Source organism: Pinus tabuliformis, chromosome 6 (assembly GCF_031772625.1).
Source record: "Pinus tabuliformis cultivar Carrire ecotype Pingquan chromosome 6, CPIR1, whole genome shotgun sequence".
NCBI lineage: Eukaryota > Viridiplantae > Streptophyta > Pinopsida > Pinales > Pinaceae > Pinus > Pinus tabuliformis.
In genome coordinates, this window is record NC_142292.1 from 1,689,060,101 (window position 1) to 1,689,132,189 (window position 72,089).

A 72,089-nucleotide genomic window follows, 5' to 3' on the forward strand; every position below is an offset into this window, starting at 1 on the left:
CAAATTGAATTCGAAAATTATACAACAATTTCCTTTTGTCTACATCAACATTAAGGGAAAAGAAAAGAAATACATGCATCTTGCATTTGCATTTTTGATAAGTTTGTGTGTCTGATCTAGGAGAAAGTGCATTAGTTTGTGCTTTGTGCTCTGTGTGGAAAGATATTGTTTTTCTCTCCCCTCAGTAGTTAGGATTTTCAAAGCTAAAAAGATTGTAAAAGCTTGCTTATCATTTTAGCTGCATTTAGGAATTTGTACCAATACATCTCGTGGTGATCCTGAAAGACAAACTGATAAACAAGATCAACTTAAAATACATTGAATGAATCTAAAAACGCATTGTAACATAACGCTCACAATAGAGGTCTAGGTAGAGACGTGTTTCGGCGTCGTTAAACGTAGTGACTGTCGATCTCTACGAAGGTGGGTGATTCCTCCTGAGGGACGATAGCACTAATACGGACTTGTGCTCCCGCGTACCGTCGCGTATATTGGGAGACCCCTATAGGCAATTATCCTTTATCCTTAGGAAGCCGTGTCGACCGCCCTACTAATCGCGATGCAGTGAACACAACATTCACGAAGATCGACCACCCGTACCGTAAAACGTATTCTGTGGTTTTGCGAAAGGTTTGGCACACCCTCTGCCTAGATCTCCAGAGCAGTTTCTTTTGGCCCTTTTCAAACTCTATAACTGAAAAGGTCCAACCGAGCATTTGTCACTTCGGGCTCGTTAATACATCGAAGGCGACTAGAGTCATCTTTAGCTTTTTCTCGACTCTTAAAACATGAAAAAGCAAAGTTGTGTCTAAAAGCGTCTAATAAAATTCATTCAATACAGAAACATAATTCCCCTTTTTGTATTTTAGTTGATCAAGTAATCCGCAACCGTGGAGGAAAGTCAATTAAAACTCCGTCGTTCGGGGAGACTCGCGAGTCAACCACCTTCGTCCCCAGAACCGAAAGTAGTACGGGCGAAGCGATCTCGTTGGACCAGGTCAAAATCTCCTTTTAAAGTTAGAACGGAAGTTCCAACAACATCTGAGATTCTGGTCACTCCCAATATTTCTGGAATCCCTGCCTCTATTGAAGAAGTTCAACAGCAACAGAAGGACAGTGGTATTGATCCTAGTCTGAAGACAAGTACTTGCATAACTGAACTAGTTCCATCTGAAACCGGTCCACAGAGTCTTGTTGTTCAAACGACTGTCGCTGTCGAAGCAACCCCTTCTTCGGCACCAGAAATCTTTTACGGACCTGACGGTCTTCCTCTTCCTCCTGGTCTGATTGCAATAGAGGAAATCGTAGAGGACCAGCAAGCAAATACTCCAATTCATTTTGGAGTAGGTACCCCTCTTTTTCCTTCTGCATCAGAAGTTTGTCTATCGCCACCAGAAGTTCCTGAAGAATCGTTAGGAAGTTTATTGGATAGACTTAAAATGTCTGAACAACCGTCGACATCTAGGACTGTACCAAATGACACAGCGATAGCAGAAGCTCCTGCTGTCACTCCAACGATGTTTGCCGGCATACCATCTGTCCCAACTAGTTCTCATCAACTAGAAGGAGTCCACCCAGGGACTATTATGACAACTTGGTCTGTTCCAGTTTGTTCTTCCGGTATAATACCCGGTAATTCTTATGTTGAAACTAGACAAATTGATCCCTTTGGGAATCAGTTTGGGCCATCCAATCCTCAAAGGCCATCTATACCCTTGAGCTCCGGATTATTACCGTCTGGGGGGCAATATGCCCTTTCACTTCCCCTTCCGGGGGGATACCCATACGGCAGTTTTCAACAACATTCAGGTTTGACTGAAGTAACGACGAGTGGTTGGGTACCTATGTTACCCCAACAACCAAGAGTTGTATATTCCATGCAACAGTGTGTACCTATGTCTAGTATCCCGACGATGCCAGCAATTGTAACCGTGTCGCAAGTTCAATCGATACCTGTTGTATGTCAACCCCAAGTTGTAATGCAACAACCTATTGACCCTGCAACACAACCACAATCGCCAACTGCCGGGACGACACAGATACGAACGGGCACTATAACCCCGCATCTTGGTCCGTCGGTTAGTGTCGCACAGCAAAACATGGCTTCACAACCATGGATGGTGCAATACCAACAACCTCAGTTTCAACAGGTGTACCAGGGATCTGAACAACAAATCTTTGCGAATAGTGGGCAACCCTATATTCAGAACGGGTTAAATCAACCACTGTACAGTGGCCAAGCCCACCAGCCGTATCAGTCATATCAACATCAGTTGCATTATGCTGGTATGCAAAGACCTACTGCTCAGGCGATTCCATCGTACCCTGGGTACGCCTCGCCAAACCTGAATCAGCAGTTGCCATTCGTGGCGACCCTAGAATTACCAGATTTACATCGATTAACGAACGATCCAATCGCCTATGCCCATTGGTGGCCAGCGATTCCTCACAAACTTCCTTCGGACATTCCTAAATTCAATGGAAATCCTGGCGAAGACCCGTCGAATCATGTGATGACATTCCATCTGTGGTGTTCATCGAATACCTTGAATGATGATTCGATAAGGCTTCGTCTTTTCCAGAGGACATTGACTGGTCCGGCGGCCAAATGGTATATCGAATTACCTAGAGCCTCGTTTGACAATTTTAGTTCCCTAGCCACGACTTTCTTAACACACTTTCAGTTACCTATAAGGTACGAAACTGGAACGGAGATCTTGACCAATTTCAAGCAGACAACGGCCACACATATATCAGATCATATACATGAGTGGCGTCATCGTCGCAGAATGGTAAAGACCTATGTTCCAGATCAGCTATTGGCTGAGTGGTTTATAAAGTCGCTTCTGCCTGCTATAACAGAAGATGTGGCCAAGGGAGGCGTCGTAACAGAGGAGCAGGTTATTGCTCGTGCTCAATATTTGGACTTAGTATATACTCAGTCGGGCACGCTCTATGATAAGATACCTGACGCCCCCAGACCGGAATTTTCAATCCCTCCTCCTCCCAGATCAATAGTGACTCTCATGCCGGTGATGGCGTGATTGGAACTGCAAACGCTAAGTCGACAAGGGATTCAGATAAGAAAGCCTGTAAGACTTCGAATCAAAAAGCAAGTCAAGAGATTCTTGCTTCGGAGGTAAATGCTGTATCTACGGATAAAGGCAAAAACTCCAATCAACCAGGAAGCAAGAAGAATCAAAACAAAGGGAAGAAGAAGAAACAAGGAGAGTCATCTCCTCGAAAAACTTCTTCAAGCCCTCCTCGAGATAGGAAACCACCTTATGGGTGTCAGATATGTGATGAGGATCACTGGACGAGAGAATGTCCATACAAAGCTGATCTAAAAAGATTCTTAAAGAGTTCGCAAACTCCAGCTGTGTTAACTGATCCGTTTCCCGATCGGGGAAAAAATCTGGTTGGTAGTGGAAATGCTTCACCGTCGCAAGTGCTTATGTTATCGATATCGAAGCAACAGGATGATGCTTTAATTTCGACAAGGAACAAAGATTACGGGAATCCACAGGTGTCGAACGATAAAGGTAAAGATCAACCTAGCAGTTCGACAACAACTTCGGCAGAAGTTGTACCCCCATCACACATGAATTAACAATAAAACCGCCAAAGGGAGTAGTACACAAGTCGACATTTAATCCTCGTGCCAGAGCGGCACAACATTATAATATAGTGGAAGATTTGGCGCAATCGCCATCTGCTATGTCGACTCTTGAAGTACTACAACATTGCCCATCCCAAAAGCAGGCATTGTTATCAGCAATTGGTGGGGTGGATCCTAAAGATTCCAATCTTGTATCCTTTGATCACAAAGGATATGATCCTCAGTTACCAGCTCAACTAGCTTTCCTCATCCAAGTGAAAGCCCTCAACAAAACTGTTCATCGAACAATTATTGATGAGGGGGCATCGACATGTATTATGTCGATGAGTTGCTGGAAAACTTTAGGATCTCCAACCTTGACGCGATCATCAACAACATTAAAAGCATTCGACGGAAGGACATATACCCCTTACGGTATCCTTAGTAACTTGAGAGTTGAACTAGGGGGCAAAACAGTAGAAATAGATGTTGAAGTCATCGATGGCAATCTTGACTATAACATCCTACTGGGAAGACCATGGATTTATGCCATGGAAGCTGTTGTGTCGACCTATTTTAGGAAAATCGCATTCCCCTTTCAAGGAGAGATTACGATCATTGACCAACAAAATTTCCTCCCTAATGGTTCAGAAGTTACAGGAAGCGTTCCTCTGATCCATGGAAGCGACCATTCGTTTCAAAATATCGGAGTAGGTCTCCTAAAAGACCCTGCCTTAATGGGTACTTTCGCCCTACCGCCTCCAATTAATCTGGCGGGAGTGGCCACGGTGGAAACCTACAAAATGAAATCTAATCCAATCTTCTGGTTGGATTCGGAAGATTCCTAGATATTTGGTCGGCTTCGAGGATAGTTCCTATCTCAGGTCAACCTCGTTAAAAAATGAAAAACCATGAGGATAGTTCTTTTACTATGTCAACCTCATTAAAAAATGAAACAATCCCCTTTCCAGATCTCAATGGTAAACCTTCATTCCAATCAACAAAGTTGAATGCAATGAAGCTTGGGGGGCATGCACCTCGGTTGCATTATTATGCTGGGGGCATAACGAGCAGTTTTAGCACATAGTTCATGCTCGTTAAAAAATAAACGCAAGATCCGAGCAGTTTTAGCGCATAGTTCATGCTCGTTAAAAAATAAACATAAGTTGTGAGCAATCTTCCCTTAGAGTTCAAGCTCACCCAGAAAAAATGAACCGGTAAATAACCTTGGTAAATGTAACCTTTGACAGCCATATTAAAGCCCTTGGTCGTGTTCTTGCAGTCTCACCTCCATCCGTTCATTTGGCCAATCGTTCATCTCCATATGTTTGTTTACCCATTTTGAGGAACAGCTGCGAAGAGTGATGCCACTAAGCCATCCTTGTGACACTGCCGTGATTGGAATATTCCAACCTGTACCTGGAATCTGCTGCTGCCCTGTTAATCACTCGTTCCTCGAAAGACGAGTCGTCTTTAAGCTCTTTTCACTGACTCGTAAAATATGAAAAGATTGCCGAGTTTTGGCCTTCCAGCTCGTTAAACGACCGGAACGCTATCCCTCCTCTAAATTTTAATCTTTTTGGACCTGAGGGATTATTGCACAAAAGGATCGAGCGCTTGTCTTGTTCGGCTCGTTAAAAGTACCGAACAGCCATCCCTTCTGTATTGTTTTATACTTTTTCGGACTTAAGGGATTAGCTGACGAAAAAGGAATTATGGAGTTGACTTTCTGTACCTTTTCAGACTCTCTAAAAATGAAAAGGACCGAGTTTTCTTTGTCGTTAGACTCGTTAAAATGATTAAATAGCGACAAACTTGTCTTTAGACGAGAACGAGTTTCCCTATCGCTAGGCTCGTTAAATCTTAGCGATGGGCTTGCCCGAAGGGCAGGTTATAGAACAAGCATATGTTATCCTCCTCAAGCTTGACAAAAATAAAGAGGTACTGGTCAGAAATGACTGGGGAAAAATTGGGAGAACATCAAAGTTTAATGGTAGCAAGTCACTCTTGAACATGACACTTTTCCTCCGTATCACATCGGGTTGGGTTGTTTCATTCACCGGTCTCATCACCATGGTCCTCGCCAAACCATCCACATTTGGGGTAATGCTACCGATCCATCGCATCAGTGTCGTTATATGTTCAAGAGGGGTCATTCTGAAAGTGTCAACCGTGTCCCATCCACTGCCATGCATTATCCTTCATCCATTCATGATCGCCACCCTGAATCATATGTCACAGTTTGTTTTCACCTCCACTAAAGTCATTAGCTCCGTTCCGTGTCATTGATGTGGGATTCATTAAGGCCCTCCTTTGACGGATCGCTTCTTGTCGACTTCAGCTCATTATCCAAGAAGTTGATCTAGGAACACCCCCATCAGTACTTTGAAGCTTGCATGCCTCAATGGCAAGTTTCTCACTTCCGGCGACAGGTATACATCGATGACCTTCGACCAGAAGATTTTGTGTGGCGTTCGACGCCAAGTCCTTTTTTCACGCCACGTGAATTGTACTGCAGTACCTTGAGGGTCATCGTCATTATTGGTGATTCCTCTCGCGCTTGTTAACGGTTTTCATTATTGACCGGTAATCAAGCGATGTCTTTCCATGTTCGACTTCAGCGCAATTCTCACATGGATCGACTTGTACTTAGAGTGAAGATCGAACGAGTTTGAAGACCCCGGATCTAGTTTCATCCATCCGGGCTGCGATATATATTCAGGAAATATAAAAGCATTTGCCATGTACATCATTGCAGCAGATGATCATCCTACTCAAAGGATGATAATTTCAGCAGAAAATTATCAGTCTATCTTCAGACGATCGTCTGTCATATGTACCAAAATGTATTTATAAAAAGCTGAGCATGGGAATGCCCGCCTCAGCTAGATCATGAGAATAATGATGAATGAAAAATAATGTATTGTATTGTATTGTATTACAAGGCACTCTCCTCAGCACTGGAACGAACTTCGGATCCTCTAGATAAAGCATTTCACCCGATAAACGGCCTCATACTTTAGGGGGCAACTGTTATAGACATTTTTGTGCCTCGCATCATGGAGCATGGAATGTCAATAATTACAGGGATCCTCAGTCCCTAAACATGTTGTTCTTACCCCTAAAAGAACAAGGTCATCAAACAACAGCACTTCCAATCAGTTCTCCACCTGAAAACACTTCAAAACATGCTTATTTTGGATCATGTCAGCTACTTAACTGAGCTTCTGCGCTGTAATGCAACTGTCCCACTCTGTACCTACGCTGGAAGTCAAAAGTAATGAAGGCTACCTGCGCTGGGCGAGATTGGCCAAGTGGCACAGTCATCCTGCAAGGTGTCAAATGCCCAGGAAGCTTCCAAACTGACACTTGGTTCATAAGATTCGCCCTATGATGAGTAAGAGGTACTTGATCACCATGTGTAACCAAGGATCTCCAAGTGGACTCAAGAACTGAAGATTAACTGAAGAGGGAGAGGACACAAGGCAGCTTCATGTCAGTCTCAAGCTGACTCATCCTCTCTTCTTCTATCCTATATATAGAGCTCTTCTATGAGGTCTAAGGAGGCTGGAATTTTGTGTAAAGCAAGGAGGTGTTGTTGGATTACAATTAGAGCTATTGGGTGATTGTTTTACTAGAGGTGAAGAGGAGAGTTCTTGCTGCTGGGGAGGTGCTGCTGGATTGGAGCCATCATTGGTTGTAACCTTCTCAGAACCCTGTTACTTCTATCAATAAAGTTTTGCATGTTCTCCTATATACTTGTATTGCATTGATGTATTGTATTTACATGTATATTTGATTCACTCTAATCCATGCATCAGTTATGAGTACTTGTATCTTGTAGTTTCCTCTCTCGTTTTGTGCAGGGCTTGTGTGTAGCTGGACCGGCAAAGAGAGCAAGGAGCTGGGAACAAGAGACAAAGAGAGAGGATCAAGATCGACTAAGCGAAGGATACCAGGTTGGTTGATCATTTCTTCCCCCTTTCTGTACTTTCATAAAGGAAAACATCAAAGCTTTACTTTCAGTTGTTGCTAAAGACTGTCACCTTTAGAGTAGGGATAGGGTCATCCGCATCGGATACTTTTCCCCACAACAGGGGCTTAGGTACTAAAAAATTATTGTGAGAGTCATATTTGGTAACGTGAGGGTTGCCATGGCTTGGTGTGAGACGAACCTAGGTGGGGGGAATAAGAAGGGGGTTTTTGTAATTGTGGGAGGTAAAGACCTGAATTCTTCAGTTGCAGATGGTGAGGTGTCTGGAATTAATTCTAATGTTTGGATGGTGTTTGATGAAATCATCATGCACGCTAGTGCTTTGATATTTGGGATAAGCTCTTGAATTACCGAAGGATCTCCTGGAAATATTCCTAGGAGATTTGAAAACTTAAACTAGCTTGCGCTGAGCTCAATGTAAGTAGTGAGCACCTTGTGGGATACTAAGGGAAACACACCATCTAGTGTGGGTGATGTTTTATTCTCATAGTATGTGAGTTGATCAATGGTAATGACCTTCCCATCATGGGGGAACATCATGATTCTAAACACCGATGAGGCAACTGCGAGCATTTCGTATATATAGCTTCAGCATAGTAGGATTTTGTAATCAAACTAGCCATTGAGTACTTCAATGCCTATTAACATATTTTTTCTAGAAAACTTAACTCACACACTAGTGTATAGAATGACGGGAGCAAAAGGGCGTCCGTCGTATTCTCTAAGAATTATGTTAGAAGGCTTAAGTTCAAGGGATCCTAATTTTTTCCAAATGGATTTGGACATGATGCATGTGGAAGCCCCTTTATCGATGATGCAATGATGGATATTGATATTCTGAAGAGAGACAAGGATGTGGGAAGCAATGGCTAAGGGTAGTCATGGAGTAGCTTTGTCCAAGTCAAAGACCATGAGGTGGGAATCAGATGGGTCGATTGCACCTAAAGAGGAAAGTAGGGCTTTCTGTTGGTTGGGCACATCCGCAAGACTAATCTAGGAGCCTAGCTAGTTGGAGAGAATCTCTCAACCAACTAAGCCTAAACTAACTCTTAACCATGAGGAACAAACTCAATCTTGAAAGGTAGGATTAAATCCTAACTTTCATGATTTTAATTAATTTTATTATTTGGAATTAGAATTGTTTTAACATATGAGAGTGAGGCTAACATTCCCCCCCAATGATAAGTCCAAAATAAGAACCTGGTACCATCTCCAAGTCCTCATGTTGAAATTGTTGATCCTCAAAAACACTGCTTGAAAAACTGCCGAAGTTGGATGTTGAAAAAACTCTAATCCGAAGAGAACATGAGTCAACCGCAAGTTTGAGTCATCTCTGAAATTTTTCTTGACAACTCCATCATGTGCCAAGCTACAAAAGGATCCATCTGTTCTTTTCTTTCAATCAACATCTGTTGTCCACTGACAAAATGTTGATGATGCCCACTGGCAAATTTGCTTGCCCACTGGTGAATTTACTTGCCCACTAGCAAATTTTTTGATGTTGAAACTGCGCACTCACTGATTTGATGTTGATGAATGCCCACTGGATAATTTGACGATGCCCACTGGCTGATTTGTTGATGATTCCCACTGGCTGATTTTGATGATGTTGTCAAGACTTTCAGTCTGACAACCACCCTTAACTCCATTATCATTTCCCCCTTTGTCATCTGAAAGGAGAGACAATTATTTTCACTTGATTTCTAAACTCCCCCCCTTTAGGTGTAGGAGAGTTTCACCATCTTCATTTTACTGTAGAATCGGTCTTCGTGCGAGACTGAATCCTTCTATAACACATATAAAACTGTTTGACTGTAGATGACCACTTCCAAGGACCATTCCATGAGTAATTGATCTTCACTCTGGGTGGTTGATTTTTCTTGCAGCATTTGTCGGATGAATGATTTTTCTTGCCACAATGGTGACAAGGATGAAGGTCAAAGCATTTACTCTCCATATGGCCATTTCACTTACAATGGTTACACTTAACCATATTCTGATCACTGTCTAGAAAACCAGCACTTACAAATTGAATTGGTTTTGAGAAATTTGGAACAAACAAAGTATTTTCTTTGTTGTATCCTAGGCAATGTCGATCGTTGTTGAAGGAGATTTCTTCCCAAGGTCTGATCACCTTCTTAGAAAGGCTATCCCGCTATGTTTCTTCATACTTGCTGCTGCTGCTAACATTCTGTCCTTGATTTATTAAACCTTCTTTGTCACACTGGGCATCAAGCATTAACAATGCATTTGTTTGACACGCTGCATCAAATGGATCAATTTGGTTTTTTGTACTACTTGTTGCATCATTAATTAGTACAACTGGTTGGATAACATCACTTATGTCGCAACTGACATCAACCTGTTGGATTAGTTCACCTGTGTCGCAACTTTCATTAATATGTTGAATAAGATCACTTGTATCACAACTTTCATTTTTTGTTGTGATGAGGTCTTCTGTGTCACAACTTGCATCTGTCTTCTCTACACATTGTGCATCTCGTAAATCTTGCTTTTCATTTAACTTAATTTGAAGTGGATGAATGATTTTTTCTTTCACTTCAAGATCAAATTGAAAGTCTTCCGCTGCTTCTAAAGTACTGGTCATTTGATTGATTAAGGTTCGATTTTGCTTCAACTTCCATTCCAATATTTCAACTTTGTTCTGTAACCCATGATTGCAATCTTTCAAATCTTTAATTTCCTATTTTGTAGTTTGAAGACGTTTTCCTCCTTTACCCATGTTGATCTTAGACACGCTCGCTTGAACTTGCTTTAATCAATTTCATGCTCACTTGATTTTCGTTAATTAACTTCACACTCGCTTGAATTTTGTACAAGGATGAGGGTGTTGGATACCACCAAAAATGCACCCAATGTTTACAATGACAAGTTCCAATGATATTGACTCACTTGAAGAGAATTGACTCACTCAATTGACTCAATTGAGGGGAATTGACTCACTTTACCTCTTATAAATTCACAATTTGAGTGTCAGTTTTGACCGAGAATGAACCCTTATAATTCAACGCAATGTTATTTGAATTTGTTTTCAAGTTAACTTACAAATTATGATTTTGCAAGTTATACAATGACCAATTGTTGTTGAATGGTGATGTAGTCTACATGAGTTTGTAGTTGCATTAACTTGATTTCCTTACGTGAATTTTCTTGATGATGTAGAATGCTGATGTTTCCAACTTTGATTATGTGTTGTAGTTGTGAAAATGCATGTGATTGTTTGTGCTTGATTGAATGCTCATTCTAGCTTCTTAATTTCAAGTGCTGTGATTAATGTGTTGTTTCATTCACTTGCTTTAGACTCTTTGTGTGCGTTAGATAAGATAATTGTAGTGTCAAAACTAGACACAAAACGTGCACAATCAATCACTACACAAGGTGTACCTAAGATGCCCTTATTCAATTTCGGGTTGATCTAGGACACTTCAACACGACAAAAAATATGCCTTTTTATTATACAGGTTACAACCAGCTCTTACACCCAAGAACAAATTTTCAATTACAATATTTTGTTTGTTTGGACCCTTTTTCAAACAACAAATTCACTTCAATGACTTTTGAAATTTAACTTCAATTTCTGCTCCTTCACTCTCAAAATACTACAACAATTACCTTCCCTTAAAATTCACTTATCACTCCAAATATTACAAAAGGCAACTTATCACTCCAAAAAAGTTGTACAAATTAAAAAGCATACCTTAGCCCTCCATTAAAATGAGTTATGCTCACATTAGAGAAATCTTTTCAAATCTTAAATTTATCCACATTCGAAATCTTCTAAAGTATACTTTTCACTGTCTCCCACTAAAAGTTCATTTCATGTTATGTCACATTGTATTTTCATTTCCTTGGAAGTATAATGCTTTAAGTAATCACATGATGTGAAAGCAAAAATGAAGAAATAGACTAACACTTATCTTACCCACTTATGATTTGAAGCCACGTGAAATTCCATTTTAATTTGCTACCTTGAAAATTTATCTTCAGATCTGGTGTCCTTTACGCATTCCTCCATGCTGGTACTTTTTTAGGCAAAGACTAGTTTCATCTCCATGAAAATAACTCGTTGAAGAAACAAGTACTCCATGCAAATGCTGGTTCCATTTTTTAAATGCATGCTGGTTCCAAAAACTTTAAAAACAATGATTACATTTGAATTTTTGTCAAATTTCAGTCAAAATGTACGCTGGAAGTAGATCAGCTGCGCAAGGAGCTTAGCAATTCCTGTCATTTCTTTGATGCTCGAATACCTAATGGTGATGTTTTCTTCTGATAACATGTAAAAACCTCCAGGTGTTTCCTCAAAAAGTCCATGGGGTTTCTACGGTAATGGCGTCTTCTCCTAATCACTTGTTCCTTTGCACCTACAGATGATATTCATGTCTTTCTCAGCCATTCCTCAAGGCTTCCGGGATAATGATTTTTCAGAGCTTGATGTGAAGGAAATGAAGGAAGATGAGTGTTTCAAAGATGCCATAACTAAGAATGTGCCTAGTATCACTTCTATTTTCTCCATTTAAAATGTGACGAGAAGTGTAAAATTTGTCATTTCTATTCCCTCTGAGCAAGGAATTTCATTTTTAGTGGCTGATAGAACTTCAAGGTCTTAGCAAATAGGGAATCTATGATTTTATCAAGTTTGTAGCTTTCAGTTTTACTGAGGACCATGTAGAAATTTCAAAGTTGTGTGGAAGTGACTTGAAATTTTTTTCACTTCATAGAGTTCCAAGTGCTGAAAAACTGGTTTTCCTTACCGCAGAAATATTACGCTCTTTCTACAGTACTGAGGGCGACGCTTCCATCCCCATTGACGTGGATGACACTAACAATCCTCCATCTGTGGAGGTGTCTGAAGTAAAGAGATTAGAATCAGAATATGCTCTTACATAGATCTAGTACCACATGAAGGGAATTCAATCAACTAATAAAACATTAATAAAATAAACAACAAATATATACAAAAATCAGACATGGTGGAAAATGATCGAAAATCTTTTGCTTATAGATGCATTAAAGAATTACATGCATAAATTCTAGCTTAACATAGAAATTTAATGTGCACATGAGAGAAGAGGAGAAACACATAAAGCATGAAAGAAGACAACAAGACATGATAACAGAGTTCATCCGACTTGGAATATGTATCCGGGCCCTGCTCGATCAGTGGGGAGGCCTTCATTCATTAAGTGGCATGAGAAAGAAGAGTACAAGCATTAGTTACAACAAATAAGTTTTATACCTCCATACTGAAAATGGCCAAAAATGCAGAACTTTGATGGAGAAATGGACAACGCCATTTCGTTCGTGGTGTCGAGAAATGCTGAAACCATATAAAATTTGTCAAAATTTGACAAAGTGGAAATTCAGCCCTCCTGCAAAATTCTGCCTTGAACTGCGTGCACTTCCTCCTCTCCCTAGGCGCACTAATAAAATGCATTTAAATAATAAATGGGGGTGCATTTCTCAATAAGTTAGTTTTGGTGCATTGCTAGAAGATCTGGTTAATATGGACGAGGTTGGGCGGTCAAACCCCGCCTCCTCCTTTTTTATACGTCAAATATTTTAAATTTAAATAAGTTCAGGCTGGGCCCACCTTGGGCGGCCCGTGCATCCCACCTCCACTGGCTCCATGCATTTTTTTAATGGCGGTGGTTAGCTTGTTTTAGGTTGGGTTTGTGCCCCAAGGGCCGACCCTACCCAATTCCGTTGCTTTGTTTTAACAGTCCCATGGGTTCCGTGGGATGGTTGTGGGGTTGTGGGGTCATGGCCGCCCATCTTGTTATGTTTGCTATTGGTTTTGTGGGAGGGGCTAGGGGTCGTGGCCCATCCCTACACCAATGTATATTTCTATTACAGTATGGGTTGGGGTGGCAGGGTTGGTGGACCGCCACCCTTTTTTTATATTTTTTTTGTTTAAATAAAATAAATTGCAGATTTTTGAAAATTTGGATTTTGACTGAAGGACTCATTTTATCCAAGCGAAAATTTCACTTGAAATTTGGCTGGAGTTGGCTGGATTCCATCCACCAGAAAAATTCTAAATTGTGCCTTCATTAATCCCACCTAATCATCAAAACGTCAACCTAACTTTGAATGCCTCTATCTTCTTCATCCAGACTTGGATTGGAGTGTTGTTCGCATTGTTGGAATCAGGGCAACTAGCACTTCAATCTGATGTCAAGTTCATCATCTTTCCACCACTTTGGATTCTAAGCCTTTCCATGCCACTAGTGTTTGAAGATCCACCTGGATCAATCCTCCCCATTGAGGAGCTTTTGGACCCCAAAAGCATTTACACTTAGCACACTGTTTGTGTGCTTGCAACCCACACTTTCGATCACCTGCATGCAAAACTAGTACATTTTTTTGCAATCATGCACACCACACATGACTTAACAACCCTACCTTGCCAAGAGTATATAGCACACACTCCTTGGTCAAGGATTACATAAAAAATAATCAATACCTCAACTACTAGTAAAGAAAGGCCAAAATGTCATCGTTGCGTTTTGAGGTGATGGGAAACACACCATCACTTTTACATTTACTTGCAACGTATGATTTACAATGGTGGCCATAACAATCTACTACCTTAGAAAAACCAACTTAGCAAAGTAGACCACCATGAATGGGGTGGTTTCATTTGCTGAACATGTTCACCTTTTGGCTCCTCCAACGATGTTTCTAGAGCATGGAGCATCAGACATGCAGTTTGTTGGTGTCCCTCTTTGTTACAATGGCTACAATGATTCTTTTTCCTCCAAACTTTCAGGGTTGCCTTGGGGCACCTTCCCTTAGTGTTCCTCTGATAGGTTTTTATGGTGCCCCCACTATCGCTAGACTATGAGGAGGGAATTTCATTGTCTGTCGTTGGCTAGTTACTACTATGTTGGAGATTTCTCCCATTTCCTTTCTGGTGTATCCAAGCCTTGCACGACACAACAATTCCTTGACTTTGATGGGGTTTACGATTCCTTGGCCTTTGATGCCAAGGCCCTTTCCTTGATACCCGATCTTCTTCAATAGTTTGGATCCATTCCCTGTAGTATGTTTTTCAAAAGCAATGAACTCATCATCATGAAAATCATATGAAATTGAGGAGTTGCTTTTTACCTCTAGTTAGCAATGCTGCAGCTTTTCCAAGGCCTCATCCTTGGCTTGCAACTGGCATAGTAATCTTTGTTTTTCTTCCCTTACCTCCTGTAGAAGCCTCCTTATCTCAACATTCTCTGCTTGGATGTGGTGGTTGATCTCTACAAGTTCTTGGAGTCCTGCTATGGGGAGTTCCCTTTTCGTTATGTCTGTTAAAATCCTTGATTCATGGCTAGAATCAGACCCCAAACCTATGGGTCCTCCTGCCACGATCCCAAGGGCTGCAAACTTCGTTTCAATGCCAGAATCAGACCCTAAGTCAATGGGCCTACCTCGTGCAAATATTGCAGCCGTGACCTTCTCATCTTCCTCTGATTCAGAATCTTGGTTTTGTTGCATGGTGGTGATGACCTTCTGTTTCCCTTTTCTGTCATTCCTTTCATGTCTGATCTCTGGGTGCACCTTCCAACAATTTTCTTCATCACACCCCTCTTTCTCACAATGTGTACAAGAGGGATTTGCTCCCTTTCTCTTGGCTACCGCGGCTCTCTTTGGGTGGTCATCTCATTCAAGTGTTCCCCTGTTTTCGAGATGAATGGCCTTTACACTAGTCGAGTCAATGGTAGTAGGTTAAAACAATAATAATGAATGTCTAATGTAACTATGTAATGATCCAATGTACTTAGTTACTACTTCAGGTGAATCAAGTGAAATTCCCAAATTAAGTTCTTGTTTTCTAAACTCCTCGGTAAAGCTTTGAACATCTTGACCTTTGCCTTGCCTTAAGTATTTCCAATCCATTAAGGCTTTTTGCTTATAACCCAAGGGATAAAATAGATCCTTTAATGCAAAAATGAAACTAGGCCATGAGGAAATAAGATTACCCACACTTTTACTACTTCACAATTTTCTCTCCCACTAGACGAGTGTGGTGCCACTCAGTCAAAGAGAGGCCAACTAAATCTTTGCTTCATCCTCTTTGATTTGCTGAATCCTGCAGTAGATCTTAATCTGCCTAATCCAATTATTAAGTTTTTCTGCATTACTTTCATCGTTATACATGGGAAGATCAAATTTGACATCTAATTTAAAGAAAGGTTTCTTAGATGCACCCCTTGAATTTCTACGATGATGACGATGAGAGGAAGAAGAGCTTTCACTCATGGAAAGAGAAGGAGGGGGTTCTTCTTCACCATTTCCATGCACTAAACCTTGTTTTTCTGCCTTTTTCCCTTTTGCTTTCTCTAGCCTTGAAAGCAACTGACCTACATTTTCTGCCATTGTATAGAAGGTTTTGCAGAAATTAAGCTCCTCTTCATGACGAGCCTCTTCATCTACCATGTTTCTCCTTTGATGTGCATGCCCTGCATCGGGATCAAAAGACTTTAGTTTCCCTTCGAATCTTTGGGGCTTGTTTCTTGTTAGCATACAAACATACAATTCACATCTAAAAATACCTGCTCTGGTACCACTTGATCCAAAATCTTTTGCTTATAGATGCATTAAAGAATTACATGCATAAATTGTAGCTTAACATAGAAATTTAATGTGAACATGAGAGAAGAGGAGAAACACTTAAAGAATGAAAGAAAACAACAAGACTTGATAACAGATTTTGTTTGACTTGGACTAAGTCTCCGAGCTCTGCTCGATCAATGGGGAGGTTAGCTCACAAACATGCAATTCACATCTAGAAAGACTTGCTCTGATACTACTTGATCCAAAATATTTTGCTTATAGATGCATTAAATAATTACATGCAAAAATTGTACCTTAAGATAGAAATTTAATGTGCACATGAGATAAGTGGAGAAACACATAAAGCATGAAAGAATACAACAAGACTTGACAACAAAGTTCGTTCAGCTTGGACTACATCTCTGGGCTCTGCTTGATCAATGGGGAGGCCTTCATTCATTAAGTGGCATGAGAAAGAAGAGTACAAGCATCAGTTACAACAAAGGAGTTTTATACCTCCATACTGAAAAATGGCCAAAAAATGCAGAACTATGATGGAGAAATGGACAGTTCCATTGCATTCATGGCATCGAGAAATGCTGAAACCATATAAATTTTGTCAAAATCTGACAAAGTGGAAATTCGACCCTCCTACAAAATTCTTCCTCGAAATGCATACACTGCCTCCTCTCCCTAGGCGCACTGATAAAATGCAACTAAATAATAAACGTGGGAAGATTTCTCAATAATTTAGTTGTGGTGTGTTGGTGGAAGATCAGGTTAATATGGATGAGGTCAAGCAGTCAAACCTCGCCTCCTCCTTTTTTATACATCGAATCTTTTAAATTTAAATAAGTTTGGGCTGGGCATGCCTTGGGCGGCCTGCCACCCCACCTTTGCTGGCTCCATGCATTGTTTTAATGGTAGTGTTTGGCTCGTTTTGGGTTGGGTCCATGCCCCAAGGGCCGACTCTACCCAATTCCATTTATTTATTTTAACAGTCCCGTGGGTTCCGTGGGATGGTTGTGGGGTGGTGGTGTCATGGCCACCCACCTCGTTATGTTTGATGTTGGTTCCGTGAGAGGGGCTAGGGGTCGTGCCCCTCCACCAATGTATATTGCTGTTATGGTACAGGTTGGGGTGGCAGGGTTGGTGGCCCACCACCCCTTTTTTTTATATTTTTTTTGTTTAAATAAAACGAATTGCAGATTTTTTGAAATTTGGATTTTGACTGAAGGAGTCATTTTATCTAGATGACAATTTCACCTGGAATCTGGCCGGAGTTGGCTGGATTCCATCCATCAGAAAAATTCTAGATTGTGCCTTCATTAATCCTGCCCAGTCATCAAAAAGTCAACCCAAATTTTACTGCCTCTATCTCCTTCATCTAGACTCGGATTAGAGTGTCATTCACACCATTGGAATCAGGGCGACGAGCACTTCGATATCATGTCAAGTTCATCATCTTTCATCCAATTTGAATTTTGAGCCTTTTCCATGCCACTGGTGTTTGAAAATCAACCTAGATCAGAAAAGGCCTGAGAGCCTCATTGCATTATATTCCTCACACTCTCAAATGTAATATAATGTACAAAGAATGATAATAGTACAAATAAATACATGAGGAAGTTTGTCTCAAGATAGTACGTCTATCTTGGACACTATGGTTGAGAAAATATCTCAACAACACACTAATCTAGGAGCCTAACTAGTTGGAGAGAATCCCTCAACCAACTAATTCTAAACTGACTCCTAACCATGAGGAACAAACTCAATGTAGAAATATAGGATTAAATCCTAACTTTCATGATTTTAATTAATTTAATTATTTGGACTTAGAATTGTTTTAACATATGAGAGTGAGGCTAACACATATTAGGCATGACATTTATGGGAGGTCTCGTAATGGTCAACGCTGCAATAGGTATGCTGTATCTGTGGTGGATGGATTGGGCTTCGGAGGAGTCTCATACATTTGATTCCTCATTTGTAAGAGGATGTCCTCTCCTGTCATGAAGATATCATGGTTAAGAGTATTATTGAGGTTCCCTCTAGATGGGTGAGTTTGGGAAGTTTGTTGTTGTGTGTTAATAATTCCTTGATGGGGGAAGGGTTCTTGCATTACTATAGTTAGTTGGCTACTGTTGGGTAGTATACCCCGCCACAACATGTTTTTAGGACTTAAAGCTTGAGTTTTGGTCAATGTCATGTAAAGACTCCGTGAAGTAAGGCGCGGAGCGTGAAAGTCTATGATGATTCATAAGGTTGTCCACCCTAAGAATTGTAAAATAATGTAATTTAATGTAAAGTTGTATCGGCCTACCCATGGTGCGTAGACCATGGGATTGTATAAATTGAGTGGGGCTCTAAGTGTAAAGGAGGTCTTTTTGGAAAACAAGGAAGTAGATAGATGCGAAGGCATGGTCAGAGAATAGAAGTGGATCTAAATCTTGTTGGGTCCTAGTATTAGGAAGAGGCTCTGCAATTGAGTGCGCAGAGGCCTAGTAGATTCCGCAGCTAAGTGTGTAGACCCTTTCAGCTGAGTGCGCAGGGTGAAGTCAGGTCTGTAATTTAACTAAACTTGAAAAGATCATTAATAAAGATAAGTTGGATTTGGAATATTGTGCATCTGGTCGTTGATCTATACTTTTATTATGCATTAAGTGGTATCTGTTTATTTATGTGTGCGCACTTGATAAAAACTTGTCTGAATGTTTATGTATGAAAGTAGTCTAAGTAATTAGTGAAAAGAACCTAATTAAGGAAGACTTTGATAATCAACAAGGGTAGTGTTGCAATTAGAGCTGCGCGAAGATAGTAACAAAGGACGTAATGTGCCCGCAGGTGCATGTAGCCCAGTAAGCGCTAAGGTTGGAACACGTCCCTATCACTGTATATCAGACATCCCCAGGGTGTGGAAACCTGGTTCCAGTGCCATCCCATACTACTTCGGGTGAGACCTTAGTCTACGCTTTGTGGACTATTGCTGAAAGGGCTAGTAATACCGGGATTTGCTTGGTTAAATCACTTCTGAACTTGGGTCAGGACCCACTAAGCCAACAAATGGTTCCGTTGCTGGGACTAGTATCTACCTAAGGGATGTCTGATGTAGTGCCACTGGAACCCAACAAAGAAGGAAATTGAAGAGTGGTTGGACAAGAAGATTCACGAGTTAGCGACATAGGAAAGTAGAACTCCACAAGTATCTCAGAAAAAGTGGCTGGATCGCTACGTGTAGACAGAAATCCACGAGATTTTATTTGCATCCTTTCCTTCTGAACTGTATGAGTGGATTGCAAGGTCAACCAACAACCAAGGAAGGTGTAAGCTCAACAAATCAATTGTGTGGACTCCAGAATTAGTGCGCAGACTAGAGGTATTAGAAGATAAGATCTTGCGAGCTGTGGACCATTGGCTTGAACAGATTATAGGGAGATTTATCATTGAGTTTGCGGTAGACACGACTATGAGCTACAACGAAGCTAAATGACACTTCCTCAAAGGATCACGAGGTAAGTATATTAAGTCTTTAAATACTTGGATCAAGATGCTATTGTGTGAAAAGAGGGTCATGAGAATACGTTAATGTTTGGGACAACGCGGAGCGAAAAGATCTACAAAAGCAACGAAGAATTAGGAAACAATCCCTTAATTTCACCTTCATACGAGAAAAAGGAAGAGCTCGCTAAGGTCTCTCCAAGAAGCGCGGTCAGTTTGATAAGACAACGTATTCCACAGTTACCACCTCCACCGACACCACCACCCACTTCACCTCCCTCACCTCCATCTCTACCCACTCCACCTCCACCACCTCCACAGTTCAGTATAGCGAACGCGATCAAACTACCAGTATTCAAAGGCATAGGGAATGAAGATCTAGACCAATTCTGGTTCGTGGTAAGGGTAGTATGGGAAGCGCAAGGTGTCACGGATGACAATATTAAGAAGGCTACATTGGTGAATGTGTTGCAGGACCACGAATTGACATGGTATATCAAGCACTTTAACGACCACCCAAATGTAGGAATAGAAGAGATCCAGAATGTGCTGGACAAAGAATTTAGCCGACTAAAATCAGATACACAGTCAATCATTGGGTTTAAAGAGATCGCGATGCTTCTAGGTGAAACCCCCTGGGATTTGGACCAAAGACTAAAGAGTATGATCCGCGAGGCCAATATGACACTAATGGATGCACATCATCGTAAATGGTTTGTGGCATCTCTGACACCGCACTTGAGGATGACCCTGTCACAACAGAAACTTTCCACCCAGGTTGAAGCATTGGAAATGGTGATGAGGTTGTATAAGACCCCAATACACGGCCCTGGGTTGGGGGTTCAACAAATCCACATGCAACTATAGAATCTATGCCTGGAAATGCAAAGTTTGAAGCAGGATAGGGCCCTGCAGCCAGAGGCATGCGAGGAGGTATGGTGCATAAAATGAAAAGGTTAGGGCCATGAAACGGATCACTGTCTAGTGTTCGCAAACTACTTGGCAGATGGAGGGCCAATGCCATTGAGACCAGAGGCACAGGCAGGGCCAAGTGCGACACCCTCGTTATGGTGCACAATCTGTCAAATAGGAGGGAAACACACAATGGATAATTGTCATTTGTTGCAGAAGTATACACAGACTCCCCAGTAGTTGTTTTGTAATTTCTGCAGGTCGGTAGGCCATGGTGAGCGCACTTTTTGTCGCTATGAGCTAATGATGGATCAGACCCCAACCTATAGGATGCAGACATAAATGCGAGCCCTCAACCCAGTTGTGGGGATGGTGTGCACTGGATTTTAGGGGTGAGGTCGAGGACGAGGAGGAATGGGACCAGGAAGGGGCCGCAGACAGTTAATTTGTTACAATTGCAGACGACCAGGGCACTATGACCACAACTGCACCAACCTGGCGAGGATCTCCTATTCATATTATACCGAGTTTGATCATGAAACAATAGATTGTCCTATGTTGATCACACAAATGTGTGAAAAAGGGGTATTCCAGCCTCCTCCAACTCAGAATATACAAATGATGAGGTCTAAACCACGCGAAGAAGACCCAAATGTAAACATGATGCTCAGAAGTGGTGCAACCATGGGAGAAGATAAGGGGAAGCAACTAGAGGAAGATACATTTGTTTGCAAGGCTCCTACAAAGGAACCTAAGTTTGACTTAGAACTTGCAAAGGAGACATTCATGGAAGCTAAGAAGAGCTTCACGAAGGCCTCCACTTCAGGTAGTAAGGATCAACCAAGGCCAGGAATGGATCCTTCAATGCTTACTACCTTTCTCGAAACATGCATGAAACTGTTGAGTGATAACAAGGTAGTTAAGGGACTATAGGAGCTGATCACCAGGTGTGCGGGGTTAGGAGAACCACACGTAGTCAGGAAATTAAGGAAGCATGCATTGTGCACCGGGAGGGAAATGAAATTGACTGTGCAGATTGTTGAGTATGAAATGGATCAAGTAATCCTAGATCTGGGTTCGGACGCGAATGTGTTACCAAAGCAAACATGGGAATGCATGGGTAGGCCCGTGTTACAATGGTACCTTATTCAACTATAAATTGTGAGCCAACAAAATATTTTGCTGATGGGGAGGTTACAAGGAGTAACAGTTGATACTGAAGGTGCGAGCACACATACAGATTTTGAGGTGATAGATATTGTCGATGAAAGCAATCCCTATCCCACGTTGTTAGGGATAGACTGGGCCACCGATATGAATGGAGTCATCAACCTGAAGAAGCGAAAGATGATATTCAAGAATAAGTCACTGCGCGTAGGAGTCCCACTAGACCCAGCCGAAGGAGCACGCTACACTGAAACAGTGCGCAACGATGAGCTAGATTGTATTTACAAGATAACTCCGCAAGACTAGGATTGGGTAAATCTAACTGCAGATGGGAGAATCACGTGGGAGCATGAAAGCTCCTACACTTTAGATTTAGATGAGGAAATAGAGCACTGGCAGAATCGGTTGCACGAGGTGACAACGCTGAATTGCAACATGATGATCAGGTCACTATGTTGCATGACAACAAAGGCCCGAGAACTACTGACATATGATGGATTGACAGTGGTGGATGAATTCTTAAGAAAATTTGAAAGCGCAGTACCAGAACAGCAACGGTTTGATGCATTGAAATGGGCACTATGCTCAACACTCACACAATGGTGGAGTACACATCAAGGTAAGTTTGAGGACTGGCACGGATGTAGAAGGATGATACACCTATGGTTTGCAAGCCCCCAACCCTGAATAAGAGTCAGTCAGCCAGGGTGGAGTATCTTGCATGCCCACCTGTCTTGATGGGTACAAACATGCGCACACGCATAACCCGAACTCAGGATCGAAAATCAGAATGGGACACAACAGCAGGAAAGGTGACACACACCATAAATGTTCCATGCAGAAGCATTCTAGAAGGTATGCAGGATCCTGAACAGAGTTCACCAACCGTGATGATATGATTGGGACTTGCGCGTACCAGTAGTATGATGGGCCTATAAGGCCATGTACAAAAAATTGAGCATGGAGACAATGTCGAAGCTGAAGAGAAAAGCCAAGACCCTAGTTTTGGAAGGAAGGAATTATGCAGTTACAGTGGCTCCCACAGCTAGGATAGTAAGCGAGGACCCGAACGAAGGAATTATGCAGTTAAAGAAAGCCATTCGTCAAGGGGACCTTAAACTTCGCAGACTCAAAGAAGATCAGGCACTGTTGAGGAAGAAAAGCATGTTAATAGACACACAAATCAACAAACTGGAAATCAAAATCACGCAAGAATGTTGTGCCAAGAAAGTAAGAGTGACAAGACAAGATATGGGTAGCCATACTATTGCATTAGACGATTTTCGTCGAGAATCTGTGGCTCTACTACCACGAATGTGACTGCACCTTACCAGACAAAGTGACCAAGGGAGCGTACTGCATAAGGAAGAATGCACGGCACTGACTGTCATGAGGGTAATTGAGGAATACCCGCGGACTAGGCTGGAAAGTGAATTGAAGCCTCGCACAGGTGGTGTGACCACCTGACTATCCGTAGGGAGCACAGTCTTAGTGCTCCAAGCAGTTGAAAGAGAGCATGGGACTATTAAAGAGTTTGTATGGAAGCTATGAGATAAGGCGGTTTTGCGCAGGATCAACATGTCATGAGGGTCACAACCATGTAGAGGGGGCTGCGCTGCTGTGCAGATAGGTTGGGAAGTGACCATTGATGTCATTGTTCACAACAAGATGTCCAAGTTAAGGCAAAGAGGAGTGGGCAACGGGAAATTAAGATACAAATTATGAGCTAGATTTGAGATGATCTACTGCCAAGAAGGAATTAATGACATAGAAGTGGGGGGAAGGGTCAAATTCAAATTCAAAAAATGTTATAGAACCCCCAGGGCTAGCCATGAGACAACACTTGGTTGTTTGAGAATTAAGCGATTACAGAGCATTGAGCACCGTGTATTCTTACCACCTTCAAGTGAAAATACAATGACAACTGCTATAACAAGAGTTCGATTCGCTGAAGTTACCGCGGAGCCCCATATGGCCTAGGAGGAGCCTGGAGAGGCAGCAGCTGCACCAAAAGTTCCGAAATCAACAAAAACACCGCATCCAAAGAAAGATAAGCATGGGCCCAGTGTGTGTATCCCCAAGAAACCCACGGTTTGGAAAACTGTCAATGGTAGAAAAGGGAAAAGCTGTCACCATTGAACTAGATGAGGAGGAGGAAGACGTGCAAGCTCTAATTGCTAAAATTGAGGCACAAGATGAGGAGGCAGAGGATGCCTCACCAAATCATTATGCAACAAAGTTACCTACATACACCCCCCCGTGGAAAGGGAATGCCAAGATACTGAAAGACGTAGAGGCTACAAAGAGTGCACTCTAGACCCCACTCCTCCCCGACGGTATAATGTTTGAAGGTCCACCTTTGGGATGAATACCAACCATGAAGTTCAAGGATTGGGACCTCATGGACAATGAGAAGTTCCTACACCTGGCCACAAAAAAAATAATGAAGTAGAAATGGTTGCACGGTGTGGAGAAGGCTTGGTTACTCCATCTGCGATGGATACCCTACTACCACCACGCGCCCATCACTATTTTCATCATCAGGTAGCTGCTGTGCCTAGTGCATGATAGGTATCTTTGGTTGGAGGAGCCTATTCCCATCTTGACCAACCTAATTCATAGAATTTCTCGCCTGCCTTTCAAAGGACACGACCTCGCGGCCATAGCGGGTAAAAGCAGTGACTTGGCCCTCACAGAAGCTATGAAGACCAAGTACAAACTAGAGAAGAAAAAGCGGGGTTATGCAATCACAAGCATTAAGGAAAAAGGGGTGTGCGTAGCCACCCAACTGCTGGCTGAAAAACTAATGAGGAAATGTTGCATCGATGAAGTGCCAGCATCTATGTTTGTGCTGGCAGAGCAATGCGTGGAGGGGGTCTAGTTCAACTGGGCGCATTTACTCTGCAAGGAGTTTTTGACGAACTGCAGGGAGGCCCAGGAGTAGGGTAAGACCTTCCACTATGTGTGGTTGCTCTTATCCATCCTCTTGGTTGCAGGGGAGCTACCAAAGGACAACCAGTTCCCCAGTATTAAGGGTGATCTACTCGAAGCCGTGAGGTATGCCTCACTCTGGGCTACAAAAGATGTGAAGAGGATTCATGAGATGAAGGTGTTCTGGGTGTTTATGGAGGCAAGCATCTGAATGTGGATCAACAGAAGGCCGTGCCTATCTCCTACGATTCATAGTAGCTTGGAGAGTGTGGCAAAGTTCAAGGTGGATATGCATAACATGTATATCCGAGCGTGCAAGGATCCAGCGTGGAAATGGGTGAAGCTTTCGTTCATCGCAACAGACAATGTGATCTTTGCAATAATGGAGTCATGGCCTCTGGAGTGGCTGAAAAAAGACTCTAGGAATAAGTAGAAACTGCACAACAGAAGATAGCTGATGTAGCAGCAGCGACACCGACTATAGAAACCGCAACAACACCAACAAGTGAGCTAGAGGAAGGCCAAGAGATGTCCACGGGGCAATAGACTGGGGAAGTAAATAGGACAAAAGAATGCACGGACCCCAGTTCTGCATCGACCTAACTTAAGCGGCCGTGCAACCCTGAGAAAAAAACTCCCATGAAGAAGGTAAAAGCGACAAAGACATCCATCGACTCGATCACGCTCACAAAAGGTGATCTGTTTGACATAAGCAAAACGATTCACGAGGTCACAAAGGATGCGCTCCAGGAACTGAGGATGGAGAAGAACACTATGTTGGGGGATCTCAGCGCATAGTTACAAGGCTTACAGGAACAATCCCCCCAAACAGGTACAATGGCTTAGTACATTGCAACAAGAACTGCAGAGGCTGAATAGACGCTATGCGCCCGTATGGACAACCCTTTCATATTGCCCGAAGGCACACTAACAGCAGCAAGTGAGGATGATCGGGCTGCGATAAGTAGCATGAAAGGTGTCGGCTTGAACTTGGCCACCCTGCCGCGTGAAATTCTGTACCAACTACTGGATGGGGTCATCGTAGAGCTCTGCGCCTGGGAAGGCCGTGCGATCCAAGTATTGAATGAATAGAAAGTTAACATGGACCAGCTCAACCTCCAGCGTGATGAGTTGGTTTCCCAGGCTCATGGACTAGAGCATGCAGTAGAGGATGCATGTAGGAGCGTCCCAGAGTTGACCGTGCTGGCAGAGCTACCAACAGTAGATCGGGTCCATAGATTAGTGGTAGGAGTCCATGACGCCAGGGAGGAAATGATAAAGGTTTAGTTGGAGTTGAACCTACAGATCGCCGAAATGCGATTGAAGGCACAACTCTCCATGCCCCCAGAAGTCAGAGAGCAATGTGCCCACATTATCCAGATGGGGTTGGAACAAATTGGCCAGGGAACACAGGATTGCACTGGGATGTTGGAGCAAGCACTAACCATGCTTATGCGCCTGCAGGAAGACTCGAATCTACAGTGCCTAGAGACAGAGGCATGCGAGTCGAAGTAGGAGTATGACAGTGTTAGAGTAATCGTGTAGACAATTTTCCTTACTCAACGTCTCGCCAGAATACATAAGGCAAGGGAACTGAAGGACCAATTAGACACCACGCGCCAAAAAGAAGCCCTACTTAAAGAACGCATCCAACCATGGATCGATGAAGCTTTCACAATTACCGCTACCATTGAAGGAAGTTGGTGCAGATGCAGGAACTTTATATGGTTGTACAGGAATGTGAACCTGCTTACGAAGGTTCTGAGATACCTGTGCAACAAGTACACCAGACAACAGAACAGTGTTCTGCGGACTTCCAAGCTATGTGAGACCTGCCAGATGGAATTTGCACAAAGATTTCCGCACTATCAGAGTGACTTGGGATGAGTCACGATGATTGTGTTTAGGGCCTGTTGGGTAGCGGATCCCCCCACAACATGTTTTTGGGACTTAAAACCAAGCTTTGGTCAATTTCATGTAAAGACTCTGCGAAGTACGAGTGCAGAGTGCGAAAGTCTAGGATGAGTCATAGGGTTGTCCACCCTAAGAATTGTAAAATAATGTAACTTAATGTAAAGTTGTGTCGGCCTACCCATGGTCCGCGGACCATGGGATTGTATAAATAGAGCGAGGCTCTATGTGTAAAGGAATTATTTTTGGAAAACAAGGAAGTAGATAGATGCGAAGGCATGGTTAGAGAATAGAAGTGGATTTGAAGCGTATTGGGTCATAGTAGTAGGGAGAGGCTCTGTAGCTGAGTGTGCAGAGGCCTAGTAGAGTTTGTAGCTAAGTGCGTGGACCCCTGTAGCTGAGTGTGCAGGGCGGAGTCGGGTCTGTAATTGAACTAAACTTGAAAAGATCATTAATAAAGATAAGTTGGATTAAGAATATTGTGCATCTGGTTGTGGAACTATAATTTTATCATGCATTAAGTGTTATCTGTTTATTTATGTGAGCACACTTGATAAACACTTATCTGAATGTTTATGTATGAAAATATTCTAAGTAATTAGTGAACATAACCTAATTAAGGAAGACTTGGATAATCAACATGGCTCATGTTGTGGTTAGAGCTACGTGAAGGCAGTAACATAGGACGTAATGCACCCACGGGTGCGCGTAGCCTAGTAAGCGCTAATGTTGGAACGTGTCCATATCACTGCATATCAGACATCCCCAGGGTGCGGAAACTTGGTTCCAACATCCTCCCATACTACTTCGGGTGAGACCTCAGTCCACACTTCGGGGACTTTTGCTGAAAGGGCTAGTAGTACTAGGATTTGCTTGGCTAAATCACTTTTGAACCTGGATCAAGCCCCACTAAGCCAACAACTACTTTTCCCCCTACTATCTTGTATCCTTTTCAAATCTGCAAGTTGAGGACAGTGATGGGTATAATGGTTGTATTCCCCACAGATAGCGCATACATTATTAGTCTAGAGACTAGTGTTCTTTCCCTATTTCTACGAGTTATTATTAGCCAAACCCTGGTTATGGTTATGGTTGGGGTTATCCCTTCCCAGTGCCCTTGGGGGTTTCTATTGATTACTGCCTCCCCACTTGGGTTCTCCCTTTGGCTTATTTTTATGTTTTTTCCTAGCACCATTAAAAGGATTAACCAAATTTGGTTGTTCTTCTAATTGATATGGTGAAGGGAGAGATGGTTGCACTAGATTTACCCATGCATTATTTTTCTTTGGCGGGATGTTCTGTTGCTATGTTGGGAAAGGATAATATTGGTTCACCTGTCCATGGTTAACATACTAGTTCGGGTGAGAAGATGTTTTATATATACTCCAGGAGGAGTATTGATTTCCCTATGGGGGATGATACAAGCCTCCTTGTGGGAGCTGGTATTGGTTAACCCTATTGCCTATATTCTGCATAGGTGCGGGTTAACCATTATAATCCCTTGTATTTTTTCAATGGCGGTGCAACATCATAAGATGGGACATTAACTGGATATGAAGGGTATTGGCAACTATTACTATGATGTCTTTGGGATATGGCCCTAATTAGTCCATTAGAAGTATCAGATGCACCTACTATTTCTCGATAAGACTGCAGGCACGGGGCGTCTAGAAGTACGTGGTAAATATACCTTGACTGGTTGTAGATCAGCTCCATTTTTTTGGATTTACTGATGGTTTCTTCCTCAATTGTGGGAATGTTTTAGCCATGTATTTTGATATTTCAGAGGTGAGGGATCTCAAGAAAATGTCTAGGAGGACTTTATCTTCAAAGTCAGTTTTGCATAAGCTGTGGCATTTTTTCCATTCATGGATATGGTCCAAGACGTGCATAGCTTGTGTTTGTTTGAAGTTGGTTAGAAGTTCCAACCCTGAATCATGGTGGACAGACAGTTGGAAGAAAGTAAGGAACACATTAGTTAATGAGCTAAAGGTTCTGTGAGACGCATAGGGCTGGTCCATATACCACTTCGCAGCGGGCCCTGTTAGGGTGCATTGAAATAGTCATAATCTAATAGTATCTTCTATGATACTATTATATGAACACCAAAGGTGAAATGTCATGAGGTGATTCCCTAGGTCTTCGCCTTTCTTTACCTTGAATTTTGGAATATCTGAAGGGATCTTTGTGGGCATAGATGGTCAATTTTGGCCATGTTCGATCAGGTCATTTATGAGTTTACTTAAATATGGGAGATTTAATGAAGCTAAGAATGGGATCTATGAATTACTTGCCATCGCAAAATGATTCTAGAAATATATATGCAATGGAGTCCTTTGTGGGGATATCACGAGAGGATTACCTTGATGGGTATCTCGGGGACTATCCAGAGGAGAAGTGCATGCTCTCCTAAAGGGGGTAGTGTGTGGGGTTCCTTTAGGAGTGGTGAAGGGTGTACATTGTCGAGGAGGAGTTCAAAGAAAAGTTGCACCAATAAAGGAAGATCTAATAATGGTGGTTGAGTGACATCCTCTCCACCTAAGTGATGGGAGTCCTGGTGCACCTCTTGACAATGGGGGGAGGTTTAAAAAATTCCTAGATCAATGGGGAGCCGTGGGGTCCCCTATGGTGTTGATTTAGATTATACACTACTTTGTGTTTGGTGAGGGAACGGGATAAATATAAATACACCTGGATCACATACATAAAGCAAAGTGAAAATATAAATGGTTTATTTCCCTTTAATTAAACTATGTGACCAAGCAAACAAAAAAGGGGTTTTTGGTTGTTGCGTATGATAAAGAGTCCTATGAAGACATAATCATCATGTCCACTCTTCAAAGTAACTGGGCCTTGTGGAGATAACCTATGATGGTTCCTGGGCCAATGTATCGAAAGAATTGGCGACATCTTCCAGTAGTTGAGGAATCAACCAAGGTAATGGTAATGAGGGTCAAGTTCTTCCTGCACCGTCACCTATAAGGGAAGGATTCCCTGTATTTGGTCACTAAGTACCTTCATCCCATGTGAGGATTCAAGTCTTTATCTTCTTGGTAATCGGTTACTAGTACCGAGCACTAGATGGGTTAGGTAGCCCCAAAGAGTACTGCATGCACTAGGCCTAAGCCGAACCCCCTCTGAATTGGGTCTCTACCATGCTCTTGTTTTCTTTTACGTGGGATGGTTGAAGTATTTTTAAGCTCCCTAGAAAGTCAACAACTATGTTTCAATGATGAAGAATGACCATGACGGCTTATGGGATGCCTAACCCTAATGGTCCTAACCTAAACTATAAAAATTTTGGTGGCCCCTGCGGGGAAATTTATTTTGTTCAAGTTATGGTTATTTTTAAAGAGGCTTAATTCACTTACGGGGTGACTTTTTAAGCCAAAATAGACTAAGTTACCAAAGATCCAAAAGATGGATGATATTTGAGTACAAAGTGTATGGAGGCTTATTATGTAATGCAAGTGAGAATACGAAGCGTTATAATATTTGGATATGCGATGACCCTTTTCAATATCCTTCTAATTACACTAGGTGTTGGTTGTTCCTTGCATGGAAAAAGAAATTTGTTTGTGGATTATGGGCCACTTACTTTTTCCTATTACATTATGTGGAGTTTAATAAGGGATATGGAAATTCAAATATTTTCAAGAAGGTTTTCATATGCAATCCCAGGTTCATCTAGGAGACACAAACGAAGCAAGGATTACTCACTTTCTCTACTAACATTTGCTCCTAGTCCCAAAACAATGCTTTGGTTAGTAGTAAGATTCATGGATAATGGGCCACATACTTGCCTCACTAATTAGGCTATTATGATTTGAAAAAAATTAAGTGAAATAGTTTGAAAACATATGTGGATTATGGCCACTTACTCTCCTCCCTAATTAAGCTATGTGGGTATACGTTGCAAAAAAAAATAAAAATAAAAAATATCTAATTACTTGATGAATTAGGGTTCATTCAAGCAACCAAGGGTATTGACCAGAAAAAAAAAAATGCAAAGGTGAAGGAAATTAAATATAGGTTGCCAGTCACCTGAGAAAGCTAAAAAATACAAGGCATTTTTTTTGTTTTTCTATCTTTCGCGCATGTTTGATAGAAATAGACGCACGCTTCACAGTTTTTGTAGAAACAAATGTGCTCTTCATGTTTTTTATAGAAACAGATGCGTGCTTTACATTTTTGTAGAAATAGACGTGTGCTTCACGTCTATCACAGAAAAAAGCGCACGGGCGAGAAAATTTTGAAAATTCTTCACTTCCATGGGCTCAAAACAGATCCTAGGAATTGTTAAAAATCCAGGGAGGTGAGGAGCACCTTGAAGGATGTTTGTGCAGAGAGGAGGTCCTGCAAATAATCTCTATATTAATGAAAATATATCAGTATGGTCACCATTCTAGTTGTAGTGATTTTGGAGCACAAGTGTACAAAAAAACACCCCCTTAGCAATTGATTGTTACCTGCAAAGGATCATAGTTAAAATTGATGCTATTAGTGGACAAACTTAAATAAACACAACATTGTAAATAGTGGAAACAATGCATACATAAACATAAACTTAAATAAAGAGGTACATGAAGAAAACAACGCTCAAATGGAGCAAGCACATCAATAATATATGGAAAAATCTCCCTTTATTGATTACTGGTGGTTGAGGTTGAATACAATTAGAATCATAGACAGTTGAAGAGAATTCCTTGAGCTAGGGAGCTCAAAAATCCTCAAAAAGGGGGTTTCCTTTACTCAATATCTTTGCAAGTTTCTCCTCTCTCTCAAACAAGTGTGAAGACTCTCTAGAGGGTGGATTCCTCTTCACTCATTAAGATGTTGGGTTTCTTAGAGGCAATTTGGCCAACATGCTAGTTCTCTTCACTTCCTTGGTTTCAACAATAAAATGGTGGTTTGCTTACAAAAAAATTGGCTAGCATAACAATGTCTCTTCTTTTAGCTCTCCCATAGCACATTTATATAGAGTTTTTTGAACCCCTCTTACCTCTCTTGGTACATGTATGATAAAGACACATGAGTAGGACAAGAGGAATCCATTGACGCCTTCACTTCTCCAAGGCAACTAGAATTGGGATGTACTAGGCCGATATCGTATCAAGAAATCGGCTCCAAGTGTGTAGAGGGGTCCCAGACTGCTGAGTCACCTATTCTACAACCACAAATATTTTTGAGGATACACATACGTTTATCGAAGAAATCTATGCATGGCCTTAAATCTATTTCCTTTCTAATCTTTGGACCTTAGGAGAACCTTTGATTTTTGAATCTTTATAATGTATTCGGCTGGAAAAATGTCCACCTGTGCATTTTACTGGACACATTTAATGTCTTCTGGATTGTACTAGCAGCTATATAATTTTCTAGTGTTAACATGAATGCCAGAATCATTATATGGTTTCTTTTATTACAATAGTTTGATCTAACTATCATTGATAAGCCTGCTAGATAAAATGTAGTTTTATATTTTTTGTCTAAACTTGCTTTCCCTGCAAGTGAGGAAGGAATGGTTGATGATCAAATGCTATATGAGAATTTATTTCCTATTTCAGTTCTCTCTCCATGGTTTGTTTACATATCCAACTAATTAGTGGCTGCATAGTTCCCTCCAAATCTGTCCTCCAAAGAAAATAGAAGAATTATAAGAAAGAGCGCCCCATTCACTTGTATTGGGGAAAATCTCTTCAGTCTAGACCCAGATCAAATTTTGAGGAGATGTGTCATGGAGGAGGAAGTCTTTGACATCCTTTTGGCCTATCATGATGGGCTTTGTGGAGGTCACTTTGTAGCCAAGAGGAAAACCTTCAAGGTACTGCAAGCTAGCTACTACTAGCCCACTCTCCACCAAGATGCAAAAAGATACACCGATCAATGTGACCAGTGCTAAAGAATGGGGAAACCTACTCCCAGGGATGAAATTCCTTTGCAACCTCAAGTGACTCTCGGGCCATTTGATAATTGGGGCATGGATTTCATTGGGCCCATTGATCCACCATCAGGGAAGAAAAAGTACATAATTGTGTGCACTATTTATTTGACAAAGTGGCCTGAAACCAAGATTGTCGAGGTATCAACATAAGAGAAAGTGATTGAGTTCTTAAGGGAGAATGTATTTTACAAGTTTGGGTACCCTAGAGAGCTAGCCACTGACCAGGGAGCTCAATTCTCCTCACACTTGATTGAAAATATGTTGAGGCAACATAAGATTAAACACATGAATTCAACTGCTTATCATCCTCAGGCCAGTGGAAAAGTAGAGGTTACCAATAGAGCATTGGAAGGCATTCTCACCAAGGTTGTGAGTAGTAACAAAACAGATTGGGCTAATAGACCTGTGGAGGCCACTTGGGCCTATAAGATAACCTAGAAGACAACCACTGGCTTCACCCCTTATGACTTGGCCTTTGTGAAGAAGGCTCTTCTCTCCATTGAGTTTGAGTACAATACTTTGAGAATGGCAGCACAATTGGATTTGGATGTTACAAAGGCACAATAAGGGAGGCTTCTCTAGCTCAATGGTTTAGATAAATTTAGGATGCAGGCCCTCCTACACATAGAAGTTACTTAAGTTGAAAGAAAGGTTTGGCATGAAAAAAACATCAAAGACAAAGTTGTTCAAGAAGGTGATTGGGCTCTTCTATATGACTCCGGGTTCAAGGACTTCAAAGGAAAATTGATGACCAGGTGGTTGGGCCCACATATGATAGAAAAGTGCCAAGACAATGGGGCTGTGCAAATAAGGACCATTGATGAAGAAGTTATCCCATTGCTTGTCAATGGATACAGATTGAAAACCTATAAAAGACCTCTGTTAAGGGAAGATTTTATCAGTACCATCACTAAGGAAGTGTCTCACAAAATTCTTGAAGACTGTTTTTATTTTTGGAAAAATGAAAAAAAATAAAAAAGAAAAATAAAATAAATAAGGGACCTGGGTGAAAACATTTATGAGGCACCCCAGGCCAACTTTTGGGTTTAAAACCTCCTTGATGTAACCCAAGAGTGTAAAAAATAAAAAAAAAAGACCCTTGGGTGAAAACCTCCCTTGAGGTGCCTATGGTAGGTGTTGGGTTGTGTTATATTCTTTCCATGTAGTTAACAGGAGGTTTGAGGGGCACCCATAACCCCACTTTATGGGGTTCGGGGCAGCACCCCGAAAATTTTTGGTTTTGGACCCTATGTTAGGATGGGCGGAACCACCTATGGTTTTGTGCATGATTTTCTCACATGTTTTTGGACGTGATGGTTTTCGGTCCATGGTATTGGACGTGATGGTTTTCAGTCCATGGTATTGGATGCTTATACATGTATAAATATGTATTATAACATTGAAAGGAACATAATGAAAAATCAAGCTGGTAGTCCTGGTTTTGGGATTCAGTGGTAAAATATCTGTGTATATGTGTTTTATGTGTTATGCTCTCACATTGTTTATTTTTCTGTGTTTTAGAATTCGTATGCAGGTAATTTTTGTACAGGGTTAAAACCTACATTTGGTATCAGAGTAGTTTTGGCTTCAAGGGGACACCTTTTTTGCTGAGGGGTTTCGCTCGGGATTGTGGTAGACCCTGTTCAGTGGGAGATCTGTAAGATCGATTCTGGTGGTGAAAGAAGATGGTGAGTGGTGGAAAGATAGAGATCGAGAAATTTAATGGTCAGAGTTTTGAGTTGTGGAAACTTAAGATGGAGGATCTGTTGGTGGATAAAGATTAGTGGATCGCGGTAGATCCAGGTACTAAACCAACGGGAGTGACCGATGAAGAATGGAAGAAGCTGGACTGGATGGCAAAGAGCAAAATACGATCATATGTCTCAGATTCAGTATTTCTGAATGTATCAGGGGAAGCTACGACAAAGGCTTTATGGGACAAGTTAGGGACTTTGTATAAATCTAATTCTTTGGTGAATAAACTATTCCTATGGAAAAAGCTGTATAACCTGAGGATGAAAGATGGAGACTCAGTGACAGAGCATCTGAATGCGTTTAATATTGTGGTAAGTCAGTTAGCATCTGTTGATATTAAAATTTCAGATGAAGATAAGTGCATCAGTTTGTTGTGTTCTCTACTAGATTCGTGGGATAGTTTGGTTATTGCAATAGGTAGCAATGCAACTTCCTTGCATTTTGATGAAATAGGCTCATCCTTGCTGATGGAGGAGATGAGACGGAAAAATATGGAGAGCCAGAATGGTGATGCCTTATCTATACAAGGACGGTCCCAGAACAGAAACAAAAATAAGTCATCGAGTGGGAGATCTAAATCTAGAGAGAGATCTAAATTTCCAAGAAAACCTGTAAAGGTGGTGTGCTGGAAATGCAGAAAGGAAGGACACTATAAAAGGGACTATAAATCTAAAGCTCCTGATAAAGGAAAGGGATATGATGATGCTCCTTCTGCAGAGGTGAAAACCACCTCAGATGAAGGTGGGGATGTGTACTTGGACTCTTCAAGTACACATGTAGATCATGAGGCATGGTTGACTGACTTAGGTTCATCCTTTCACTTCACTCCTCATAGAGAGTGGTTCTGCGAGTATGAGAAATATGATGGTGGTGATGTCTTCTTGGGGGATGACAGGAAGGATAGAATCATTGGTTGCAGAAAAGTAAAATTGAAGTTTCAAGTTGGAAGGGTTAGAACACTTCTGGGTGTTTTGCATATTTCTGCATTAGGCAGAAATCTAATTTCTGTAAGCAAGCTGGATGATGCAAGTGTAAAAGCAGTGTTCGAGAAGGATACCTGCAAGATGGTTTGGGGAGCACTGGTATTGATGTGGGGAGTTCAGATTGGAACTCTGTACAGGTTGCAAGGTAGCACTGTTGTTAATGGGTGCAACAGTTCTGTGGTTCCTGAAAGTGGAGCAGAAAATCTAGTGGTCTCTGGAGAGAAGACCATGTTCTGGCATCAAAGGCTTGGACATATTGGAGAAAAGGGCCTTCGAATACTTCATGGTAAAGGTATGGTAGAAGGTATGAGTAGTAGCTCTTTGGATTTTCATTTCTGTGAAAATTGTGTATATGGGAAGCAGAATCAGGTGAGTTTCCCCTCTAGTAGTAAGAGGGCGAAACAGTTATTAGAACTTGTGCATAGTGATGTATTTGAACTTGTGAAGGTTCCATCACTGGGTAAGTCTGTGTACTATGTATCATTTATAGATGAATTCTCAAGGAATACATGGATATATTTCCTAAAGAAGAAATCTGAAGCCTTAGACAGGTTTAAAGAATTTAAGGCTCTCATGGAAAATCAGACAGAGAAGAAGATAAAGGTGCCGAGGATAGATAATGGTGGAGAGTTTTGCAGTAAGGAATTTGAAGAATTCTGTAAGAAGTGTGGTATAGCAAGACAAAAGACTACTCCATATACACCTCAACAAAATGGAGTTGCAGAAAGAATGAATAATACATTGACGGAAAGGGCAAGAAGCATGCTCAGTGGTGCTGGGTTAGGACAGGAGTTTTGGGCAGAGGCAGTGGATACTGCATGTTACCTGGTCAATAGGTCACTTTCATTAGCATTAGAGGATAAGACTCCATAAGAGGTATGGACTGGTAAGAAACCCTCTCTTTCACATCTGAGGGTATTTGGATGTGATGCATATGTACATGTTCCAAAGGAGAAATGAACCAAGTTGGATAGTAAATATGAAAAGTGCATCTTTATTGGGTATAATGATGGTTTAAAGGGTTATAAGCTTTGGAACCCAGTCACACAAAGGTTGTGTACAACCAAGATGTGGTGTTCAGAGAGGTGAAAGATGTTAAGTCCAACCAAAGGAACCTGAGATAGAGTTTGAGCTAAAGGAGAAAGAATCAGACTCTACAACAGAGGAGGAATCAGAAGATGAAGAGCCACAAACTCTGGGTGTGAGAAGATCAGATCGAGAAAGAAGGCAGCCAGAAAGGTATAGTCCATCTGCTTTCTATTCAAATTTTGCTTTATATATTACTGATAATGATCCCAGAACTGTGAAGGAAGAAGTAGATTCAGAGGATGGAAAACTCTGGAAAGAGGCCATGGTTGATGAAATGGCATCTTTGCACAAAAATGAGGCTTGGGATCTGGTGGAGTTTTTGGCTGGAAGGAAACCCATTGGCAGCAAATGGGTGTTCAAGAAGAAGACAAATGCAGAAGGAAAGGTGGAGAAATACAAAGCTCAGTTGGTAGAAAAAGGTTATTCCCAGGTGCTGGGAATTGATTTTGGTGGTATTTTTTCTCTTGTTGCCAAGGTAACTTCTATTAGATTACTTTTATATGTATTTGCTACTCTTGATTTTGAGGTAGAACAGATGGATGTCAAGACATCATTTGTTCACGGGGCTCTGGAAGAGGAAATCTACATGAAGCAACCTGAAGGCTTTGTGGTGAAGGGTAAGAAAGAACTGGTATGCAAGTTAAAGAAGTCTCTCTATGGGTTAAAATAGTCACCAAGGATGTGGTATCAGAAATTTGATACATTTATACGGGTACTTTGCTTCACTAGAAGCAAAGCAGATCACTGTGTGTATTTTAAATTGATTGGTGATTGTATTATTTATTTGATCTTATATGTGGATGATATGTTGTTGGTTGGAAATGACAAAGAAATTATCCAGGATTTGAAGACCCAATTGTCCTCCAAATTCGACATGAAAGATCTTGGTGCTGCAAACTATATTTTGGGCATGGAAATTAAAAGAGATCGGGTAAAGAGGAAGCTCTAGTTAAACCAGAGGAAGTATGTCGAGACAATACTGCAGAGGTTTAATATGCAGGATAGTAAACCGGTGAAGGTTCCTATTCCTGTAGGTGTGAGGTTATTTGCTGAATAGTGTCCCAAGACACAAGAAGAGGAAGAGGACGTGTCCTGTGTTCCATATGAAAGTGTAGTTGGTAGCTTAATGTATGCAATGGTCTGTACTAGATGAGACATTACACATGTAGTGGGAGCATTGAGCAGCTTTATGTCAAAACCAAGGGAGGAGCACTGGACAACAGTGAAGCAGGTTTTCAGGTATTTGCATGGCACTAGTGATTATAGTTTGTGCTACCAAGGAAGACCAGGATTGGATAGAATGTTGGATATTCATGGTTTTTTTGATGCAGAATGGGCTAGAGATCTGGATCAGAGAAGATCTACAAGTGGGTATGTGTTTAACCCATTTGGAGGTGCAATCAGTTGGATGAGTAAGAAACAATCTGTAGTGGCACTATCAACTATAGAGGTAGAATACATGGCAGCCACTCATGTAAGCAAGGAAGAAGTTCTGTTGTAGAGATTGTGTTCAAGTATGGGGTTAGTACAAGGAGCTACAAGGATAGACTGTGACAACCAAAGTGCAATTTTCTTGGAAAAGAACCCTGCATATCATTCAAAGACAAAGCACATTGGTTTTCAGTATCAATTTGTGAGGGATATGATAGAAGACAAAAAGGTGTTGCTGGTAAAGGTGGACACTTTGAATAATACTGCAGGTGCATTGAAAAAATCTGTGAGCTCTGATAAGTTCTCTTGGTATAGAGAGACAATGGGCGTTTAACGACTGGAAAAATGACTAAGCTCTCTTGTGCTCCCCTATGGAAAGAAAACAACAAGTGGGAGAATTTTGGGTTGTGTTATATTCTTTCCACGTAGTTAACATGGGGTTTGATGGGTACCCATAACCCCACTTTATGGGGTCTAGGGCAGCGCCCCTAAAAATTTTGGTTTTGGACCCTATGTTAGGATGGGTAGACCCACCTATGGTTTTGTGCATGATTTTTGCACATGTTTTTGGACGCGATGGTTTTAATTCCATGGCATTGGACGTGATGGTTTTCGGTCCATGGTATTGGATGCTTTGGCATGTATAAATATGTATTATAACATTGAAAGGAACATAATGAAAAATCAAGCCGGTAGTCTTGGTTTTGGGATCCAGTGGGAAAATCTTTGTGTATATGTGTTTTATGTGTTATGCTCTCTCATTGTTTATTTTTCTGTGTTTTAGAATTTGTATGCAGGTAATTTCTGTACGGGGTTAAAACCAACAGTAGGCAAGCAAGTTGAAAACCTCGTTTGAGGTGACCTGTGTGTCTTTCAAAAAAAAAGGAAGAAAAAGAGAAAAGAAAAAAGCAAATTGCCATGGTAGGGACCTCAAACCTGCCCACTAATAAAATTCTGTGATTTTTACAAGTTTTTTAAGGAAACAAAGGACTTATATTTCAGGGGATAGCAAGCAAAGCATCACCCCATTCTTCCTCTATTCACTTCATATCTCCCATGCCTACTATGTCTCCATCATCCATCCTCACTTCTAGGCATAAAAAACCAGTTTTTATGCAGTTTTTTGACTTCTACAAGGTTTCCTGTAGTTACTACAGGAGTTTCCTGTAGTACTACAGGATGTCTTAACACACTACAATATTGAAATTCTGATTGGAAAATTATGATTTAGGCCTATTCTAGGTTGAAATAAGGGACCATACAGCTCACCACCTCTCACCCAACACCAGCTCATGACCATACCAACCTCTATGTCCATCAGAAACCACTCAGAAAAATAAAAAGAGAGTCCAAGGGTCATGCCATCATTAGCCTCACTCACCTACCACTCCATCTCCTCCATTTCCATCCTTTGACTCCTAAATCACCACCCATTCCTCCTCCAAGTGAAAAAAAAAACCAAAAAAATGATGAAAAAGGAATCTACAAGATTTCTTGTAGTAACTACAGGAAACCTTGTAGAAACCTGTGTTCTCAAAACAACAGTTTCTCCATGCATTCTCCTTCAACACTCACGCATGAAAAAAGCTCCATTACCTTTGCATACATTATGACTCCTATCTAGACCTCAATAGTAGCAACATAGACCAAGCACCCACACACAACAACAAAGAACATAACCACATCAACAAGAAGAAATATACAAAAAAGTGACCAAGGAAAAGCACTTACCTAAACAAAAAGAAGCACAACAGAGTCACCCTCCAGCATGCATCAACCAACTGAAGGAAGGCATAACTATGGCACCTCTTTTGAATTCTTCCCTAAGTACGATATCATAAAAGTGTAGGAATATGGGAACATTTTATTTTATAAACTGGAGGTGGCTAGTTAACTTGGCCACCCTCAGCTCAAAAAGAAAAGTGAACTCCTAGTCAACATGACACATGGAAATATCACATCAATAATAATGAGTTGAAAACATGGTCGAGTTAAGTTGTGTGAGAGTGGGTGATGATTACGAGGGGAGGTTGCAAGATAACTAACGGTGGGCCAATGGTCCCAAAGAGGAAATCCCATACACTGCCAACCAATACATCACTCCAAGGGATCAACCATAAATAGAAAACATTCCAAAGTCTTATGCACCATTTGTTCATTTTGAGATCAGAGAAGACCGAGACCACCTTGGAGAGCCATCGAGGAGGAAAACCTATTTTATCTTCCCTACAAAAAACCAAACTATAGGAACAACTATAGGAAACACAAGGAGCTTCAGGAAACATTGGAAATCCAAAGACAACGTTGAAAGGGGGTGCTTAGGGTCCAGTTGGTTAGAAATTCTCCTCATCCAAAGAATCATAGTGACAGGTAGGTGTCCCATATATCCTATGCTTTTAATTAATAGCTAGGAAAAGAAAAATCTGAGTTTTTTAAGTGAATACACTGGGCTTGGGAGTTTTAAAAGAATTGTGAACAATTTAAAAGTTGTGTGGAGATATAAATAAATTGCAGCCATCCACCACCTATTATAAACTCACTGTCACCCTAAAAACTAATTCTAGCCTACCAAACTCCCTACAACCATCCAACTAGAAAAGAGACATGATAGGAGGGTTTAACAGAAGGGAACCCATAGAGATATCCAGGATACACCTCCATCACCCTGTGGTAGAAATATTTAGAAGGCATAACTGGTTTGGATTATTTGAGATGCTCATAGGGTATGATGATGATGTAGCTCAATAATTTTCCATGGCACTTAATCCTCATGCTAGAATTAGTGCTACTAATGTGGTAAGAGGAAAGTCAATTACAATTACTCTTGAAGTAATTAGCAGAATCATTACGCTTCCTCAAGGGATTCCATGGAGAAAGGAGGATAAGGCTGCAAGCAGTTTTGCAAAGAGAAAATTCTTCTTAAGGGATAAAGATCCAATTGAGGACAAAAATGGGATAAGAAGGGAAAGCCTTCCATACCCTTGGAATGAGATGATCTATCATATTCTCAAATATATCTCTTGTGAAGGGAGTTTCAGTATAATATATGGCTATCAATTTAGACTCCTCCATGAGCAAGATTTGGAGAGGAGATACCCATTGACAAAAGACCTAGTATACTCTACTTCTTGCTACAATCAATAATAGTCATGAGCCTAAAGGTCCAAGAGGGAAAACATCAACAATTAGCACACCATGGACTTATTAAGATAATACTAGATGATGCCTTGAGCCAGCTAAGAATCCCCATTCAATGGTCCACATTTAGAGACATGGATAGAGAGGTTGTGATTGAAATACAAGCCCTTGAATATCATAGGGACAATACCTCTAGTGGTGAAGAGGAGGCAGAAGAAGATAAAGAAGAGCCAGAGGAGGAAGAGGAGGCAGAAATAAAGAAAACAAAGGAAGAAGAAGCAAAGGAAGCAAAGACTCAAAATCAATTGGATTGGTTTGAAACTAAGTCCGCCCTTGCTATTAGATATCCTAGAAGGTAGAAATGAGGAAGAGGAAAGAAAGCAATGGGAGGAAATAGAGAAACATGCAGGGTTTTATCCACAAGAAGAAACTCCATCAACAGAGGCCTGGGATGTCAGAGAGGCCACAAGAGCTATGAAAGATATGGACATAGACTATGTTCCTCAAAGGATAAGCAACAATTTCAGTAGCGGGGTGATGAAGAGGCTCATAAATAGGTAAATTATATGGGCCTTAATGCCACTCTACAACTTATTAAAATCATTTTTTCTCACATTTATTTACATATCTTATTATATTTTTCTTAGTGAGAAGGGTAAAGGTGAGATGTTATGTCATGTGGCCTAATGTGCATTAATGGCAGGATTTGGATCAGTTTTAATCTAATTTAAGTGCAGGAAATTGAAGTAGACAAGAAAGAGGGATTTTAGGAGATTCCGTCTCCCTCCTTAACTCCTCAATCACTCGAAGATTCCTCCACCATATCTCATCATCTCAGAGTTAGAAGTAGCCAAGCCCACTGATTTCATTGACAGGAAAGGGAGTGATAGTTGAAGACAATTCTATCTCATGTTTAGGAGCCAAGCCTCCCTAATTTTAAGGAAGTTTTTGGTAGCTTCAGTTGTATAAATAAGAAGGCCTAGGGACTCATTAGGATTGGACTTTTTATTGTAGCTAAGAGGCAATTTCAAGCTAAGATATTGTGAATATTATTCTCATGTTATTTTTGAAATTTTGGTGATAATGAAAAGGGTTTCTTTGATCTGGTACTGAGTTGACTGAAAGGGCTAAAGCTCTTGGGTTAGGGCCCAACCCTATTAATAGAGTTTCCTATTTTTGTACATGTATTCTTAGATTAGAAGCATAGATTAGCTGTTGAAGTTATCTCTGTTTTGTTTAATTTATAAGTATTTGAATGATTGGTTAGTTTTTCTTCCATTAGTTGGAGAAGTAGATCATTGTTACAGAAGTGAAAGACAAGAATTCATAAAATATTGTGACAATGGTCTCATCCTCATCTCCCTCATGGGATCATGGTTCAAGGGCCCCACTCTCACAGCCCCAAGAACAAATTTATCTTTTGGTTATTACATAGCTTAGGTTCTTGTTGAGTAGATCATTGTTAATGATTTCTTAGAAGCACCTGTAATAGTCATTTTGGTTTCTTGAGGTTGTTGTAGATTAGAAAGCATTACATTCCATATATTTATTCCATTAGCCATCAATAAATCAGTTTCTTAAATTCAACACATCTTTTCCCCATTTAAATAAAGTTGTGCATAAATGAAGAAATGAATATGTGTTGTTGCAATAGTTGTTGATATGTAGGGAGGAACTCATTCCACCATCCTCATCTATGTCTTCTCCACCTCTTGCCAAATCCTACCAATCACCAATTCATATTTCTATTTTGTAGCCACTGTGGACAGCCACCTTGAGAAAATCCAACCATCCTAAAGAGTTGGGCTAATCCTTGGGTAATGTTCACCTTCCCCATACATTATTCCAACATCATACACCTTCCCAACACTTCCTTTCACCTTCCCTACCTTCCTACAAATTTCAACTAAGTTTCTTGTAGTAAACCAGGACATCCTGTAGTAACTATAAAAAATCCTATAGCAACTACATGAAACCCTGTAGCAACCTGTTTTAGATTGTTTTGGGTAGAAATGATGATCAGAGACTAGGTTAGGCCTTCAACTTGACCTCCATACCCCTCAATGCCATTTTTGACTAGTTTTCTCATACCTACCTCCCAAGCAAAAGATCAACTTCTTTAGCTTAAAATTTGTATTTCTAAATTGAAAACCAAAAGACTCCTTTCCGCAATTTAGCTTGTGCATGCATACATTAGTCTTAGAAATGTTAGGATCATTTCCATGCTTACTTAGTCCAGATAACTAGATGATAGAATGCAAGGTTAAATTAGGCATCTTCTACAAGTAATGTGTGTTGATTCTTAGCTAGGTAATTTCATGTAATTTCATAGCACTTTCTACCCAACACTTTCATTTCCTTAACATATGCAAAAATTAAATTTCTACATTAAAGATAGATTTACATTCATTGTCAGTAGTTAGCCTTGTTCTAGTCAATAGAAGACTCATTTGAAAAACCCTAGTGGTCTACCTTGAAGTTTGTACGAACCCCAGATTGATAAAATAAAGTCGGTCACCCTAGGAGTTGTAGCATCCTTGCTGCAATTCTGGGGCTCATCACATATATAGCATCGGTGAGACCAATAGGATACGTAGGATGAGCCATAGCACCGGGGGCTACATATCAGGGGTGGACTTCAACACGACAGAGACCAAATGATGGTGCTCTACTAGAGGATCTTCAATGTAGGTGAGACATACTATTGAATGGGGTGACAGAGTATGGGTTGCATGAGATAGAAGATAGGTATACAGATGAGTGTACGAGTCTTCCCTCGGAGTGGCGAGGAACCATGTGGTGCATAGCGATGGCCAGTTAGGTCATATGAGACCTATAGGCTGGTGGGATGGAGCCGTTGGCTCAGGAATCTAAAGATGATAATCATTAGGCATAGGGACATGTGGGTCCTCGTTTTTATTTTATGATAACATGCTAGTGGGCATGTCAGATGTATTTAGAGTAATGGATTCAAAACACTAGATGATGATACATATACATATACATATACATATACATCTCTCTCTCTCTCTCTCTCTATATATATATATATATATATATATATGATTATGCATATTTTTGTTTGTGACAATTGTGGTTTGCCATTTGTTTTATGGATGTCATCTTACATGTGATAAATTCCAATTTAGAATGTTATTAGTAATGGTATCTACATAGTCATTTTGGGCTCTAGGCACATGATTGAGTGAAATGGATTCAAATTCACGCATCAAAAGATTCACTGATAGATATTTTCTAAATAGGATAGGAGTATGCACATGATAAACGCCATTCAATTGCATGGCAAGTAACAAGGAATCTAGACAAACATGAAGGTGAAGGATGTGATGGTCAAGGGCATCGACTAACAAAACTATCAAAAAATCATATGTGACCTGGTTATTGGTGGCAGATCCAATGCAAATGCCATTGGAGTGGACTAACAAATGCAAGGGGTTGAAAATGGCCCAAGCTGGTGAGGCAAGATTCCTAGTGAAGCGACTCACACCATCGGAAAAACCGATCTAAGGTGTGGATGATGGATCCATTTGAAAGACACAAGAAGACAATGTGTAAGAATGTGGAGGATGAAAACTACCTAAAGGAAAGAAGAAAGAAATATATACACACATTTTGATGGGAAATTCTATGAGTAAAATTTCTTGAGATAGAGTGCATTTCGAGGATTAGGAATGATTTCTCCTTCTGGATCCTCTAATAGGTATGCCACCTTGCCCAATCAATTATGAATGATATAAGCACCTAACAATAATGGTTCAAACTTTCCACACACAAGGAAATCATGATCTTTGTCTTACATGAGAACAAGGTCGCCTCCATGGAAGGTACGAGGATGGAATTTGCAGTCATACTAAGTTTTCATGCATTTCTCAGCCACTTTGATGGTTTGTAACGTGTTGGCTTGGTGGGCCCTAACCCAGGTTCAGCGTTAGGCAGCCAAGAAAATCCCTACACTACTGGCCCTTTCGGCATCAATCCATGGAGCATAGACTGAAGTCTCACTCGTAGCAGTATAGGAGATGTAGAAACCAAGTTTCCACACCTGAGATGGTTGCGACGTTGGTTATTTTCCCTAACCTTCCTTCACATAGATTGATAATCCCTTTAGGGCTTATAAAAGTACCTCTCTTATTTTCCCTTGAAGCCTCTGTGAAAGTCTTCAATCGTCCTTCGCAAACCCTAAATATATATATCAGGCACTTACGTGCCCCTATAATTACTCTTACTTCTGTATCTACCCAGATTAGATTAAGTATTGGTTACTTTAACCTGTATTACAATTATCTTCGCGTAAAAAAAAATTCCTACTTGCGTTCATATGACAATAAAATACATAAATTCACTCATGAATATAGCATTAATTCATACTCCAATATTCAACATAACATAATCACAATATTCATAACAGAAGTAAAATAACGCATACACAGATAATTGAAGAATTTTCCTCTTTATTGATAATTGAAATTTCTAGTACAAACTCTGACTACCCTGCACACACAGCTGCAGGGGTTCGCGCACTTAGCTGTGAACTTCTACCCTAGGCCTCTGTGCACTCAGCTACAAATCCTCTTCCTATGCTAAGAATCTTCGCTCTTAGCTCTCACATACCCATACATAAAACATAACAAGACTCCACTGAATTCGACTGCCTTAGACTCTTCTAAGACTCCCTTTTTATATAATCCCATGGTCTATGGACCATGGGTAGATATCTAAAGCTGAGATGACTTATATAAAATAAGGGCAGAAAACCCTTAGTAACTATTTACATATTCGCGCTCCACAACCACAAAATATGGAGACTTTACAATCTTTACACAAAACTTGTGCCTTTAGCCCCAAAACTTGGGCTTTTAACCCCAAAATTTACCCTAGGGGATCTGTTCCCAACAGGCCCCCAACACAAATTTGGTGACCTACCCTCGAGTCACTCTGTTGGCATGGAGATCCTATTGTGAAGATCTCCCAGCTCCACTTGTACCACTGCGATTTCGGTGGTGCATTATGTTGCCACCTGCTTCATCTACTCGATCAGCTGCTCCATAGCTGGCCCTGTGCCATCTACCTATACCTTCTGTTGCATTTCCTGTAGACTAGCCAATTTGCTTTTAATGGTGGTCATGACCACATATGCTTTGTCTATCCAAGGCTTCAATCAAGCCTTCAATAATGGTTCCTTGTGACGTGCTATGTCCACTTGCTTTTTTAGCACCTTTGCTTCCTGCAACCTTGCTAACCTTTAGGTAATGGCGATGGTGCGCGTCGTCACTTTAACCTTGTCATATCACTGCTGCAGCTCCCACGCCTCTGTTTCCAGCCTTTGCACATTGGAATTCTCCTGTAATCTGGTGACTACTTCGAGCGACTGCTCAAAGAGCACAGTGAAATCCTTTATTGCACTATCTGTGGCTGCAATGGCGTCCTTAACAGTTGCCTCGCGCTACTCTCTGACTTCTGGTCGAGTCAAAGGCTGGACCTTCAACTCAAGTTCTGCAATATTAAGGTTCAATTCAAACTGAACCTTTGCCAACTCTGTTCTTGCGTTGTGCACTCCGACGACGAGCTTCTGAATTCGCACATCCACTGGCTCATCTTCGGGAATTTCTAGTTTTGGGATAGACTTGCATGCCTCAGCCACTACCTTTTCCATGCATTCATTCTTGTCTGCGATAGCCTTAAAGAGATCAATAGTGGAGTTCTTTTGTGTAGCCATTTGATCATTGTTCACCCTCTGCTCATTGATAACGTGTAGCGTGCATTGTTCGTGGGCCTGAAGTTCTGCGATCACACCATCCTACAAGGTGTGAAGGGATTCACTTGGAAACACAGCCAGGTTGAGTCCAACCCCCTTGAGGGCATTAACAGTGGCCTTGTCAGCTTCAACTTCCATAGTTAGTGCTTTTTCCGACAGTGCTATCACCAGGGGTGCCAGTATGCACACCATCCCTACTGCTTCTAAGGTGCCAGGTGCCAAACTAGTTGATTTCGCACCGCTCTGTCCCACATTGGTCTATACCTACGATGCCTAGATCTGGAGCTCATGCAAACCCATTTGAATGGTTCCCAATGTAGAAATTTTGAATAATATAACACTTATTCACAGAGATTATCTTGATTATACACTATTTGCGGAATGCATGCATAATACATAACCTCCTCTACTGTTGATCATCACTTTGCGGAATTAAAAAAACAATTGCATGCGCACATTGAAACATCAATCACACATATCAAAACAATATGTAATGGGGAAAGAATACAGCTGAAAACATCCAACTATCTGTATATTATAATGATAGAGAACATGTAACAATACATAGTACAATACTCCTCACAAGTACTCAGTGCTATCTCCACATGCTACACACAAACTAGCTCAGATCTGAACAAGTCACGGGTTCAAATCTCCTCCATTGTTTGACTGCCTCTACTGCGCAATCCAAGTTGAGAATAGATCAGATCCAAGTTCGAATTCCCCTGGCTTGTACTGCGCAATCCTCATTGGCAATCTCAATCAATGATTGTGCGAATCTCATGCATAGCTATAGTCACAACTGATAGTAGTCTCACCCTTTCACCCACCTATAACACTTGTCTCCACTGAACTGTCCATGCACTGAGTTAACTGATGTATTATTTAGTTGATTTATGAGTTAATAATTAGTGAATTAATTAATAATTAATTCACATCACTCATCACTAGTGTATTTGGCAGTTAGACTAAATACAACTAGTTCAACTAAGTCAAACTGAACACAACTCCATCAACTCCTCAATCAACTCCACCAAACTCAATCACTTGAGTTCTAACTGAAGTCCATCATGCAATAGCTCAACTAACCCATAGGAAAAGTGTATTTCCTTTTGGCAGTTGCATGTGCCACATCCGTAGCTTGAACTGAAGTGCTACAAGAGGATAAGATAATGTTTATAGTCCAAATATTATTAAGAGCTAATAATATTTGACTGTTCTATTTTTTGACTGGCAGTCTAAAAATAGACTCCGCCCATATGTCTAAAAATAGAGGTCCATCTATTTTTACCAACATGACCAATCATCCATAAATAGCATCCTGCAACTCATAGATCATGATCCATATGTCTAAAAATAGAATTTGCGCTAAAAATAGCCTACGGGCCCACTTAGTGAAGGCGACTTCTTTTCACTAAGCTCCATCATCTTGTTGCATTTTCAACACTCCCTCTCAACAAGATATGGATTATTTGCAGCCCCTATCCTGCCTATGTGTTATTCAAATTTTCTCCTGGTGAGCGCCTTCGTCAAGATATTAGCATCCTGATCCTTTGTGGGAATGTATGAAAGTAACATGATTCTCCGCTGCACACAATCTCTGATATGATGGTACCTGATGTCAATGTGCTTGGATCTTTCATGAAATATTGGATTAGCAAAGAGTTTAATGCAACTCTGGTTATCACAATAAATCACAGTAGGATCCAAGTGTGACCTGAACAACCCAACCAGGATCTTCCACATCCATATAGCCTCGCATGCAGCCAAACTTGCTGCCATATACTCGGCCTCTATTGAACTGAGTGCCACGGATCTGTGCTTCTTGCTGTACCAAGAAATTGCTGTCGACCCAACACTGAAGATACCTCCAGGTGTGCTCTTTCTGTCCGTTGGGCTCCCTACCCAATCTGCATCCGTGAAGCCACATAGCTTCATCTCATCCTCCTTTCTGTACCACAATCCATATCCCGATGTGCCTATGAGATAACGCAATACATGCTTGCCTGCCTTCCAAAAGAGCTTGGTTGGCTTAACCATAACTTGTGAAAGATGGTTAACAACATAGCATATATCAGGTCGTGTATTGACCAGAGACATAAGCGACCCCACCAACTGTTGATAAACAGTGGCATCCACTACCTCTAGGAAGAGGAGTATCAACAAGCTTGCAGCCATGCATGTTGAACTTCTCCAGTATCTACCGGGCATACTTACCCTGAGAAACAAATAGTCCATCACAGCTTTGCCAAATTTCCAATCCCAGGAAATAATGAAGGAGGCCCAAGTCCTTCATCTCAAACTCTCTAGCAAGATCCTCCTTGCATGAAAGTATCAACAACTCATCTCCCGTCAAAATCAAATCATCTACGTAAAGTACAATGATCAACAACTTACCCTCCACCACAATCTGGTATAGGTTAGGATCTGCCTCTCTTGGAGAATCCAAGTCTGGTGAAATAACTGTCTATCCGTGTGTACCAAGCACGAGGTGCTTGTTTCAACCCATACAACGCTCTCTTGAGCCTGCACACATGCGACTCGCCGCTGAAGATCTCAAAACCTTTGGGCTGCTCTATGTACACCTCCTCCTCAATGACTCCATTGAGGAACGCAGTCTTCACATCCATCTGATGGATGTGCCACCCCATCTGCGCTGAGAGAGAAAGAATCATCCGTATGGAAGAATACCTTGCGACAGGTGCAAAGGTCTCCTCATAGTCGATCCCCTCTATCTGTGAGAAGCCTTGGGCAAAAAATCTTGCCTTATACTTCTCCACACTCCCATCAACTAGCTACTTCACTTTGTAGATCCATCTCGAACCCACCACTGATTTCCCCTCTAGTCTTGGGACAATCTCCCATGCACTGTTTCTGAAAATCAAATCATACTCTTCCACCATGGCATCTACTCATGTGGGATCCTCCACAACTTCCTCGAAAGAAGATGGCTCAGTCATGACACATTTTCTCACAAGAGCCATGTATCCAGTGTACCGATTAGGTGACTGTCTCTGTCTGCGTTGTGCTGTAGGTGGTCCTACAACCTTCTCTGCATCTTGAGCCAATCGCTCAGCTTCTGTAGTGCGCTTTCACCCTCTGATGGTTGGCGCTGCATAAGTGGTCTCTTCCACTCCATGAACTTCATCTTGTGGCTGATCCACATCGTGAAGCTCATCCTTAGGAACTAATAGCTCCTCATCTGCATGCAAGTGTGGCTCCCTCTCAAGCGAACACTTCATGGATTTCTCCTCCTGAAATTTGATATCCCGTCGCACAACAGTCTTGCGACTGTCTGGAAAATACACACGATATTTGTGGGGCGTATCAGTGTACCCCACAAATATCCCAACCTCTACGGTCGGCTCCAACTTCTTCCTGGCATCCTTCATCACATGCATGTAAATAGGAGAACCAAAAATCCTCAAATGGGAAATATTAGGCCTCTTACCAGAATAAGCCTCCTTGGGTGTACTCATGCCAACTATCTTGTGAGGACAACGGTTCTACACATATACTGCAGTATTGCATGCCTCCACCCACAAGTGAAGGGGTGGGCCCTGATCATGCAACATTGCCCGTGCAGCACCCACGATTGTTCTGTTCTTCCGCTTAGCAACCTCGTTCTGCTGTGGGTTATGAGGAGCTATGAGTTCTCTTCGAATCCCTTTTGCACTGCAGAAGTCCTTGAATTCGCCATAGATGAATTCACCACCATTGTCACTCCTAAGAGCCTTCACCTTCTTCCTCGATTCCTTCTCAACCAGTGCTTTGAACTCACAAAACTTTGAGTATGTCTCGCTCTTCTTCTACATGAAGAAGATCCAACACTTTCAAGAGAAATCATTAACAAAGATCACATAGTACTTGTGCTTTGTTGTTGAAGATACTGAGAAAGGTCCACACGCATCTGTGTGAATTCTCTCAAGGATTGTCGTGGAGTGACTATCCTTCTCATGAAAGGTAGAAACCTGCTGCAGTATCTTCAAGGCTCCATGGTGAAGGTGGCCCAATCTCTGGTGCCACAACTCTCCATCATCCTGGCTCACCAATCCTTCTACCTTGCATGCCATTGCTGCACAGCCATCTAGATGCAATTGATAAAGGTTCTTGACTCGAACTCCTATCTTCTGGGTTTCTCCAGTTGTCTTATTGCGCAGGAAAGCCTTTCCCTCACTGAAGACGACATCGTATCCCTTGTCTTCTAACATCACCACAAAGATAAGATTCTTCTTCAATCCTGGAACATGCGTCACTTCCTTCAATACGAAGGGTTTACCAGACTCCCTCTCAAAGGAAATGGTACCGATACTGCTCACACTGTATCTCATCATCGCCCATCTCGATGTGCACTCCAAGATCTTTCTCATCCAAATCAGAAAACAAATCTCGATCTCCTGTCATGTGAAAAGACGCACCACTATCTAAGAACCATACTGATCCCATCACACTTGATACCAAGCATGCAATTAATGAAAAATCCAGCTCAAACTGCAAGGCTAAGGCCTCTCCCGCTGTAGATCCAACAACTTGCTTATTTTTCTTCTTCTGCAAACAATTTGTGGCATAACATCTGTGCTGGTGACAGTGAAAGCACTTCACCTTGGACATGTCCTGCTTCTTACCTTTTGCACCAGAATGAGAATCTGTCTAGTTCTTCCCCTTCTTTTCTTTGGTAGCCAAAGCGCAATTTTCTTCATCAGATGCCTTTGATGAATATCTGTCCCTGGTATTCTGCCTAATCTCTTATTGCACAAGATCAGACCAAAGTCTCTCCCATCCTGGAAATTTCTCCTGACCATTGATAGAGTCTTGATAGGAATGCCAACTCTTTGGAAGACCAAGGAGAGCCAAGCTCACCAAGTCGTCATCATCGATAGTCACCGCCACACTTCCCAGCTCATCCCGGCATTGGGTGAACTTCGTGAGATACTTGGGCATAATGTCTCCTTTCTCACACTTAATGTTTCTGAGTTTATCCTTGGGTGCCAACTTCCTCTGGTCGCTCTTGCTTTGGAATAAATCTATCAACACTTTCCACATCAAGTATGGAGAAGCCTTTCCATGCAGGCTGGATACAGTGTGATCCTTCACGCCCTCCAATAGAATCCTTCGGCACTTTGCTGTCTTCTTTTGCCAAGCCTCAACTTGAGCAGCATCAGTAGGCTTTGGGACCTTAACATCTATGAACTCCTTCAACCCATTGTCATATAACACCGCCTCCATCCTGTCTTTCCATGCAATATAATTCGAGTTGCCTTCAAGGGCATACTCCAATCGCAATCCGTTGAAAGACATTTCAACTTTGACACCAAGAAAACACTGCTGCAAATTCGAATTCCACTAGCTCAAAAATCAACTGCTTCTGATCTAAAATTCATGAGAACAAAGTATTTCTCGTACAAAGATTGATTGTATGGGCATTTAGAGGCTAGAGGCTACCTGGCCCGATTACAGACTTTGCCTGAAGAAATAAAAATGTAATCACTTTCTGAATAATAGATCTGATGATCAACCTCGCTTCGATACCATGTAGAAATTTTGAATAATATAACACTTATTCACAGAGATTATCCTGATTATACACTATTTGTGGAATGCATGCATTATACATAACCTCCTCTACAGTTGATCATCAATTTGCGGAATTAAAAAAACAATTGCATGCGCACATCGAAACATCAATCATAGAATCAAAGCAGTATGTAATGGGGAAAGCATACAGCTGAAAACTCCCAACTATCTGTATATTATAATGATAGAGAACATGTAACAATACATAGTACAATACTCCTCACAAGTACTCAGTACTATCTCCACATGCTACACACAAACTAGCTCAGATTTGAACAAGTCACGGGTTCAAATCTCCTCCACTATTTGCCTGCCTCTACTGCGCAATCCAAGTTGAGAATAGATCAGATCCAAGTTCGAATTCCCTTGGCTTGTACTGTGCAATCCTCATTGTCAATCTCAATCAATGATTGTGCAAATATCATGCACAACTATAGTCACAACTGATAGTAGTCTCACCCTTTCTCCCACCTCTAACACTTGTCTCCACTGAACTGGCCATGCATTGAGTTAACTAATGTATTCTTTAGTTGATTTATGAGTTAATAATTAGTGAATTAATTAATAATTAATTCACATCACTCATCACTAGTGTATTTGGCAGTTAGACTAAATACAACTAGTTCAACTAAGTCAAACTGAACACAACTCCATCAACTCCTCAATCAACTCCACCAAACTCAATCACTTGAGTTCTAACTCAAGTCCATCATGCATTAGCTCAACTAACCCATAGAAAAAGCGTATTTCATTCTGGCAGTTGCATGTGCCACATCCGTAGCTCGAACTGAAGTGCTGCAAGAGGATAAGATAATGTTTATAGTCCAAATATTATTAAGAGCTAATAATATTCGACTGTTCTATTTTTTGACTGGTAGTCTAAAAATAGACTCCACCCATATGTCTAAAAATAGAGGTCCATCTATTTTTACCAACATGACCAATCATCCATAAATAGCATCCTGCAACTCATAGACCATGATCCATATGTCTAAAATTAGACATAGTCTAAAAATAGACTTTGCACCAAAAATAGCCTGCAAGCCCACTTAGTGAAGGTGACTTCTTTTCACTAAGATCCATCATCTTGTTGAAGAGAGATTCCATACAGGCTTGAAGAGTATTTAATTAATGGAAAAACCTGTGAGCAATTTTGAAACCAACATTTCGGACTAGCTAGGTGAGTCCATCATCAGGGTAATGAGATCTGCATTTTGAGAAAGAGAGAGTCGATCTCTTTCTCAAAATGCAGATCTCATTACCCTGATGATGGACTCACCTAGCTAGTCCGAAACATTGGTTTCAAAATTGCTCACAGGTTTTTCCATTAATTAAATATCCATCATCTTGTTGCATTTTCAACACCCAAGGGCTGTTTCTACTGTTTCTTAAACTGCTGCAGCAATTCCATGGTCACATCCCTCTCCACATCACTAATGTCATTCAAATCACCTTTAATCAAGTTGATTGGGTCAAGGGAAGTCTTGCTGGCCTTTGACTTCTTCCACAACCCCACTTTCTCTTGTTCCCTGGTGTGGTTAATCCATAACGGAGTAGTCTCTGGTTCTGACCCTCCCTACTCTAATTGTTATTTTTCCTTCTCTATCTTCGGGGAAGGCGACTTCTGACTCCTGTCAGAGCCATGCTCCTCCTCTTCTTCCTATCCTCCTGTTTTCTTCGCGGTAGCATGCTCTGCCTTGGTTTTATCCTCAACCTCCTTCTTCCTTTTCTCAGCCAATTGTTCCTTCTTTAGCCCAACCTCTTCCTTTTTTGCTTCATTGTAGACTTGCTAGACCCAGCTGTCAAGTTTGAAGCAGTGCGACAATTTTCCAGTGAGCAGTAGAGGGCCATTGCGATCGCTTCATCTGTGGCATGGAGACATGGTGGAAGTCTATCTTAAACTCCACATACTCTGTCAGATGATCATAAACTATCAGTGACAACCATGAATTGCAGTTGATGGCCATGTGAATACTCATCTCCATCAAGATCCAAAAGACCTTGTTGTCCTTGACCATTTGGGGGTCCTTCGTAGCCCAGAGTGAAGTGAACTTCGCTACTTCCAGTAGGTCCTGCTTGACTAGAGGAAACTGACTATCCTCTAGTGATTGCCATGTGACCAACACTACAGACACTAGAAACCATGCATAGTGAAACATTTTTCCTTGATCCCATGCCTCTCTATAGTTTGCGAGGCACTCGCTGTAGAGGTAGCGCACCCAGTTGAACTGTACACCCTCCTCGCACTAGGTCACTAGTGGCATTACTGGTTCCAACACTTCATTTGCATGACACATCCTTATAATCTTTCTTGCCAGGATCTAGGCGACTACCTTGACCGCGGGGTTGGTTATGCTTTTTATGGAGTAGCCACTCGAGTTCTTAGCGAGCTTAAATTTATCCTTCATTGCTTCAGCAAGGTCGTGCTCACATATCTTTCCACTAAATTCCATGGTTAGATTTTCTCCTACCTGCGGCAACCGAGTGATCCTATGGATTAGCATGTTAGTGATCGGTATCAACTCCTCTAACCATAGGCACCCATCGTGCACCAAGCAAAACAATTGCTTGATTACTATCATGGTTATGGGTGTGTGGTTGTAGTGTGATACCCACAACATTTTGAATAGACTAGCCTTATCCACCCCTTTTTCCCACTTTCTTCATTCTAGCATGGTCATACAAGAGTCTTTATAGTATACATGATGCACTTCGTATAAGTCAAATCCTAATCCTCCAATTTTAAATGGGAGATGCACTCCAGGCATGGTCCCTCAAGACGATTTTGTCTGGCAGTAAGGGTGCAAGCAGCGTGAGTTGATTTCATCAATGTCCTTCAGAACCTTTGTCTTGCCTCTGCGCAGAGGAATGTACTTGGGCAGTTTAGAGATAGGGTCAGACCCCTCAACGTCAATGTCCCATGCCCCCATGTCAATATCTTCCTCATCCATATGGATTTCTTCAGCATCCTCTTCAGGCTCTAGGTCAATTGTCTTGCCCTTCTTTTGCACAGTGGGCTTTTCATTCTGTGGGTGCTTTCTAGGTGATGTGCGCACTAGTTGTGGTGCTTTCTGGTTGTCCTTATTTGTTTCTGGACCCTCTTTGGTCAACGTAGGCCTCGACATGGGCAACCTCAATGATTAGGCCCTTCTGCCAGTACTTCGACACTTGCAACCTCATGGGCAGCTCCCTCAACTTCCATTGCTATTTCTGGGGTAGTTCCCTCAGCTACCATTGCTTCTCCAGCGATTGCGGTTTCTGCAGGCATTGACATGATACTAGAAAACAAATCCTATGTTTCCTTTGGCAACTTCTCAAATGTTGAACTCACTATCAAAGCTTAAAAGTAATCACAGTTAATACATGTCTGAGAGATCACCACCTCAATTTTCAAAATGCCAAGTGTTTTTCGCTGGGAAGTCACCTGTAATTTGTAGGCATTTTTGAATTCAAATCCGACTATTCCCCCCAAAATTCGTTCATAAATGCTAGATTGGCAGTAGATTTTCATAGACCTTGCCATTAAATTTCGACTTAAATGTCGCCTCCCCACTCCATTTAGCCATTTTCCCACTGTCAAGTCATGAACTAACAGTCACTTTTCAGCTACTGTGCGCGGTCCGTTCTTGGATAGCACAACTCCATGCATGTTTATGCTGACATTGTGAAAATCGCATAGCTCCCCAACTTGGGCAGTGTAGTTTATAGTCCCACGCCTCCTTTTAGCTGCCTGGAGCACTAAGTTTGTGCTTCCACCATGTAGTCATCTATCCAGATCACCAGTATATGGCTTCAATCGGCTAGCATTCACTCGCCCCGAGAATGGTTCTCCATTCAACTTTACCAACTGAACTGCTCCACCATCGATAATCTCCTTGATGACATATGGCCCCAGTCAAAGCATCTGAAATTTTCTTGGAAATTTATCAAACTTGCTGTCATATAATAGAACTAAATCATTTACCTTGAATGTGCGTAGTTGGATGTTCTGATCGTGCCGTGCCTTTTCACGCTCCTTTTGAACTTGTTAATGGAATCCAGCTAGAAATCTATCTTCTTCAAGCTCTGTTAGTTGCATGAGCCTCTCCTCCATGGCTCTACCATCCGTCATTCCTGTGAATACTTCTATGCGCAGACTACGTACAATGTACTCCATCGACATCACAACTTCCATGCCATAAACCAGTCTGAATGACATTTGTCCAGTCAACTTCTTGCAAGTTGTTCTGTAAGCCCATAGCACCACGGGCACGTGAACATCTCAGTTGTTTCTTTGAGCATTGCAAACATTTGTTAGTGCACTCTCCAATATTTAATTAAATGTTTCCATTGTCCCATTAGCTTGCGGATGATATGGCGTGCTCTTCTGATGGTAGACCTGAAATTCCTCTATCATCACGCTAATCATCTCATTAAGAAAGTGTGTACCATGATCACTCATTAAAATTTTTGGACAACCAAACCTTGTCAGCATGTACTCAAAGATGAATTTGGCTGCTATCACGCTTGTACAATCCTTCACAGGTTGCACCTCTGCCCATCTGGTTAAGTACTTAGTCACGACGATGATGTACTGCACCTCGTCTTCTTCCCTGGACGCTGAATTGGACCTACAAAGTCAATCACCCACTTCTCGTAGGGCTATAGCGATATCTACGGATTCAATTGCAGCTCATCCCTATACAAGGGTCTGCTAGTCCTTTGGCATGTGTTGCATACCCTACAATATCGTTTTCAATCCTTATGCAAGGTCAGCCACCACAACCCATCATGTAGAATCTTCTGCGTCGTTGCTTTTCCTGCATAATGACCTCCCGTGGCTCCACCATGAGCCTCAGTGAGGATGCTGTTTCATTCAAACTTTGGCACATAACATCACAATATTTAATCTGATCCCATTTTGTACAAGTTCCCTGTAATGATAGAAAATTCTTCCATGCGCACCACCAATTCCTTCTTTTGTTGGCTTGTATATCCTTCCGAAGCCGTACCTATCATTAAGAAGTGTATAATATCTTCAAAGTGGGTGTCTGTGACACATATTGCAAAGAGTTGTGCATCAGGTAGTCCTTCCTCCAAATCCGTAGGTTCCTCTCCTGTTTCAATGCACGACAGATGATCTGGTCTAGCATTCAAGTGTCCTGGTTTCATAATGACTTAAAAATCATATTCCTGGAACAACAACAACTACCTGCTCATATTTTCCCCCAACACAGACTTATTGACTAGGTATTTCAATGCGGAATGGTCTGTATACATCTTAAATGTCTGCCCGACAAATAATGCCTGAACTTTTGGAGTGCGTATGCCATAGCTAATCCTTCGCGCTTTGTCATGGAATAAGTTTTCTCAGCTTTGGATAGCTTCCTACTTGCGAACTCTATAGGATGATACAAGTCCCCTTCACTAGCTTGTGCCAATACTGCTCCTAGCGCAATACATGATGCGTCCACATGCACATGGAATTCCTTCTTCCAATCTGGGAAGACTAGGATTGACGTGGTGACCATTTTCTCCTTTAGCACATCCAAGCTCTTACGGCATTCTTCATTCCAATAGAGCACAACATCCTTCTTTAGCATTTTTTCCATCGGTGCAGTGATCTGGGCATAGCTCTTGATGAATTTCCTATAGTATCATGTATGTCCCAATGTTGCACGCAATTGTTTCACACTCCTTGGCACCTCCAAATTGATTATGACCATGATCTTCACTGGTTCCACCATCAAGCCCTGTCTCCATACCACATGGCCTAGAAAGATCCCAAAAGGGACACAAAACAAACATTTCTTCTTCAGCATGTGTCTAGCATCAAGCGCAAACATGCCACATGGCACTTTACCAGTCCAAACACTATCCAATTGTCAAAGTATACTTCCATAAATTTATGAATGAAGTCCTTGAACGACATGATGACTATGCATGAAAAGATCGTTGAGGCATTCTTCACCCCCAAAAGGCATCACCGTATACTGGAAACATCCCCATTCATTCATGAAGGTTGTCTTACTTCTATCCTCCGGTCTGATCTTGATCTGATGGTATCTAGAGAACCCATCAATGAATGAATATGATTCCTAACCGCCAACATTATCTAGGACCTCATCGGTGAATGAATTTGGGAAGGGATCATGCATGCAGGCATCATTCAACTTCCTGAGATCTACGCATATCCTTATTTCTTCCTTCTTCTTATTTTCCTGAACCACAATTGGGATCACCCAATCATATTATTCCACTGGTTCAATAATACTTTCCGCGAGCATCTTGTCTAACTCTAAGCAGACCCTTTCTTTGTACTTTGGATTGAGGCAGTAAGGTCTTTGCTTCACAGGTTTTGTGTCTGGTTTTAGGGTGATCTTCATGACACCCAAATCTCCTATTATCCCTTTCAAATTTGAAAATTTCGTGGGAAACAGATCTTGATATTCGCGGAGTAGTTAAGTGACCTTATCTACTGTCGCGTCGTCCCAGTAGTCTTCAATATTTGCAAGCATTGGCTCTTCCTCTGTGTCTATGTTCACTTGTCTGGTTTTGAGTGGCTTGATTATGTCTGGATTCTTTAGTTGTAGTCCTTCAACTTCATGGTGACCTTCAGTCTCTGGGATATTAATCTTCCTCGGGAATTCGTCTTCTTCTTTTACTGTGATATTGCAGCACTCTAGTGCATGGCTCAGCTGGGTGGTCCAAGCAGTTGAATCAAATCTAGAGGATCCTATGGTATCCTGAAAGTTTCTGTCTTAACCTACTGTAATGTTTCATCAATAGATTCAAATCCATCCTCAAAACGGAACGTCATAAAAAATCCTTGGCGCAAAATATCCCATTCCTCGGTGCCATGGTGGAGTTCCGTCTCCAAGTACCAATTCATTGGTATAACATCCAAGGTATGACAAAATAGATGGCCCCATTCCAGTTGAGGCTTCACTCCGTACATTTCAGTCCACTTGGCCAAATGGTCACACATATCATTTCTCCCATTATATTTTTCTGTTAGTCGCACCTTCAGATGACCAAAGTGTACCCTCATCATCCTCCCATATTCGTGCCAATGATCAAAACTATCTTTGTGCGTACCCCACCATTTTTTGGTGTAGCACGCAACACCCAATCCAATGCCTAGAAGTGATGCTTCTATGGTACTTCCCTTTCAAATGCATCCAATAAGTGATCAACATCAATCAACCCATCATAGTGAGGCATATTTCTTACCTATGATGATACACAACGCAACGACTTGGTCATCATATTACAGCGCAACATAGATACTTCATGCAGTTGATTATGCCAGTGCTCCAGTCCTTCGTCTGAATCTAATGTGTAGGAGATCTTGACATCCCATGCAATACATCCATCTACTGTCGGATTCACCCAATCCTGATCTCACGCCATTATATTGTAAATCTAGTCCAAATCGTCATCACTTTCATAATCACAGACCAGTTCAGTATAGCACGATCCTTCTGCAAGCCCCAATGACACCACTACATGGAGAAATTTCTTCTCAAATATCATCTTTCACTTCTTCAGGTTGATTACTCCATTCATGTTAGTGGCCCAATCGATCCCAAGGAGTGTGTGGTAGGGATTTATGTCATCCATAATCTCTATCACTTCAAAATGTGCTAGTGCGCTCGTGCCTTTGATATCAACTGTTACCCCCTGCAACCTCCACATTGGGATGATTTTATGCTAATTCGCCATCCTTAACTGAATCGAAGACCATTGTAGCATAGGTCTCCCCATTCTTTCCCATGTCTGTTTCGGCAAAACATTCGTGTTGGACCCTTGGTCCAAGATAACGTGGTCCATTTCGTATGCTCCTATCTGCGCACAGAATCTCATCTCACATCCAGTTCGTGCCTTATGATTACCAAGCTTCCTAACTACGTGCGACCAATCAATAGCAGTTTCCTTGTCAGTGCACCTATTGATCAGCTCCTGCAGTCCTTTCACAACCTTACTATCATGGAACAGTTTCATGCAGGTCTCCAAGAATGTGGTAATCATGGATGGGTCCATTTCTTCAGCCGGTTTCTCTTGACTTCCTGAGGTAGAGGCCTCATCGAAACTTTTATTTCCTTCCATAAATGTTTCTTTTGTGTGTTCTAGATTAAACCCGGTCTCCTTTTATGGTGCTTTGCGGACCCACTCACCTTCTTTGGGAAACTTCCCCTTATCCTCACCAGTCGTCACTCCACTCTGCAACACAATCTCTGAGATGATGATACCGAATGTCGATATGCTTGGACCTATCATGAAATACTGGATTCTTAGAGAGTTTGATACAACTCGGATTATCACAATAGATCACAGTTGGATCCATCCTTTGGTCAGACAAACCAACTAGAATTTTCCGCATCCAAATGGCCTCACATGCTGCCTGACTTGCAACCATGTATTCAGCTTCTCCCAAGCTGAGTGAAAATGACCTCTGTTTCCTACTGTACCAAAAAACTGTAGCTAAACCAAGGTTGAAAATTCCTCCTGATGTGCTCTTTCGATCAGATGGACTCCCTGCCCAATCTACATTTGTGAAGCCCTATAGCTTCACTCCCTCTATCTGTCTATACCATAATCCATACTGAGATGTTCCTTTAAGGTATCTCAAAACATGCTTAGCTACCTTCCAACACAGCTTGGTAGGTTGAACCATAGCTTGACTCAGCTGGTTCACCGCATAGCACAAATCTAGTCATGTATTCACTAAGTACATCAGTGAACCCACAAGCTACCTGTACATAGTAGCTTCTACTACTTCTCCTAAAGTAGCATCCTCCTTCCTCCAGTTACCTGCTAGAGGAGTCTGCATGGGCTTGCACTTCTCCATGTGGAATCTCCTGAGTATCTCATTGGCATACTTGCCTTGAGACACAAACACTTCCCCATCCTTTTGCCACACTTCCATGCCTAGAAAGTAGTGCATGAGACCCATGTCTTTCATCTCGAACTCTCTTGCAAGTTCCTCCCTACAAGGCATGATCAACTGATCATCACCTATCACTATCAGATCATCAACATAAAGAACAATGATCAACTGCTTACCTTCCACCATGATGTGGTACAAGTTTGCATCTGCTTCACTCTTTATGAAGCCCAAATCGGTGAAGTAGTTTCTGATCCTGGTGTACCAAGCACGAGGTGCTTGCTTCAGCCTGTACAAAGCTCTCCTGAGTTGGAACACATCTGACTCACAATCGAAGGTCTCAAAACCTTCCAACTGCTCTATGTACACCTCTTCCTCAATCTTTCCATTGAGGAATGCAATCTTCACATCCATCTGATGGATCTTCCAACCCATCTGTGCTAATAGAGCCAACATCGATCTGATAGATCAGTACCTTGCTACAGGAGCAAAATTATCATCATAGTCGATCCCCTAGACCTGTGAGAAATCACGGGCAGCAAACCTTGCCTTATGTTTCTCCACACTATCGTCAGCAGCTTGCTTTACCTTTTAACTTAGTTACTGGAGAATCCATAGTAAAAACCATTTTCCAGAAAAATTCTCATCATAGCCGATCCCCTCGACCTGTGAGAAACCACAGGTAGAAAACCTTGCCTTATGTTTCTCCACACTACCATCAGCAGCTTGCTTTACCTTGTAAAGCCAATGGGAACTCACAAATGACTTGTTCTCTAGTCTTGGAACCACATCCCAAACACTGTTCTGAACTATGGAGTCATATTCCTCCACCATAACATCAACCCAAATCAACTGCTGCACTGCTTCCTCAAAGGAATATGGCTCAGTCTCAATACATTCCCCAACGAGGGCCATGTATCCAGTGTACCTATTAGGTGACCTCCTCTGTCTGCGCTGAGAATATGGTTCTACCACATTCTCTCTCGCATTCGACAACAATCTGTCAGCTTCTCTCGTGTGCTTCAACCCATCTCTGGAAGTCTCTGCTTGAGTGGACGTATCCACTCCTAGAACCTCTGCATGCAGTTGCACCGCATAAGTATGAGGCTCCTCCTCCTTAGGAACCAAAATTTCCTCCATAGCATGTAGTTGGAGCTCCCTCTCAAGTGAAACTCGCATGGCCTTCTACTCATCAAACTTAAGATCTATAGGAACCACTGTCCTCCGACTGGTAGGCAAATACACTCGATAGTTGTGGGGTGTATCAGTGTACCCCACAAGTATCCCCAACTCTGCTGTCAACTCAAGTTTCTTCCAGGAATCCTTGTCACATGGAAATATACGGTGAGGCAAAGATCCTAAAGTGACCCACATCTGGTCTCTTCCCAGAGAAATCTTCCTCTGGTGTCTTCATCCCAGGAATGCGATGCGGGCTTCTATTCTGCAAATAGACCACTGTTTTGCATGCCTCAACCCACAAATGAAGTGGTAGGCCTTGGTCATGTAGCATCACCTGAGATTCACCCGCAATCATTCTGTTATTCTTCTTGGCCACCCCATTCTATTGTGGGTTATGAGGTGCCGTCAACTCCCATTTAATTCCTTCCACTGCACAGAAGTCATTAAAATCTTGAGAGACATACTCTTGACCATTGTTGCTTCTCAAGGCCTTGATCTTCTTCCCTGATTCTTTCTCAACCTAAGCTTTGAACTCACAAAACTTTTAGAATGTTTGATCCTTCTTCTGCATGAAATAGATCCAGCATTTACGAGAAAAATCATCAATGAAAATCACATAATAACTTTGTTTCATGGTGGAGGCTGTCAAGAATGGTCCACACACATTTGTATGAACTCGCTCCAAGATTGCTTAAGCTCGACTGTCTCGATCATGAAAGGAAGACTTGGCATACTTTCCGAAGGTACAACCTTTGCATGTGTCCACTTGCTCAAGTTTTCCTTTGGGAAGTCCAGTAGAAATCTACTGCATTATCTTCAAGGCCCCATGATGCAAATGGCCCAACCATCTATGCCATAACTCGCTAATGTCTTGGAATTGCACCAATTCTACTTTCAAACTCAATGCAACGCAGTCATCTACCTCCAACTTGTAGAGATTCTTCACTCGAATCCCAATCCTCTTGGTTTGACCCGTGGCTATGTGTCTTAGGAACACCTTTCCTTTACTGAAGATTACATCATAGCCTTTGTCTTCCAACATCATAACCGATATCAAGTTCTTCTTCAGTCGAAGCACATACTTTATATAAGTCAGGGTGAGAGGAGCTCCATGTTCCCTCTGAAAAACAACTGTACCTTCACCTGAAACACGGTACTTTCCATCATCGCCCATCTCTATGCACATCTTGAGGTATTTCTCCTCCAAGTTACTGAATAAACTCTTATCGCCGGTCATGTGGAGTGAGGCTCCACTGTCCAGATACCAAACACAACCCACCATCAATGAAACCATGCATGCAATGAGGGTAAAGTCCAATTCGAACTGAGAAGCCAGTGCCTCACCTTCTAATCCTTTTGAGGATCCCTTCTTGGATTTCTTCAATGGACAAATAATTGCATAATGGCCCACCTCATGACAATTAAAGCATCTCACTTTAGATTTGTCAATCTTATTCCCTCCATGGGAAGAACTCGATATGGAATGGGAAGCATTCCCTTTCCCCTTCCTTGTCTTACTTGCTAAGGCTAGATTTTGTTCATCATCACACTTAGATAAAGAACCATCTCTTGTGCTTCTCTTGATCTCCTCCTGCATCAAATCCGACCACAACCGTTCCTAATCTGACAGTTTCTCTCTTCCATTCACTGAGTCCTGGTAGCTATTCCAGCTCTTTTAAGATAGAGGAGAGCAAAGCTCACCATATCATCATCGACTGTCTTTATTCCTACACTTCCAAGCTCATCTCTGTAGGTGGTGAGCTTGTTCAGATATGTAGAAATCATGTTGCTCTTTTCACACTTGATTTTCCAAAGCTTGTCCTTTAGTGCCAGCTTCCTCTAGCTATTTCTGTTTTTATATAGGTCCTTCAATGTCTTCCACATTGAAAACAGAGTCTCCTTCCCATGGAGACTTGAGAAAATATGGTCTCGAATTGCCTCCAGAAGAATCCTCCTCGCTTTCACCACACATTTCTTCCATTCTACCAATTCTTGGTCATTAGCTAATGCTGGCTTGGGGAATTCTTGATCAATGAAGTCCTTTAAACCATTTTCCTCTAATACCACTTCCATGAGATCCTTCCATGCTATGTAATTTGAGCTGCCATCCAGGGCATACTTGAGTCTCGAGCCATTGAATGCCATTGGTGAATTTTGAGGTGTGATAAGAAATCGATTTTTGTACCTGCAATCAAGAACTTCAAACTTTTCCCTTCTCAATATGTTGTTCACAAATCTAATCACCCTTGCTCTGATGCCATGTAGAAATTCTCACTGTATATTAAAATGATTATGTAATGTACTAAAGCAAAATACTTAATCTACTTCTACAATCAAACTTGCGGAAGCTTAATTGATTGAGCAAGATCAAATAGAACACATATAACAGAGAAGAATATTCAATCACACATGAAACACAGAAGAATACTATGGGGAAAGCCTCAGCTAAAAACCCCGATATCTGTATTATCATACAAGTGGAAATATCTCAGGATTACACAAAGATTTAGCTCTCAAGCTATCCAACTCTCAGTACAATCCCTCATTGCTGCTCATAGATAGAATAGACAATACATATGCCTCCTCCTCTATCCTCCAAGCCTCCTATTTCCTTGCTCTGTTCCTTTGGGATGATTTACCTTCAACCAAGTGGAACACTGCTCTTACACACTGTAAAACTGTGCTATCCTCAAGGAATGAAGTCCTTCGGCATGAAAGAGATTTTCTTATAGGAAAATTCTTGCAACTGATAGTACACTATCCCTGCCTTTAATCTCAACTAGGTCTTTGTATGAACTAACATGCATGAGTTCTATATGAGAGAATATTCAGTTATCTAGAGTAAACTAGTTGCATGCATGCACGCATTAACTGACTGAACTCACAATCAGTTCCACAAACTGTTTGGAACTAATCTAACTGGACTTAGCTAACTGGGCTAACTAATTACAACTCAAATACAACTCATCCTTATCTCCTTAATTAAGGGATAACTTCCTCAATCAAAGGGATAATTTTTGCATGACTTGACAAAGGCTTCATGTTTGAATTTCTCCAACTAATTAAATCAAGATGAATTAATTAATTATTTTTCAAACAACTGGTGAGACTAAATTCAAATTTTAATTCAAGAACAAATTAAAATTGGAATATTTTGAAATGTTATTTTTAGCATTGCTATTTTTAGCATTTCTTGTTGTTATTTTCAACAGCTACAGGTAAGTATCTTTTGTATATGCATGTTCATCTCTTAATTTCATTAGTTTCTTTGTATTCTAATTTGTTTTTTTTGTTTAGCACTAACATGTGTTTTGCAGGATGAGGTAAGTTTTTCTATTATCATGTCGTGGGTATTTCTTTGAAGAATTTTTGCAGGTATTATATATTCATTAAGAGAAGACTCAATGCATAATCTAATGTTCTGAAAAGTGAGAAAGGGTAGCATGACAAGAGCAGCAATCAAGGTGCAGAACAACAGCAAGAAGTTCACCACATGACGTCTTCAAGTGGGAAGCACTGCATACAATCATTGTAAAAGTATCATTGTACAGAGTCATTGTAAAAACATCATTCTAAGAGATTTACAAGTGTCTATCTGCCAAGAGTTGAAGAGGCAGTGTCGGGAGGTCTAGGATCATCATTAGTTGGTTGTGTCATAGTTGGGGTTATGGTCTAGTGTGTCTTCTTCTTATACATCATTCTATATCATTATAAAGTGGATCATTTTCCCTGGTACGAGAGTCCATTCTTATTTTATTCTTCTATAGGGTGGTAGGGTGGTGCTAGGGTGAGTTGTAGCTCATTAAGTGTTGGGGCATCCATTCAGTTGACTACTAAAGAATCTTAGGCGTTGGAGTTCCCATCCAGTGTGAGCTAAAGAAGCATGCTTTTCTATATTTTAGGAAGTTGGATATTTCTTTTCAATTGGAGTTGAAGATTAAATAATTTTTAGAAAATCGTTCAGTGGTTCTTGACCCAGAGGGGGTTTTCCACCTAAAATTTATGTGCCTCCTGTGTTCTTTTATTCACCGTTGTTACCGCATAAACATTAATGATAATTGAGGATTAACTAATGCTCTAAAAAGATTTAAAATTGCTAATTTCTAAGGAATACTGATTCATCCCCCCCTCAGTATTTTCCAACAATTGGTATCAGAGCATGGTTCCTTCAATATCAGTTTAACAATTGGAAGGAGATCATGGAGCATGCCAAGAATGGTGTACCTCTATTCAATGAAAATAATTATGCACTTTGGAAAGGAAGAATGGAGGTCTATCTCTTGGTGTAACGTTACGAAGTATGGGATACTATTCAAAATGGCTTTATGCCAACCGCGGATGAACAAGGTAAGAAGAATTTGGTAAATGATGCAAAAGCAAAGAATATTATTGTTAGTGGACTTATTGAATCTGCTTATCATAAGGTGTTGGGTTGTAAAACTGCCAAAAATGTATGGGACAAGCTTGACAATATATATGCAGGTGACTCAAATGTCAAAGAAGCAAATATTCAAATCTACAGAGCAAAACTTGAGCAAATCAGAATGAAAAAAGATGACAACATTACTGCATACTTCCAACACGTTTATGAAATAACCAACACTCTGGAAGGATTGGGAGATGTTGTTGACGAGAAGACTATTATACAAAAGATTCTTGGAACGTTACCAAGAGGATTCAAACCAAAGGTTTCGGTCTTAAAATACAGTGCAAATCTAGACAAACTCAGCAAAGAGGAATTACATAGAGTTCTCATAGCATATGAAATGAGACTTGATGAAGAATAGGGTACTTCGCATCTAGAAACTGCATTCACTGCATCTAAGAAAACCACTAAAGACAAACAACCTTCAAAGGAAAAGCCCTACACCTACACCTGCAAGTGTGAAGAAAAGGAAGATGATGAAGGTGGTTTTTCAGATGGAGAATATTCTTACTTTACGAGAAAACTAAAAATTGGTAAGGGAAAATTCAAAGGTAAACTCCCACTTATATGTTTCGATTGTGATGAGGTTGGGAATTTCGTAGCAACATGTCCAAACAGAAGTGATGGAAACTCAAAAGGAAAGAAAGGCTTTAAGAAATTCAAAAAGCAAGGCAAGAAGAAAGAATTCAAAAAGAACTTTCTCTCTAAAGAAGATAGCTCATCATCCGATGAAGACAGTGACAGTGAAGAAGAAGCCAATGAGAGAGTATTGTTTATGGTCAAGCACAATAAACAAGAGGTATCAAACAACGAAGAAGGAGTGTTGACCATTAAATAATTTTATAAGGAGGCAATCAAGATTATAAAAGAGGTCAAGGCTAAGAAGATCCATTCCAACACTCTTGAAGAACAAGTTCAAGGTATCAAAATTTAAGTTGAAGAACACAAATGTATTGAAGATTCACTTCAAAAGAAGTTGGAAGAAAGCAACCGAGAAAGGGAAGCATTAGAAGCCAAAGTAGTCTCACTGCGTAAGGAAGTGAAGAAGGGAAAAATTGTCCAAAACTATGCCAACAGCTCAAGGGCGTTGAAAGAAATCATCAACAATAAACGATCTTACAATGATAGAACTGGCCTCAGTTACAAAGAAGAAGTAGGACCTTCTACAATAAAATACAATGAACTTATGAGATCTAACAGGCATGTGGACTTCATTGGACATGATTCGTAAGAACAACCTCAAAAGACAATTCCCTGAAGAAGATTTCCATCTAGGTACCAACATATTTTTCATGGCTATTGTTATTCATGTGGAAAATTTGGTCATAAAGCTGTATAATGTCGCATGTACCATAGGAACCAATACAATTCCAGGATATCTGTCAAATATGAACCTCCCAGGGCTCAACAAAACATCAGTAGATTTGAACATTTAAGAAGTAAAATTGAATGTTACAAATTTCGAAACTTTGGGCACATAGCCAGAGAATGCAGACTTGAAAATCCTCCAGAAGAATCTTCAAAGCCACAGAACAAACGAACATGGAAGAAGAAGAACACTGATAATTGTGCTCTCACTCTCAAGGCTCAAAACAACAAAGATGTGTGGTATGTTAATAGCAGTTTCTCAACGCATATGATAGGAGATAGTAAGAAATTTGTATCTCTGAAAGAGAAGAAGGATGGAACCATGTACTTTGGAAATGATGGATCTTCAAATGTTATAGGATCAGGGACCGTCAGTCTCAGAAGCAAATATGCTCTAACCAAGAATGTTCTATTGGTTGAAAACATGAATCACAATCTTTTCAGTGTTGGATAAATATGTGATCAAGGACACACAATGCTATTCAACTCCACAAAATGTGAAATCAGGAAAGACAAGTATGGTAAAATTGTGGCTACAACAAGTTGAGCTCCAAACAACATATATGTTCTGGATGAAGCAACTAAAGCATGTCTACTATCTAAAGAAGATGAAAGCTGGTTATTGCACAAATGAATGGGTCACATAAACTTTGACAATCTTGTCAGGATAAGAAAAAAGGAAGCAATACGAGAAATGTCAAAAATCTCAAAACCTTCCAACACACTATGTGAGGCCTGTCGGCACGACAAGCAGACAAAATGCCTTATGGGGTTGTGGCATGGCACTCATAATTGGTTTTTGTGATTGAATAGTCAATAAGTAATAATTTTTTAAGCTCCTAAAATCCCTCCAACATTCTCTATAGAAGCCCCTCTCAACTCTCTAAAAACAAATCTCATATATCCTCCAAATGAAGTGATTGTGGAATTTTCACTATAACTTCATTTCTGCGAAGTCTTAGATTTTAAAATTAAAACCCATTTGATTCAAAATGTTGATGTTCGTGACCAAATTTCAGATCTTGGTTCACTATATTTTCGGAGATATGATCTGTGGAAGTTAAGGTTTTTGCAGGCTGCCGAATTTCATCTCAAAGAAGTGACCTTGGGAAAAACGTTATAACTCTCTCTCAGGGAAGAGGATTAGAATTCTGTAAAGAGTGGAAGATAGAGCATGGAATGTAGTTTTTGATATATCAATTTCAGAGCCAAAGGAGGAAACAATGACACGTGGTACGTCGTACAAGTTCACTCTAATGAATTTGTCTTGAAGAGTCCAAATCGGGTGAGACCTATGGCATTGGAAAGAATTCTCAGAGGGCTTCTAAAGAACCAAAGATCACATGTTGGGGATCTGAAATCGTAGAGATACATTAGATTAAATATCACGCTCCTAGAAGGCAAGAAAAATTAAATCAAGTGTTGTCAAGGGGTGCAAAGGACCAGACATTCTAGGGCAGTAAAGAGAAAGGTGTAGAAAAATGATGCAATAGAGGTAAGCTACATGTAAGTATCTTCTGTATATGCATGTTCACCTATTAATTGCATTAGTTTCTTTGTATTCTAATTTGTTGCTTTTGTTTAGCACTTACATATGTTCTACATGATGAGGTAAGTTTTTCTATTATCATGTCATGGGTATTTCTTTGAAGACTTTTTGAAGGTATTATGTATTCATAAAGAGAAGAATCAATGCATAATCTAATGTTTTGAAGAGTGAGAAAGGGTAGCATGACAAGATCAACAATCAAGGTGCAGAATAACAGCAAGAAGTTCACCACATGACGTCTTCAAGTGGGAAGCATTGCATACAATCATTGGAAAAGTATCATTGTACAGAGTCATTGTAAAAGCATGATTGTAAAAATTGTACATTTATCTATCTACCAAGAGTTGAAGAGGTAGTTTCGGGAGGTCTAGGATCATCATTAGGTGGTTGTGTCATAGTTGGGAGTATGGTCTAGTGTGTCTTCTTCTTATACATCATTCTATATCATTGTAAAGTGGACCATTTTCCCTGGTATGAGAGTCTATTCTTCTTTTATTCTTTTATAGGGTGGTAGGGTGGTGCTAGGCTGGTGCATGAAGTCACCAACAGGTTCAAGCCTTTAAAAACTTCAGGGTGGTAGGGTGGTGGTAGGGTGAGTTGTAGCTCATTGGGTGTTGGAGCATCCGTTCAGTTAACTATTGAAGAATCTTGGGCATTGGAGCATCCCTCTAGTGGGAGCTGGAGAAGAATGATTTTCTATATTCTAGGAAGTTGGAGCTTTCTTTTCAACTAGAGTTGAAGATTAAAGAATTATTAGAAAAATGTTTGGTGGTTTTTGACCCATAGGGGGTTTTCCACCTAAAGTTTTTGTCTGTGTTCTTTTATTTGATGTTGTTACTACATAAACATTAATGATAATTGAAGATTAACTAATGCTCTAAAAATATTTAAAGGTGATAATTTCTAAGGAATACTGATTCAACCCCCCAGTGTTTTCCAACACAATGTCCTTCAGAACATTTGTCTTGCCTTTGTGCGGACGAATGTACTCGGGCAGTTTAGAGATAGGGTCAAACCCCTCAACATTAACGTCCTCTACCCCCATGTCAATATCTTCTTCATCCATATGGATTTCTTCAACATCCTCTTTAGGCTCCAGGACAATTATCTTTCCCTTCTCCTGCATGATGGGCTTTTCCTTCTGCGGGTGCTGTTTGGGTGATGCGCGCACCGGCTGTGGAATTTTCTGCTTGTCCTTCTTTTTTTCTCAACCCTCTTTGGTCGGCGTAGGCCTCAGCTTGGGTGACCTCAATTATTTAGGAACTTTTATTGGTACTTTGACACTTGTAACCTCCTGGGCAGCTCCCTCAGTTTCCATTGCTACTTCTGGGGTAACTCCCTCAACTACCATTGCTTCTCCAATGATTGTGGTTTCTCTGGGCACTGACATGATACTAGACAACAACTCCTACTTTTCCTTTGGCAACTTCTCAAATGCTAAACTCACTATCAAAGCTTCAAAGTACTCATGGTTCATACATGCCTAAGAGCTCAACACCTCAATTCTCAAAATTCCAAGTGTTTTTTGCTGGGCAGCCACCTGTAATTTATAGGAAATTTTGAATTCAAATCCGACCATTCCCACCAAAATTCATTCATAAATGTTGGATTGGTGGTAGATTTTCACAGATATTGCCCTTAAATTCCAACTTAAATGCTGCCCTCCCACTCCATTTAGCCATTTTCCCACTGTCAAGTCATGAAAAATGACAATAATGGTCACTTTCCAGCTACCATGCGCAGTCCCTTCTTGGATAGCGCAACTCCCTACATTTTTCTGCTGACACTATAACAATCGCACAGCTCCCCAACCCGGGAATGGTTCTCCATTCAACTTTACTAACTGAACTGCTCCACCATTGGTAATCTCCTTGATGACATATGGCCCCAACCAATGCATCTGAAATTTTCCTGGATATTTATCAAACTTGCTATCATATAATAGAACTAAATCATTTACCTTGAAGGTATGCAATTTTATGTGCCAATCGTGCCATGCCTTTTCACTCTCCTTTTGAACTTGTTGATGAAATGCAGCTATAAATCTATCTTATTCAAGCTCTATTAACTACGTGAGCCTCTCCTCCAGGGCTCCATGATTCTCCATTCCTATGAATGATGCTATGTGCATACTAGGTACAATGTACTCCTTCGACGTCACAACTTCCACACCATAGACCAGTCCGAATGACGTTTGTCCAGTCAAGTTCTTGCAAGTTGTTCTATAAGCCCATAGCACCACAAGGATGCGAACATCCCAGTCATTACTTTGAGTATTTCAAACCTTTGTTAGTGCACTCTCCAATATTTTATTAAACACTTCCGCCATCCCATTAGCCTTCGGATGATATGGCTTGCTCTTTTGATGGTAGACTTGAAATTCCTTTGTCATTGTGCTAATTGTCTCATCAATAAAGTGTGTACCATGA